Source organism: Amblyomma maculatum, chromosome 2, assembly GCF_055883805.1.
Source record: "Amblyomma maculatum isolate TAMU_Amacu chromosome 2, ASM5588380v1, whole genome shotgun sequence".
NCBI classification, from domain to species: Eukaryota; Metazoa; Arthropoda; class Arachnida; order Ixodida; family Ixodidae; genus Amblyomma; species Amblyomma maculatum.
In genome coordinates, this window is record NC_139345.1 from 181,822,368 (window position 1) to 181,894,456 (window position 72,089).

The following is a 72,089-nucleotide window of genomic DNA, read 5'->3' on the forward strand; positions in this document are numbered from 1 at the left end:
TTTCTGGTCACGTCAGTGTATGACTAGCAAACGCCAATAGCCAAAGCTTTCCAAGATGCCTTTGAAGCAATTCCGCACCAATGCCGTAATAACTTCCATCCGTTTGTACTGTGAATTGTTGGTTAACACCTGGGAGCCGCAGGCATGCAGTATCCGCGATTGATGAAGACAGTGAACGAAATGATCCCGGCTCTGCGACTGTTCATGGCCAACGGGCACCTTTCCGGAGGAGCTGATGGAGGGGTCGCGCTAGGTCGGCGCAGTTCGGGATGCAGTGACAGTAGAATCCCACAATGCCCCAAAGACGCTGAAGACTCTTTATCTTGGTTGGGTTGGGAGCTGCAGAATGGCCTGGAGTTTCTCTTCATCCGGGCGAACTGTGGTCTACTCCACAAAGAAACCAAAGAAGATTGATCCTACTTGTCCCCAACCGAACACTGCCGGGTTAATGGTGACGCCCGCATTCTCTATTCGTTGCAGGACATTGTTTAGATGAAGGAGATGCTCTTCTGGGCTTTTCGAGAACACTAATACGACATCCATGTAGGCAAGAGCGTAGTAAAATTTAGCATCTCCAAGCACAATATACATTGCGCGCTGAAAAGTAGCAGGTGAATCGCACAAACCGAAAGGCTATCGCATAAATGAGAATAATATCCTGTGGCAAGTAAAAGCAGTTTTCTGAATGTCACAGCTGTACATCGGGATTTATGGAAAACCTCTACTACAGTCAGGAGGGGAGTTGTAAACACCTAGCTGACCCAAGTCAGTACATGACAGAGTTGACTGGCAGAAAGGGCTAAGAGTCTCGCATTGTCATCGCGTTCATACATCGATGTTTTTAAAAAAAAAAACTTGGTTTGACACTCGTCGGGCAAGACCATGGCTCGCGGACCCGTTTTACAGAATGATCGAGCCCTACGTTGGGCGCCAGATGAAGGCTCCGCTTTCTAGAAAACGGATCCGCGAGTCAGAGTTTCGCCCGACGAATGACAAACCAAGTCGTTCTTACAAACACTGGTTTGATCGGTATAAACAGAAAACCATTGAATAAAAACAAACATCGGACGCCGTTGCGCTGGAAACATGCGATTGAGGAGCGCCACTATAGACCACCAACAATAAAACATCATTGTTTACTCCTCGACTTCATTGCATCATCCAACCTTCTTTCATTGATTTCATCACATCCTTCTCCCTTCATAGCACTTTTTATGCCGTGAGGCAATACACATCGCAAACAAAAACAGAACGAGGGTCAGGGCTTTACCACGGCAAGACAAAACACACTACGGCGCGAGTAGGGCGAGCAATAGGGCCCCCAAAGTGCTAGCGGCGCTACAAAAACATTACTCCTCGCGTGGCCAAAACTCACGCAGATACTCCTAAGCCATTTCTGCTGGCACTACTTCCGTCTTTTTCTGGCAAGAGCTCGCTCTGTCGTCCGTGTACATCCCGCTGCCCCATGATGCTCGCTCGCCGACTCTCGCTGGCCTCCCACCGGGCAAAGAGCTCAGAGCCTTGCTTCGGACAGGCTTACCTACCGTCGTTTTCGCGCCGATAACATACCGCCCCCGCGCCTAGGTGATGTATACTCGCCGCGCTACCTAATAAAAGACCAACACAAATGGGAAAAGCACGCGCGGTTTTAAACAACAAAAGAGACGGCGGGGCCCCACAAAAGATATCGGTTAAATCTGAAATAAACAAGTATGTAGAATCTGGCGCTTTGTAACATATCCCAAGGATACACTTTTAGGTTTCTGAACGAATATAAGCCTACAAGACCTCCAAGGGAGACAAAATATGAACAGGAAAATATTCAATCACCTTCTTTTATTCAAATTAAGACGTCCCCAACCCTTCTGTCGGCCCGATTTTTTCGATGAATAATGTAGTGATCGGTGTCGAATAGAACATCGTGATCTGCAACGTCTCAGTTCAACGAAGTTTCTGTTAATAATATGTCACTATCATTTTCTAAGGAAGAACACAGTTCAGTGTGTGCTTGGGGAGAAGGATATGTTAGGCTGTTTTGATCGATTGCAGGCATTTGAAGCATGGTTGATGTTACTCTGTGGGCGTGTTACCGGGCCGCGGTTCAGCTATATGGAAGGGTTTGTCATGGCGTTTGAAGTAGCGTCATATTTATAAACCAGTTTATCAATCATCAACTTATCCACCTGAAGCTTGAATGGCATTTGTGTAGATTTCGCACATTCAAGAAGATTTTTCCTGTTTTTCCTGATAATTGTTTCCGTGGAAAAATCCTCACGCACAGCGAATCCAGTGTTCTTGAATTTATAAGTTTTTGAAACGCGTTGCCTGACCTTGAGGAAAGTACATTTAGCTATGATAGGCCTACGTTTCTCTACCTGGTACTGGCCGCGTATTATCAAACCATATCCAGTAGTAGCACTCGAGCGGACGACGCTCTGGCGCGTGATTCCTTTGAGCAGCGCCACCAGGCGACAAATAGTGCATCATCATCATCATCAGCCTGACTGTACACACTAGAGGGCGAAGGCCTCTCCCATATTTCTCCACTTAACCCGGTTCTATGCTAGCTGCATCCACTTGACCCCTTCGATCTTCTTAACCTCATAAGCCCACCTAACTTTCTGCCGCCCCCTGGTATACGCTTTCCATCCCTTGGAATCCAGTTTGTTACCCTAAGCGACCATCGGTTATCCTCTCTTCGCACTACATGTTCTGCCCATACCCATTTCTTCTTCAAATTTCCACTAGAATGTCGGTAACTTGAGTTATTTCTCTGACCCAGTCTGCACGCTTCCTATCTCTTAATGTTACCCCTACCATTTTTCGTTTCATCGCCCTCTGGGTTGTCCTCAACTTAAGTAGAACTCTCTTGGTTAGCCTCCACGTTTCAGCCCCATAGGTGAGTACAGGTAAGATGCAACTGTTGTATACTTTCCTCTTGAGCGATACCGGTAAGCTGCTAGTCATAATCTGCGAGTGCTTGCCAAATGCGCTCCATCCCAATCTTATTCTTCTTGTTATTTCCTTTTCATGGTCCGTATCTGCGGATACTACCTATCCTAAGTAGACATATTTGCTCACTACTTCCAGTACTTCGCTACCGAATGTAAACTGCTGTTCCTTCCCGAGGCTTTTGAACATTACCTTAGTCTTCTGCATATTGATTTTCAAGCCTACCTTTCTACTTTTCCTGTCTAGGTCATCAATCATTATTTGCAGTTCATCCCCCGAGTTGATAAGCAAGGCAATGTCATCAGCAAATCGCAGATTACTGAGATATTCTCCATCTACCCTTATTCCTAACTGCTCCCATTCCAAGTCTCTGAATACTTCCTCTAAGCAATCTGTGAATAGTACTGGGGAGATTGTGTCTCCTTGCCTAACACCTTTCTTTATGGGAATATTGTTAATTTTTAGTGCATATATTGTCTAAACGAATAAGAGCGCATTTAAAAGCCATCGTTCCCGTCGTTTTGATGGCGCATGGTTATGTACAGAAAGGGTTATGTACACAGACTATTTACAATGCACTCAGCCATTGCAAGAGGTGCAGCGGTGGCGTAGCGGTAGAACATCCGCCTCGCATGCAAGAGGACCGGGGTTCAAATCCCGGTGCCGCGCAATTCTCCACCGGATGAAAAAAAAAAAAAATCCGCGTGTCGATGGAATTGCACATACAGGTTTGGGGTGCGACCTGATGCCGGTAAAAACCTCCGGCAACGCACTCCCTCACCAGAACAGGAGTTGGCCACCCTGGTGCAGTAATTGGCCACAACCTCCTATGATAAGCTTCGTAAAACCCCGGCCCTCAGTCACCAGCGGCTGCGGAACAACTGACCACGGCGGCGGTCAGACCTGTGACGCAGCAGGAGGTGCTAAGAAAGCCTGGCTCCGCTGGACAGGCCGCCATTGGAAACTGACCCTGGCAACGTTTAATGCTAGAACCCTTGCTAGTGAAGCTAGTTTAGCAGTGCTGTTAGAGGAACTAGAGGGCATGAAATGGGATGTCATAGGGCTTAGTGAGGTTAGGAGGCCGAATGAGGCATATACTGTACTGAAGGATGGGCATGTACTGTGTTATCGAGGTTTACCAGAAAGGCGACAACTAGGGGTAGGTTTCCTTGTCAATAAGTATATAGCGGGTAATATAGATGAATTCTATAGTATTAATGAGAGGGTTGCAGGCATCGTAATTAGGCTTAATAAGCGGTATAAACTGAAGGTTGTACAGGCCTATGCACCTACATGTAGTTATGATGACCAGGCAGTTGAAAGCTTCTATGAAGATGTAGAATCGGCAATGCGAAAAGTAAAGACGCAGTATACTGTACTAATGGGCGACTTCAATGCCAAGGTAGGGAAAAAACAGGCAGGAGACAACGCAGTAGGTGACTATGGCATTGGTTCTAGGAATAGCAGGGGGGAGTTACTAGTTGAGTTTGCAGAGCGCAATGACTTACGAATCATGAATACCTTCTTCAGCAAACGGAAGAACCGGAAATGGACATGGAAAAGTCCTAACGGAGAGACTAAAAATGAAATCGACTTCATAATGTGTTCAACCCCCGCCATTGTGCAGGATGTAGAGGTAATCGGGAAAGTTCGATGTAGTGACCACAGGATGGTGAGGTCCCGAATTAGCCTAAATCTGAAGAAGGAACGCTATAGATTAGTAAGAAAGAAACCCATCAACGAATTAGCAGTGAGGGGGAGGGCAGAAGAGTTCAGGATCTCGCTAAAGAATAGGTATTCAGCTCTAACTGAGGATGGCGACATTACCCTAGAGGCAATGAACAATAATTTCAGAGGTATCATTACTGAGTGCGCGGTAGAAGTAGGCAGTAGGATAGTTAGAGAGGATACCGGTAAGCTGTCTAAGGAGACGAAAGATTTGATTAAGAAACGACAGAGTATGAAAGCTTCCAATCCAACAGACCAGATCGAATTGGCCGAGATATCAAAGCTAATCAATAAGCGCAAGGTGGCCGATATAAGGAAGTATAACATGGAGAAAATTGAGCATGCTGTAAAGAACGGGGGAAGCCTTAAAGCGGTAAAGAAGAAATTGGGCATAGGACAAAACCAAATTTATGCGATAAGGGACAAGGCGGGCAACATCATCACTAATATGGACAAGATAGTCAAAGTAGCCGAGGAGTTCTATACAGATTTCTACAGTAGCCAAAGTAGTCAGGACCGTAATGAGATTGGCGGTAGGGAAAAACAGTCAGACGTTCCACCAGTAACGAAGGACGAGGTCAAGAAAGCACTAGAAACTATGAAAAGGGGGAAATCAGCTGGAGAGGATCAGATAACTACAGATTTGCTGAAGGACGGGGGGGATATCGTGCTAGAAAAACTGGCCACCCTGTATACGCAGTGCCTGGTGTCATCGACGGTACCAGAAGCATGGAAGAATGCAAACATTATCCTCATTCACAAGAAAGGGGACTCTAAGGACCTTAAAAATTACAGACCAATCAGCTTACTGTCTATTACGTATAAGGTATTTACTAAGGTAATCGCTAATAGAATCAGGACAACCTTAGACTGCAATCAAGCAAAGGATCAAGCAGGGTTTCGGAAACGGTACTCTACTATCGATCATATCCATACCATCAATCAGGTGATAGAAAAATGCTCGGAATATAACCAGCCCTTATACATAGCATTCATTGATTACGAAAAAGCATTTGACTCAGTTGAAACCTTGGCGGTGATGCAGGCATTGCGAAATCAGGGGGTAGACGAGCCGTACGTGAAAGTGCTGGAAGATATATATAGTGGCTGCACAGCAACCATAGTTCTACATAAAGAAAGCAACAAAATTCCCATAAAGAAAGGTGTTAGGCAAGGAGACACAATCTCCCCAGCGCTATTCACAGCTTGTTTAGAGGAAGTATTCAGAGACTTGCAATGGGAGCAGTTAGGGATAAGGGTAGATGGAGAATACCTCAGTAATCTGCGATTTGCTGATGACATTGCCTTGCTAAGCAACTCGGGGGATGAACTGCAAATAATGATTGATGACCTAGACAGAAAAAGTAGAAAGGTAGGCTTGAAAATCAATATGCAGAAGACTAAGGTAATGTTCAACAGCCTCGGCAAGGAACAGCAGTTTACATTAGGTAGCGAAATACTGGAAATAGTAGGCGAATATGTGTACTTAGGACAGATAGTAACCGCAGATCCGGACCATGAAAAGGAAATATCAAGAAGAATAAGATTGGGATGGAGCGCATTTGGCAAGCACTCGCAGATTATGACTAGCAGCTTACCGGTATCGCTCAAGAGGAAAGTATACAACAGTTGCATCTTGCCTGTACTCACCTATGGGGCTGAAACATGGAGGCTAACCAAGAGAGTTCTACTTAAGTTAAGGACAACCCAGTGGGCTATGGAACGAAAAATGGTAGGGGTAACATTAAGAGATAGAAAGCGTGCAGAGTGGGTCAGAGAAATAACTCAAATTACCGACATTCTAGTGGAAATTAAGAAGAAGAAATGGACATGGGCAGGACATGTAGTGCGAAGAGAGGATAACCGATGGTCGCTTAGGGTAACAAACTGGATTCCAAGGGAAGGAAAGCGTAGCAGGGGGAGGCAGAAAGTTAGGTGGGCGGATGAGATTAAGAAGTTCGCAGGGGTCAAGTGGGGGCAGCTAGCACAGAACCGGGTTAAGTGGAGAAATATGGGAGAGGCCTTCGCCCTGCAGTGGGTATAATCAGGCTGATGATGATGATGATGATGAGCCATTGCTCAGATGCACAACAGAAAACACAACTAAAAGGCAGGCAAAGACAAGCAATAACCACGTATAATAAATACCATGTCAGAAGAAAAGAAATTGGTGGCGCAATGGATTAACACCACCCATCTCTGCCCTGATGGCACCTAAACATCTGTTCATCTCTTGTGTTGTAATTTTTTTCTTAATATTTTTTACAATTGCCTTCACCGTAATTATATCCTGCCTTTAGTGAGTGTATGCTACCTTTAGGTTGCGTTCACAAACACCTTTAAGTAACAATCAGTATGACAACAGTTACACTGAGCCATTAGCTTCCCCAAAATCATTTGCTGCCTCAGTGAGTGTATGTTACCTTTAGGTTGCGTTCAGAGACATTTTTGAGCACCAATCGCCGTTTAACTCGCTGAAAGCGTCGTCTGCTCCAGTGCGCCTATGGTATATGGTTTGGCAATACGCGTACTGGCCGATGCGATGTGCGCCTTCATTCTATAACGATTCTATGTTTATATTGAGACGACGCGTGCAGAGTGCTACAACCTTTTCTTGGGCAGATGCCGAGGACTCTGAAGAATCGTCAGCAATACCAAACAAAAGCAAATTCGATCTTCGCATTCTGTTTTTGGCGTCGTCAAATTGTGAGTGTAATGTCTTTAATTTGTCCGATAAATTAAAAGTAGATAGAGATGAGTTTAGCCACGTGCCTTGGTGTATGTACTATTTCGCTGATTGGTGATAAACGTTTGCGCGCGCGTGGGCTCCTAGGATTCTCGATAATGTCGCGCCATCATGTGTTATATTTTCTTGTTACTTTAAACCGGTTTTATTCTTCATCATGTGTGAGGCATGTATGACTGCATGAGTTTTACCTAGTATTGGTTTATTATCTGATGGTCACCGTCACTAGTACTGACACTCAAAATTTCGTATTCTTCATTACAGTGCAAGAAATCTGTGATATAGTGTAACTGAATATTTGAGATTATAAAACTCTGCTTCAATGCATGTTCACTGGTTAGCAGGCTACTTCAGATAAGCAGTTTTTTCTTCAAAATTTGATATATATGTTTTACCAGGGCAGTGCTCAAATCAGTAACTTTTTTTTACATCCAACAAAATTTGTAAGGCTGTGACCTCAAAACGCCTACCTCTAATGAATAGAAGCGGGCTGCTCAAAAACACCACTAAAAACTCAGTTGCAGATGCATTATTCAATTTCACAATCTAGTTCACCAGCCTTATCAGCTACCATACCATACGTGTGCTTTATCTTCCGTGACTTCTGGCCTATTTAAGAGCCATTCGCATTACTAGAAACTCTTATTTAAAATTAAAAAAATATCAGATTTTCATCGCGGCAATATCCTGCAGCTAGCTGGCCCATCTCGCAGGTATCTTGCTCTCATTGCTTCCCCGCTGAAGGTCTAATATATCTCGCTATTCAGCAGGAGATCGCGATTTTAATCCTGGAAGACATGCTGGCTATTCGTCTAAATGTCTGTGATCGTTGCTATAAAAGTGGTCACAACTTTCCAAAGTCAATCCACGTCATCATTTTTCGCCTACCTGAAGTTTCTAAGCTATAAGGTTGCATAACATTTTTTTCCGAGCCTGCGACAGGCGCTCATTGAATCTTCATATTAGTGGTAAATAGCGCATGAAGGATATATGTTCCGTGACAAATTTGATGCTTCTCTCTTACTTGCGAGTGAACTATAGGAAGCGCGAGACCGCGAATTAAAGGGCAGCACCCTATTACAAACATGGTGTTCAAAAAGTAATATAACTGTCATTTATTACCTTTCTTGATTACTGTGCAAAAGCTTGTTTATTTGAAAAACACATCGATGTTCATGTGCCCAGGGCCAGCGTTGCTTCAAGCTCGGGTGGAGCATTCGTTATCTTCCCGGCTGCCGCGAGCTCTTATCTGAAGGTGCGTGAAATTGACCCCTTGAGCGAACTATTTTTCTCGGCCCCATATCTACGGCTGAAACCTCGAGATGCGTCAGAATAAGCTCATGCTCGGAGAACGGAGCGCGTCTAACTAGGACGATGCTGATGGAACAGTGTTTGCTTTGGGCCTTTTTGGTACTGCAAACATGTGAGTACTGTCGGCTGCGCTGTTATGAAGCATGAATTGGCGCTCAAATTTGGCCATTTATTACACATTCACCACACAAAAAACATCAGCCTACATTTTGTCGACTCTACGATCAGCAATGCTTCAGGCTGATAGAGCACCGCCGAAAGGAAAACAGGCCAGAATAGTTTCCAGCTACCATAACCCATTCAACTATATTAATCATTTCTGCCCTACCAGCACTCAGTTCATGTATGGTAGCTCTAAAAATTGAGAAACATTATGCTGCTACTAGAAATGTGGTTGTGCGATCGGTATTCTTGCTGCGTTCTTGTTCTTTGTATGGTGGTCTGTATCGACACCGAAAGGTGGAGATCTTTGAGGAGAAATTGTGACTTACTAAATAGAAACATTGAATTCATTTGTTTTTTAAGTTACACTACAAGAAATGTGCGCGTAACGACAGGTATATTTAAAGAAAACTTACGTTCCCATCGTGAGAATACCTCTGATACGCCAATTACCAAAACACGTTCAAGAAAAGAAGAGTAATTCTTTGTTTTCAAGCCTAAAGCTTAGTTGGAAGGTAAGCAATTGGAAATACTTATACCACCTATTCAATTTTCTATCACAAACTGATTCTTACTTGAATTATGAATGCTTGCTAAATCGGAATCAAAATATCGTGACAGCCATGAAAGCACCGTCCAAAGGACAAATGCCTAACATTTTTCATATGAAAGAGTTAAATAGTTGTGCCACTTTCATGTCTTTTAGTGGTGCCTATGAGCATATAACGGACCTAAAAAGAAAGGAGGAGTTCCTGCCTTCTACAGTGGTATCTGTTATGCCTGCTTTCGTTCCACTCGCCGTTTCTGTGGCTAGACAACGGCTGTTGCAAGGCCAACTTTGTATATGCCATCGAGTGTCGCCGCACCCACAGGACAGATGTTCGCGTATTTTCGCCTTAAAAATCACTTAGAGTGATTTATACGCACTTGAAGAAATTTTTAAAAAGCTAGAAGTCAGCTTACCAAGTTACTTTGTTGGGCGAGTGGGTACTTATTCTTTTATCTTGTCCTTTGTCTTCGTGTTCGCGCTGTTTATATTAATAATTGTCTAGAAGTCAGCTTTGAAGTTTTCAGCATACAAGCTCAGACTCAAGTACTTTTTGAAGAAATGTGCACACATCAAACACGAACAGATGACCATGGCGACAGGTTACGAAGAAAGAACGTAACATTCTACGGTACTCCAGATTCTAATGTGGCATGACAAGAGAAGAAATTAAAACTAAGTTCTGCTCCTAATAACGGTGTAAAAAATCCCTTTTCTTCATATGCATTTGGAAGTGTGTATCGCTTGGGTGTTTTCCGGCTTAATAAAGGTCACCCCGCCATTGGCAAAATCATAAATTACAAAACAAAAGATGTCATTCTCGCTACACACAACACTTGAAGGACCATAAAATAACTCTCAATGAGGACTTTTCAGCTACAATAACAATCGCTCAAAAATATCTTCTTGAACCTAATGTCCCAAAACACAAGTTGCATATAAGTGACAAGAGCTGTGTGTGTGATTCGGCCACGGACACTGTCGTCAATATTTCAATACGCAGGGCAGTCTCCGGTTCCTCTGCAGTCGATTGTGAGCCCAGCACATCCTAAGCATGCGCTACGGGCGGCAGTAGCTTACCTAATGCCTCATGGTCGGTTCTTTTCACTTACATCCACAAGTGTTCTAAATAAATGTAACTCTTTATCATCGCCTTTTGTCACGTGCTCCGCGATACTCATTGCTTTAACAGAAACCTGGCCATCGACGCATGTCCGGGACTTAGGTACTATAAGAGCGTTACGTCTTATTACATACATTTGATGGTTTCTCCTTCGTTTCTGCGTCGTGCTAGGAGGAAGTGACGTGATCAGAGCTACAGCATAGCAAATAATATTCTAGCTACGCCACGATCACCCATACACTGAAGTTCATATTACCTGGTCCACCATGTGTAACTTCATTACACCTATAGTGCAAATTCCTTACAGTGTAACTAACACCTAACCTGAAGGAACGTTCCTTTTTTTTCGCTCATACTGTATTGATGTTTAATTTATAGATTTGTATTTTTCTTTATTTGTTTAGAAAATTGCTTCATTACACATCTAGCGTTCCTTTCTTGTTTTTTTGTTTTCTCGCAGCTGACATACTGGACCTGTAGAGGGTTCCATATTTTAAATAAAGGTTTTTCTTTAGAATGGTAATGCCAACATGCATGTTTCTTGCCGTCCGTGCTCAGGCAACACCAAACCCATAAAATACATATTCCATTCAGCCTTCACTACCTGTTGTGTAAAAGAAATGGACACTGATACCTGTTTCGATAGCAGTCCAGAAAGATCATTACGACAGTGTGTGCACACTCGTAACCTGACCATACGATGGGAGCCAAAGCTGGCGGGTTCCTTTCTGGGCGGAAAGTCATCCCGACGTTTTAAGCAGCGCTTACAGTGAGAGAAGACGATTTTAAAGTCAATGCACCCCTGACGGCGCGGAACTCTGTTTAGTATCACCAAGTATTGAAGGCGGTCGCCACAACTTAGCATAAATTGAAGAAGCTGGCGTATGCTGTTGAACAAGCAATTATAAAGACGGTGCCATGAGTATCCCCGCGGCTGTGACCGATGCCGTGAATCGGAGATTGCGAAATATTTACTGGAACTTGAGTATTTTGCACGTTTCAATCCGACTGAATTAAGGTAACTTGATTGCTGTATTGCTGTCCGTGCTTGAGCTCAGAAGAAAAAAAAACAAAAGAAAAAAAGTGTTTCGTTTCGCTAAAGTTTTAAAGAGGGCTAGGTTGAACAGGAAATTCATCGTTTGGGAAAACCGTAAAAAAAAAAGGATTGCAAGCAAATGACACGAAGTCAGGATTTCTTCCGGGAATAAAGATTGTTACGCTTAGTGTTGCTGCATTTTCTTTTTCTTTGAGTGTCTTTTTTTTTTCTATTTTCTTTTTATTTCGCGTTGTTCGTCTACATTCACGCGCCTTTGTGCGATTCCGTGCGTCGTAGCATGCAGCTAGCCACTTCAATCTATCTGTCCTCTGCAGAGGAAACCGTTAGTAATTTCTGGAATAGCGCAAGAGCAATTTTCAGCAGCAATGGACAGGTCAGACCCCCCAAGTGCTGTTGCCGCTTATGAAAATAAGCGGCAACAGCACTTGGATTTATTATTGTCTTTTGTTTCTTCAAGTCGCCCAGGACACTCTAATGCGATGCATGTGCTTGAAGTAAGACCTTCCCTTTTGTGAGGTGCAACCCTACGAGTTATATTAGCTGTAGTCAAATTCATGAATCAGTAAGACGCTGATAAAACTTGAAGAGCTCTACCACTGAGCCAAATGGTAGTACCCACTACATACATAGTTTCAGGATTCCAACGCATTGCATGCATATTGCACGCTCCTAAATGCATAGTTTCGGGGTAAGATATCGGCAGATAAATACCCTCACGCAGGGCTTATCAGCGCTGTTTCCGGCCTCCTCCGCTCGAAATTCACGCTATAAAGGCAGGCAAAATATTCCGAAACTATCCATGTAGAAGGCACAAAAATTTGATCCGGTTTTGCAGGGGACGCGAACAATGGTGGAAGCAATCTTCTGACTTATTTAGTTGAGCCTTTTTTCTATGCCGTATATCCGCTGGAAAACAACGCAAAATTTTGGCTGCACAAAGCGCCACTGTGGAATTTATCTCACCTGCTAATGCGGCAAACAGCAAAAACGACTAAATGGGCGCATCAAAGATACTCATATCTCTGATTTTAATGAGCCAGCGCCATTTCCAGTGGATGTTAGGCAGCCACCAGTGAACACCCTTTCAAAACGTAGCAATATCTGATACCATCATAAATCCCCCCCCCCCCCCCCCCCCCGCAATCGAACGAGAAATCCTCTCAACCACTGACCATTGGAAGTTCATTTCGCATGCTAGGCTTTCCTTGTACGGCGGTGCATTGCTATTAGCGGGCCTAAAGGACGGGCGTTTTTCAGTAACCTTGGCGACCATAGCAGTGTCCGAGCCGTTTTCTGTTTCAAGTTTCAGGAAATTGTCAAGCAGTCTGTTTTTTTGCTTGGCATGTAAACGACTAATGAAGTTTAGTAAAACGCGTATTTACCAACACAATTGCTTTAATTAGCAGAAGACCTGTTAATGTTTTAGGATTTGCCAAATGCAATTTATTCCCCTTTAAGCAGGTGTGCAGTTATTTATTTATACATTTATTTATTTAATATGCTGCTGTTCTTCAAACAGGACTGTAGCAGGGATCTATTAGTAGAGTTCTAGCGGACAACTTATGTACATATTCTTTATTGGGAGCACAACAGGAAATAAAAGTTGACGCACGCAAAATCTTTAGAAAAAAAAAAAAACTATCTGTGATAAAAAGACATAAAAAGCAAAAACTCAGCAACGAAAAGCACAAGTTCACAATATAATACCAATAAGAGATTGAAATCGCAGTATCTTGCTGTCAGTTCCAATTATACGTTTGCCACAACTGCTACTTGTATTAGGAGTGAATCCGCAAGCCACTGATGATGCATTTCTGATGGCATTTTGTTCACGGCTGACTACAGCAGTCGTCAATGCCTCGCATCAACGCAGCTATCTTAAGACACTCGTGCTGTTGACTACAGCCGCTTTGCTTTACTATTTTTACACATGCAGTACCGCGTAAGGTAGTCTACGCACACGATGACCCTGCGGTTTCTGTTGGAGGAACCGGGAAACGGTCCTAGAAGGTCAATTCTCGCCTGTTCGAATGAGGTTTCTGTGGCGGCGGTATAGGCTAAGTGTCTAGCCGTGGAGTCGTCGTGCATTACCCGAAGAACCTGACACCGATGACTTGTAGGAACTACCAGTTGAAACCGTGCATGTACTGGCAAGTATTTCTTCCTTTATAGTAGGCCGTCACGAATGCAGAATGAGGTTGCAGGGTTCTGGGAACTTGCGTCATTAAAAAGCGGTGCCAATTCCCTGTCGTTCCACCGCGCAGCCTTGAATTCACCAACATCGGGGAAGCTTGGAGAGACAGCAGCTATATATTTATCTAAGATCTCACTCTCGAAATAGTAGTTTCAAGCCGCAACCCTGACATGCAGTCAGCTTACGACCTCGCTTAAAAGACACAGTAAAATTTAATTCTTGGAGACGCAAAGTCCACCGCGCAAGACGTCCCAGGGATCACGAAGGTTTACAAGGCAACTTTAGAAATGATGCCCCGTCACGATTTTAAATGCCCATCCATAAAGATATAACCGAAACCGTTGCACACAGAAAACAACAGCTAAGCATTTCTGTTCAGTTCTTATGTCATTACGCCAGCCTTGCTTAAAGAACGGCTTAAATATGCAACGACATGTCTATTGCCATTGTCTGTGCTATAACTGACAATGGCAATGAACATGTCGTTGCCACCTAGGGAGGGCTGGGAGGCGACCCTGTCCAGCTCGGACCTGGAGGCCCAGCGTGTCCTGGTCCAGAAAGCTAGGACTCCGGCGGCGGCCAATGGCGTCCCGGAATAGGGTCTGCCACTCATCTCCACAACCATACGCACCTCTCTTACCAAATCATTTCATTGTGAATAAATGTTTTCTTCTCCTCCTCATTGCAATTTTGGCGCTGTAGGAGCACTGCACCACCTATGACTGCGCTGGTGTCAGTGTGAAGTTCTGTTGGAGCTGATGGGCCGAAGTGGCGTAGTACAGGTTCTGATGTCAAAATAAGTTTTAACTTTCGAAAGGCGGAGTCGCAATTGGTAGTTCACTTAAAAGGCACATCGTTTTGTAGAAGGCAAGTAAGTGGATACGCTAGCAAATACCCAAATAAGAGCAAATACCCAAAAAACAACTGAGCTGTTTTAACGATTTCGGCGCTTTTAAACAAGTCACAATTTTAATTTTTCTCGGATCAGACCTGACCCCATCCTTGCTTACGAGATGTCTAAATACCATTGTCTGACGTTCTCAAAAACGACACTTCTTGCAATTGAGTAACAGACCAACTTTTTCAATACAGTCCAAGACATTCTATACCCGGCTGGTATGTTCACGAAAAAGAGTTCCGAATATAACTACATCGTCCAAAAAACATATACAAATATGCCACTTCACTCCGCGCAAAACTGTATCCATGAATCGTTCGAAGGAGGCTGGAGCATTACATAATCCAAACGGCACCACATTAAATTTATAAGTCCGTCTGGGGGACTATTGCCGTCTTTTATTTATCTTTCGGATGCATGGGAAACTGGCAATAGCGTGATCGCAGGTCAAGTGAGGAAAAATAGGAGGCCAAATGCAAGCAATCATTTGCGTCATCAATACGTGGCAGAGAAAACACGTTCTTCTTGGTAAAAGTATTCAGCGGTAGATAATCGACACAAAATCGCCATGTGCCACCTTTCTTTTTGACTAGTATCAAAGGGGCGGCCCACGGACTAGACGATTTCTGATTGATGCCCTTATGCAGCATATCACAAACTTGTTCTTCGATCGTCTGGCGTTCTGATGGGGATACAAAGCTTCTGACGGATTGGATAAGTAGTCCCAGTATTGCTTTTCTGCTGAGTATGGGTAATGGGAATGCATGGTGGCGAGTTCCGAGATAAATCTAAAGCCGCAGGATGTTTTGACAGAACTTCCACTAAACTGTGACGGTCACTTGTTGGCAGGGAGTTAACCATGGCAAGAAATTTCGACTTTTCTACTTCGGAGCATGCGGTAGGCTTGGAATTCTCTGTGCTGAGCACTGCCACTGATTCAACAGCGTATTCGTCAAATTTGGCAAGTTTTAGGACTCGTGGTAATACAACAGGTTCATTAAAGCAGCTAGTCATTGACGAAGAATAATGGCCATTCCTGATTGAAATGATGCAACAGCGAATCTGAACATTTTTCTTCGCGCAGTTGAGGGTAGTGGTTCAACTAGAGCTTCGAAAGCATCACCGACAGAGCTTGAACTAACAACTTGTATAAACTCTGCTGACATTGCACGATGACTATGTCGCCCGAAACCGAAAACATGCTAGGATTAGTCGGCGAATTTCCACAAAAGCAGATTCAATGCGAGTACTCATAGAAATGTCTCCGTTGCGAAAGTCGAGAGGGGCCCCAACATTTTTTCCAGAAAATCGAAACGAAGAATGCGGTTATGGGTTGATCGAGCAAGTACTGGGAATTCGGTTCCGAATGTGTGGCCGACGATTAGAAGGTTCACGGAACAGACTACAAATTGGGTAAGCGATTCGCTACCAACACCACACAATGTCACCGTTCGATCCAAACCAAACATAACTTTATGACCAAGGTTGTTATTAAAAGCGAGGCATATAATAGAAATGGTTGCACCTGTGTCCATTAAAGCCATTGCACCTACACCGTCCACAAACATTTCAATTTGGTTCTTTAACATCGAAACGGGCAGATGCATATATATACGCTAGAATTAATTGCGACCTCAATTCCATCTACTGCACTGACTAGTTTTCTGGAGGTGGCGATCGTCATCGGGGAGTTGAGGGTCGTAGGCACGGAGATGGTGGTGTCAGGCTGCGGTGAGAGGCTGGTGATTCGTTTAGGTTCAGCGCCGTTATTTGCTCTTGTCGGCTAGGTGTTACTCCGTACTCATTCTGGCCAGGTGTTCTTCTATTAGGATCATCATTGTCAGCGGGAAACCTGGTACGGGAATGCACCCACTGCCGGCGCGCCACTGCGGTTATAGACAGCGATTGCGGCAAAAACGCGTTATGTGGCCCATCATTCCACAAGAATAACAGACCGGTGGCTCACATTCACGCGATGAATCAGGCTCATCGTCGCTGGATTAAACGCTTCATGTTCTGGATGTAGTCGACGAAGAGGACGAGAGTGCTTGCTGTCGTAGGCGTTGATGGTGAGAGGATATCTTGATGCCTCCGAAGCTCTTCGCGGACAATCTGTCGAATTGTATCTGCTATGCTCAATGCTCATCGCTTCTGATACATCCACACTAGAGAGAGTTGTGACATTCGGCAACCGACCAAACTTCGGGATGATACGGCGTCGCTTCAAACCTTCAACGTACGGCAATGTCGTGTTACATCAGCGGTGGTATACAAATCGTCCTTGCTGATGAAAAAGCTGTACACGTTTTCCGCTATTCCCTTGATGAGGTGGCCGACTTTGTCTTCTCAGTCATCCGAGCATTAACTATTCTGCACAGCTTGAGGACTTTTTTTTTATGAAATTTGTGCAGGTCCCCCCGGTACTTGCGCTCGCTGAGCCAGAGTCTGTTCAGCGCTCTTTTTTCGAGCATCGGCATCGCCAAATCCCGCTGTCAATTTTTCTATGAAGCAATTGCAGGTTGTAAAGGATGCTGCATGATTATCAAACCATGTTACCGCTGTTTCTTGAAGAAAGAATACCTCATTCGCCAACTTGGTCTCCGTATCCGAGCGGTTGTAATTGATCACCCAATTGTATTGGGTAAGCCAGTCATCCACGTCTTCCCCAGGCTTGCCATAAAACTTTCCGAGAATCCCGATAAGGCTATGTCGTAGTAGGTTCAGCTGCTGGCATTGGCTGGGTTGGAACATCTGTTTGCGCCATCTCCGCCCGTAGTGCGAGGCAGCCCAGCCATTCTTCTGCTTCGGCGATGTAGGAGAGGTTCCATGGTGATGTTTACCTCGCACCTCCACCACATTTGTTACAAGGTTTATTTACATGGCAGATGTTAGATGAGCTGGACGTTAGCACACCAAGCTGACCGACCCAGCTTTCTCTTCCTCTTCTGCTTCTCCCGCCACACCTCGATTTCCTCCAATACAAGACCACGGGAAGTGCGTGACAATATTGAAGGCATATTGTTCGTATCCGTATATTCTTGTTGTTTTAAGTGCGTTTTGTTTTTCATTTAGAAGCGTGTGTGATTTTACAGGAATAATTCTTGTGCGATAGAACCACCGGAAACTTTTTTTAACGATGAGCTTGAAATGAACAAATATAGAATTGAGAGAAGTCATAGACTTGGTAGCATACAAGATTACAAATCCCTCCAATTACTATACTGGTCTGTTACCGGGAGAAGATGCGCATAGCAAAACAATCCTCGAACCTGAAAGGCTCCAATCAGTATGCGAGAGAGGACTTCTCCGTCAGGATGTGTGAGATTAGAAAGATGTTATGGAATAGTATTTTTTTAAACAGAGATCGAAAGAGCTGGTTAAGCTTGGTTTTTTATAAGGTCTCGGTTAATGGCCAGCATTACAATTGGGACGAACAAACCAATGATAACTACCAGTTAAGAACCGAGTTGATCCAAGACAGCCACAGAAATTTGTTTCGTTTGCTTTGTGGGTTTAACGTCCCAATGCGAACCTGGCTATGAAAGGTGCCGTAGTAAAGGGCTCTGGAAATTCTTATGTTATGAATGCAAATTTTAATGATAGTAAACTTTTACTACACGCCTACAACTTACATTCATTAGTTTTATAGGGTGCCCACCACAAAAATGCCACCCTTATAAACTAATGAATGTAAATTGTCGGAGTGTAGTGAACAAAACCCTTGATCTTAGATATCTCGCCCCAGTACATGAACCCGACCTAAATCCTCCTACAGAAACGTGGCTTCACAAGGGCATCTATGACAGTGAATTTTTACCTCCCAGTTTTGGTGTTTATCGAAGAGATGGTAGTGACCTAGAAGGGGTTGTACTGTTTTTTAGTAACAACCTGAAGAAAGAGAGAATGTGTGATGAACCTGTCGTTTAACCATTATTCTGAAAAATGCGCTACGATAATAACTATGTTGTGATAGGCGGGGTCTGAACTTGAAACATTAGAGAACCTAAAGAGTCATCTTGCGTCTAAAACGAGGGACTGTATTAAGGTGAGGTGATTTCAACCTGATTGGTATCGGCTGATCTCCCTTTCATCCAGTGATAGTAATACTCCTGTTAATTAAAATCTCACTGATGAGGCACTCCTGATCGATCAAATGCAGTTGGTGAAGGCGTTCACGCGAATACAATGAAATAGCAAATCAATCTTAGGTCTTGTTTTTATACGGAATAATATTACCTGAGAAATTCAGTGCGAAGTTGCGCATCAAATTTATGATCATAAACGCATACTCGTTCAGCTCTTCTCAATAAAGGATGAGCAGTCTGCCAGAACACCCTGTGTGCTAACATTTTCCTCGGCTGATGCTATGACAACTATTGATAGGTTAGAGTTATCATATGACAAATTTTGCAACACTGCTTGGAATATTTTTTGTGCGACGTCAATTCACTTAGGGTAAAACTTAGGAACAGTGCAAATGCCTATAATCATCTGTATGTTTCTTTCAAAACTTGGAAGGTAAAACTAAAAACAAAACTTGGATTACAAGATAGGTTTGAAAATTGAAAATAAATCTCACCGCTTTAGAAAGCAGTTAAAAAACAAATATGATTCGTTTTAAAACATACTTGCCGTTTATAGCAGAAAGCCTAAAGCTAAGATGGAAGAAGAAAAGGACAACTTTTACAACAGGCGTTTAAGTAAGATGATAACTGAAGCACCGAGCATGGTTTTGAGGTACATTAATCCTAAAATGTCAAGCTGTAGCACCTTTATTACCAATGACACCTGTATCTCGGACGCGTATAAAGCTGTAAATGCTTTTAACGAGCAGCAGACTTCACTAGCAATAGTGGCGCAATTCCTCCCAGTCATTTATTTCAATCGTTGCCGCCTATAGAGGACGTGCATATCACAGTCTGCTATATTGAATGTCCTGTTCAACTGAGATGAACGGAAAACACTCTATTCAGCCGATTTTAGAGATACGCAGAACTACTCTCAACATTTTTCATTTATTTATCAGCATCCTGCACTGCACTAGACATTATCGAATTAAATCCACTCTATAAGTAAGGTTCTAGAGTCCATTCGAACTCTTATATATCCAAAATTACCTCCCAAAATTACCTCCCATGCTGTAAGCTGCTAGAAAACATCATTCATAAGCATTTCATAATTTTTGGACACCCACCTATTTCTGTCCGCCGCCAAACATTGCTTGAGGCATGACTTCTCTGCCATAACAGAGTTGAGAAACTGTTCATTATTTCAGTTGTTAACTAACGACTGTAGTCAAATTTATGAAATATTCTCCACTTCACCACCGCATTCGATAAAAGCTCGCACTATAAATAAATGATAATATTAGGTGGGTGTAACATTAAAGCATAACCTCATCTGCGGCTGGAATACACGCATATCTATCACCTTGAAATAAGTATATGGTCTTTAATGAAGTTCCCTCCCAAATATTTTCTGTTACATGCGGTGTTTCACAAGGCTATGTACTGGGACTCTTGCTCCTTTTGCTATTCATAAACGATATCTTTGATGAAATAAATTGAAATGTTAAACTCTACGCGAATGATTGTATCTTATACAGTGTTATCAACTTCAAGGATTTCCAGGTAGAGCTTGACAAGGAACTAGAGAGGTTATTAGACTGGTGTGACACATGGTAAATAGCGGTCAACTACAGAAAAGCGTCATTATGTCAGTGATAAACAAAATCAACCATTAATCGTTCAGTACGCAGCCAGTGGGACAGTGCTTGAACGCGTTACAGGCAACAAATATTTGGATTATATTTTAAAGTTATCAGCAGCCCGCCAATAAAATTATGACAAATAGCTGAATGGTAAACTACGCTTTCTACAAAGTACTCCTTGACACGCTTCCTGTAGCACAAAGAGTTTGACATATACATCTCTTATACTTCCGATCATTCAGTATGTAAATATTATTTAGGATCCATTTACTGCAATCAATGCTAAAACTATAAAGGGTACAAACAAAAGCGCAGCTTTTTGGGCTTGTTGTTGCGTGAACATAGCGATATTGTAGCGCAAAACAGACAAGACACACGAAAAGACCTCGTTCGGTCTTCTCGTGTGCCATGTCTGTTTTGCGCTACAATATCGCTGGGTACAAACAAGGCAGAACGGTTTATTTTCAATCAGTACGGCGTAACGTCTATTTCTTACCTGGTTCGGAGAGCTGGCCCCGTATCCACCGGATAAAGAAACAGAATATCTCCTCTGGGGTTCTTGTTCAAACTAATAAATGGTCATATAGAGAGCACCACTTCCAGGTGTATTTCCTTTTCCCCGTATTATTGCACTAGAAAAAAAAAGGCAACTTTACTTACATTGTATTGCAAGAATGATGTATACATATATTCATTCTTTCCGCGCACTGTGGTAGAGAGGAATCAACTTGGTGAATCTGTTTTTTCCGTAAATACCATTGAACAGGTTGAGGCAAAGATTTCAACGTGATATGAACTTCTTTTTTTTGGACTATAGGCTGCCTCCTAACGGCAATTTACGATTGTTTGTTCTCATCCGTTGTAACTAATGCCTAATTTTCTGGTCTTGCAGTGCAGCATTATCACTTTTTCTATGTTTGCTTTCCTTTCCCTCTTCCAGTTTTTCTATTTTCATCCTTAACAATGAATCTCCTACTCTGCCGCATCTCCTCAAGGGTTGAACAGTATTGTAAATAAATAAATAAATATAAGAAAGCGCCCACTGACCTTATTATTGTTTTAAAAATTTATGGGCTAAAATAAATAACGAAATCGGACTCTGAACATCACAGGTGAGTTCCGTTTCTGAATGTTCTTAACCAGATTTCTAGTCCGATATATATTATCTGAAAAATGTTAAGTTGAAAGCTCGCTGAGCTGGCTTTCCCTAATCGCATAGTCGCATAATGAAATCGTGGAACGTGGTAATGTCGCCAAAACAATGTTACATTTCCTAAACCATCATATACACAAACGTCAACTGTACTGTGCATAACAACGGCGACAGACTCCTTTTTTATAAATATTCTATGCTGAAAAGGAAAATCAACAAGGTTCCAAATATTAAGTATTAAGCTTTGATATTTCCAACTGCAATTCCAGGGAATGTGTGTGTGTATAACTTTATTATGGAGGCGGCAAACGACGGATAAAAGCATCGTGACGCTAACCAAGCGTCGACCCTGGGTTATGCCCTACTCTGCACTACCTCATTTGGCCCGTTTGTGGTGGGTTGTGAGGCTTGTGCTTTTCGAGCGCACCCCGCGCCTGCTGGACGGCCCATAGTTGAATGTCCTTGTCTGTATTTTGCGCAGCACTTTGAAGTTCCGGCGGGTATGTCCTGGATGCAGCTTCGGTCGGGAACATGGCACAGTCCCACATTCCAGAGAATAAATTTTTCAACAGGGCTTATGTTTTACGGTCATGGCCGTGTACTCTGCAATATTATTGGGCTCCCTAAAATTAATCATTATTTATTATTTTTATTTACGAATACCTCATAAGGCCTTATATGTTCATAAATGAGGGAGCGGCACCTTCAGCGGATGAAAATCTCGACAGATGATCTAAATAATGATGGGTCGCTTTGTCCCCGACGGCATTTGGCAGGTCATTCCAATAGCTTGCTAACTGAACAAAGAAGGATGACTAATGTGCACATATCCGTGGAAGGGAAGGATATTCAGCCTTCCCATGGTTTGTGCGGTCAGAGGTGCAGTGGGCCGGGTTGATAATGGGGATTTAGGAAGGGATGGTAGTAAAACTTATGGAATAAACACAGAGTAGCCATCTTTTGGTGGTTAGCTAAGGTTGGCAGGTTAGCATTGTGCTTTAGTTCAGCGATACTAACGTTATAAGAATGTGCCGAGAAAATGAATCGAACAGCCTGATGGTTGCTGCTTCGAGAGTAGCTGAAATGTTTTTGTGATGAGGGTCCCAAAATGGCGCAAAGTTAACCTAGTTTGGAAAGAATATGTGTTAAATAGGCGAGGGATTTCACTGATAAGGGTGCTTGCCGTAAGGTTCGACGGAAGTAACGGAGAAGACGATTTGCCTTGTTAATGATGTGGGCTACATGAGACGACCAGCATAGATCGCTTGCTAAGTGGATACATATATATTTGCAAGTTGTCGCTGAAGTTATTTAAGTACCGCTGAGAAGATAACTCGAAACTGGTTGTAAATGATGTCGATAAAATTATGAAATAAATGGTTTCTTTATATCCAAGGACATTAATCGTGTTTTATACCACGTTAGTACCCGCTGGAGGCCATAACGAAGAAACACAACGTCAAAGTTTTTATATATGTAAGGCCTTAGATGACGCAGTCGTCTGCGAACATGCGAATGCTACAGAACATGTTAGTAGCCAGATCGTTTATATATTTAAGAAAAGAAGGAGCTCCAGGACGGTGCCCTGGGGTACCAAAGTTATAACAGCGGAATAAGAGGAACATTTGTTGCGTCAAAAATTGTTCTCTATTAGCGAGAAAGCTGCAAATCATATTATAAAAAGGAGTATTAAGATGTTTTTTTTGCGCGATAGTTGTAGGAAGAGTCGTTTTTGGTTAACTTTATCATAGGCATTTTCAAAATTAATGAAGATAGCGTAAATTGGAATGTAAAGATCATTATGGAGCTTACGTAGTTAGTGAAGAGAGCTTTCTGCGTGTCGCAAGAACGTTCCAGAAAGCCATATTGGTTCGGGTGGAAACAATCCCCATACATTAGGAATTTTGTTATTTGAGAGGAAATTACATGTCCCATTAGTTTTGAAGTGAGCCCTCGCTGTAGTAGTTGTTTCTTCACGCGTCGTCTGAAAGTGGCACGTCTTCTCCAGGTGTCGTAAGTGTGCATATAAAACTTTCCTGGGAGTAGAGCGCCCGGAACGAAGTCGACGAAGAAAAGTTGTGCAGGAAAGTGTTTTCGGTCGACGCTTACTAGTATTGATGCTAAACGTTCAGAAAGTGGAGCGTGCTAGAGGCATGTGATCTTTGGTTCCATTTGTTTTTCTTTGGAAGATACTAGACAAACACTTTCTTTAGAGGCCAAAATGAAGTTCTCTGGCGAAATGATCACCTGTTTGTCTGTAGCTGGGTAGGTAGGAAGGAACATGACCGTGGAATATTGCCATCCCTTCCGCAACTGAGCACGAAGCATTCTATCAATGCGGTATGTGAACACTCCAACCACTGTTTTACTTTGCCAGTGCTTTCGACGTAGCGTCCATTGTCCGCTACCTCCACAGGAGAATGCCGGCTGCCGCATACATCGCCGCCATTTTGCCTGTCTGAGCGCAATCTGAGAGGCTCACGTCGCTCGCAAAAAAAAAAAAAAAACTCCCAATCCACCTGCATAAATAGGTTGCCAACGTCACTACATCAAGCGCCTTCACGACGTAAACCGCAGTCGTCGGTGACGGAAAGAAAGATTACCAATTCCGCCATGTCTGTGTTGGCCATAGGAGCGAGGGCATTGTGAGTGTCGTGTGAGCGCGAGCTTTCGTAATCCGCCAGAATGTTCGTAAAAAACACACAAAAGCTTAAGCGAAAGCCTCATACAAAATATTATGCGCAGAACATATGGCCAACATTTGGGATACCGAATATCATATGAAGGAAATGACGTCATTATCCTAAGGAATGGTCATAACTATATATAAATGGAGGGAGGTGGGGTGGGTGGTAACGAGAGCAAAATAAACACTGGATATCTCGTCCTGCCTCACACCACATCCGCTGTGCGCTAGCATCAGTTTCCATAGCAACTTTTACACCAGCCGTTGTCGGGCTACAGAAGCGGGAAGTGCGATAATGCTATTATGGCAACTGTGAAGTCAGCCATTGTCGCAGTAAGAAAGCAGCGATTGCGACAACGGCATGCACAAAACCTCCAACCACTCCTTTCTAAGGCATAACTAATGGGCCTCCTTGTAAAGTCAGATTTGTCGTTTTACAAAAGGCATTCAGACAAGAAATACGTGGGGCATCACGCAACAAACCGCGTGGTGGTGCGCACCACACCAGGAAGCGTGGGCATCTGATTCTTAAGGCGGTGTGCAACACTGCTGCATGTTTGCGTTTGTGTGCGTTCTTTTTCGTTGTGTCCAATCGCGTTCTTCGCTACGTTTCCCTGAGTATGCCGCTTCACCAACCTGCCCAACAAACTGCATTGTTACAGTGTTGACACGTGCTGTGACGCGAATCCTACAGTTGACTACACCATATGACACTGAGAGCATATGTGCAGTTATAATACACTAGTTGTGCGATCTTTCGCGTTCACGTAAGCGGTCCTTGGTGTCGAATTTTTTCTTATCTCAGTAATGTTAAATTTTACCAATACGATTCTTTAGAATTTAGTTGGTAACTAATACGGTTTAAAATAAATAATGTATAAATTTATTCACAATTGAATTTTAGCCTGACAGAAAAAGGTATGAATAAAGGTGTGGGACATCAGTAAACTAATGCATTGTTTCTCATTATTAACGCATGCAAATGGCATGTCATCTGATATAACTGTCAATCAACGTATACAAAATGAGATTGTATGACATTTGTATGAGAATTATACAGAAAATCGTGAGGAGGTTATTATGACTAATAGTTTTTTTTTTCACAACGGACAAAATTGAATAAAACGAAGATGCACTGTAATTTCCTTCGGAAAAAACTTCACGGCAGAAACCCAAAATACTTTTGGAAAATTATGGTCAAAAATGCGAGTCGCAAGCTATGAAAATAGAACTTTCAGTGCTTTTGCCTGGAGTAACTCCTTCAACGCTGGGCCTTCATCAAGACCCTACTTCTGGTTTCGCAAATGGAAATTTTAGCCTCTATTTCTTTTTCTTCAATATGTTTGTAGGCATCGAGTTTTATGCAATGTCCTAGGCTGGTAACATGTGATGAAATAAGTAAATGCAAGATTAAACAATAAAATACATAAGTAATTACACATGTCCGACGTTCGCCTGAAAAAGAGAGCAATTCGGACCGCAGCGACCCCCTTTTCTTGCATGCGCTTTCCTTGCCGACTTTGCAAGTCACTCTCGCCGTTTCCTTAATAGCTGGCAGAGTTAGACTGGGACTGAGTTTTTATGTGCTGCTCTATCTTTTTTTTTTTTGCAACTATGCTGACAGTCGGAACCTCATCTATCTGAAATAAATGCATAACAGCATAAGCAAATTTCATCTCTTTTAACAATAAAAATTGTTGACAGATGTTTATGACAAAGGAATAACAAATGGAATTCCCTTTTAGGCACCGCTGCTCCACGTGGATCCACGAGCGAGGAGGGTAACACGGAATGCGACTTCGACAATATAGTCAAGTGTCTCGAAAGACAGGTGCGCTGGATACCCAAAAGGTTTACCGACAAACAACAAAACAAAACGGCTTCCTACAGCGATGACAACGCTTTCTTTCGTGAGATATGCAGGTATGCCCATTTAAAATCTATCTTTTTTTTAAAGCGGGGATAGAGTATTTTTAATTATGTTGGAAGTAACCAAGCTGGAAGCACAGCCACCTGCTCTCTTATTTCTGGTGGCCTAATTAGATCGCACTGACTTTCACGGCAGAAGGAAAATCCAATAAATTCGGCAGGAATGGCATGGAGAAAAATCTCAGCTACGATGAGCTGCATTGAGGCTTTACCTACATTTACACGGGGCTTCTTGATTGGGAGCTACGTCACATGCTAGAAGTAACAAAACGTATGAATAAGACCACAGGACGGCTCTCGCGTGCGCTCTGCTCGAAGTGAGTTTTGTATTTACATATATTTAAAGGTGAAGAATGTCGGCCACGATTGAGTTTCTCGGTGCGGATCCGATAAATGCCTGACACTCTTGACAGCAGTTGCCGGGTTCGAGACGAGTTCGAGAACTGCGCTGAGCACGCTACAAGATTAGGTTAGCGGCAGCAATTTGTGAATTTGCGCGTCCCGATCAATGGCTATCAATATAGCAACACAGCTGAATAAGCTGCGAACTTGTTAGGCTTCTGCTACAGAGCTCACGGTGCTATAGAGACTCGCGCGATACGACAACACCGGAAACATATCTGCGTGCTCTGCCGTGCGAGTTCGTACGTAGCACGGCAGCCGCTTCTTAGATGACAAAGAGGCGGTGCTCGCGACGCGCAACTTATGCAGCCGCGTATTATAGTGCACTGTAAAGTGCGCTGTCTTCAATGCGGAGCAATAGCACGAGGCGCCCGTCTTGGTCGATTAAAAGCGTATAGGGCCTTGACAGTCTGAAGTGTGCTGCTACTTCGCCCGGTTGCCGAGAAACCTCGCAGGCCATCTGAGCTTCGTTTTCTGCCGTATCACGTTTTTGTGGGGTCGTGCCATGAACCAATGGGAATTAAACAAAAAAATGAATAGATTACGCGACAAGAGAGAGCAGCGTTTGCCGTTAGTGCAAAGAAGCGGGATCATTGCTTGGTGCTACGCTGGTAACCAATCGACGTCAAGTTTATTAAGGCCAGAGCCTTATTAAGCTATGTTGTGTCCGCACAACGTTTCGCCAGAAAGTGTTCCTCTCGCGACGTCCTCTTACCTCATGCTTCGTATGAGCGGGAACTGCGACCAGATCACACCCTTCAAATTGAAACTTATAGAAAAAAATCCTGTCCACGCTTGTAGATGAAACACAACCCCTCGAACTAACAGCCAAGCACGCTAAACACTACTCTACGCTGAGCTTTATTGCCTGGGTTTGTGACACCGTATTTTACAAAAGGAAACCCCAATTACAACATGAAGAGCACATGACTATGTAGAGTACATATAGGGTATCAATATCAGCCAATGTTAGGCTCTCTTCGTGTCATTCAATGACATAAAGGGCTCTATTCTTGAGAGCCAGTCGGGAGGTTCTGCAGGCGCTTTTTGTATGTCAAACAACCAATGCATACTGTCTCGTAAATAAATTCGGGCAGGTCTTGCATCCCTGTCAGAGTGATAGCCTGCATTTTAGAGTCCCATAAAGAGTGGAACCCAGAAGTATGATTACACCAAATGGTACCTCATCCTCATTATCTATACTTAAATACCGAATGCCATGCGAATCTAGCCGAGAAGAGTTCTTTGATCCCAATTGCACAACGTCCCAGAAATAATTCCCCTCCCAACAATGTAAAAATGCATGCTTTATTGCTTTCGGTTTCTTGCCGATTAGACAATGGCTTCTCAAACGGTAGAAAAATATATATCCTCCAAAATTCTTTTTACTGATAACGTTCCGTTAGGTCATTTAAAAAAAGAGATCTTAGCTCCTGGCGGCCCTGCGTTTTTTCAGCTCTCTTCAAGAAATCTCTGCGCGGGCCTCTACTGTATTGGGCGGTGTACAAGGGTTCTGCGGTGGCACGGTGGTGCAGCAAGAGGTGCAGCGGTGGCGTAGCGGTAGAACATCCCCCTCGCATGCCGTCCTGACGTTCTTACATATATTTTGTGTCCAGATAACAAACAGAGCGTATCTGCTTCTTTTGCGGCTCTTTTAGTGCGGATTGCGTCCAAATATTTACGGTGGGGGTGCGTGCTCTACGATGTTTGGCCTGAGGGGGGCCACTATTTCCATATGCAGTGATCATTGTCAAAAGTTTCTATATTGTTTATTTATGTTCGAGCACCGCATTTTTAGGTGCAGCGGTGGCGTAGCGGTAGAACATCCGCCTAGCATGCAAGATGATCAGGGCTCAAATCCCGGTGCCGCGCAATTCTCCACCGGATGAAAGAAAAAAAAATCCGCATGTTGATGGAATTGCATAAACAGGTTTGGGGTGCGACCTGATGCCGGTGAACACCTCCGGCAACGCACTCCCTCACTAGAACAGGAGTTGCCCACCCTGGTGCAGCAATTGGCCGCAACCTCCTATGATAAGCTCCATCAAAAACCCGGCCCTCAGTCACCAGCGGCTGCGGAACAACTGACCACAGCGGCGGTCAGACCTGTGACACAGCAGGGGGTGCTAAAAGAGCCTGGCTCCGCTGGACAGGCCGCCATTGGAAACTGACCCTGGCAACGTTTAATGCTAGAACTCTAGCTAGTGAAGCTAGCTTAGCAGTGCTGTTAGAGGAACTACAGGGCATGAAATCGGATGTTATAGGGCTTAGTGAGGTTAGGAGGCCGAATGAGGCATATACTGTACTGAAAGATGGGCATGTACTGTGTTATCGAGGCTTACCAGAGAGGCGACAACTAGGAGTAGGTTTCCTTGTCAATAAGTATATAGCAGGTAATGTAGATGAATTCTATAGTATTAATGAGAGGGTTGCAGGCATCGCAATTAGGCTTAATAAGCGGTATAAATTGAAGGTTGTACAGGCCTATGCACCTACATGTAGTTATGATGACCAGGCAGTTGAAAGCTTCTATGAAGATGTAGAATCGACAATGCGAAAAGTAAAGACGCAGTATACTGCACTAATGGGCGATTTCAATGCCAAGGTAGGGAAAAAACAGGCAGGAGACAAGGCAGTAGGTGACTATGGCATTGGTTCTAGGAATAGCAGGGGGGAGTTACTAGTTGAGTTTGCAGAGCGCAATAACTTACGAATCATGAATACCTTCTTCAGCAAACGGAAGAACCGGAAATGGACATGGAAAAGTGCTAACGGAGAGACTAAAAATGAAATCGACTTCGTAATGTGTTCAACCCCCGCCATTATGCAAGATGTAGACGTAATCGGGAAAGTGCGATGCAGTGACCACATGATGGTGAGATCCCGAATTAGCCTAAATCTGAAGAAGGAACGCAACAGATTAGTAAGAAAGAAACCCATCAACGAATTAGCGGTGAGGGGGAGGGCAGAAGAGTTCAGGATCTCACTACAGAGTAGGTTTTCAGCTCTAACTGAGGATAGCGACATTACCCTAGAGGCAAGGAACAATAATTTCAGAGATATCATTACTGAGTTCGCGGTAGAAGTAGGCGGTAGGATAGTTAGAGAGGATACCGGAGCTTCCAATACAACAGACCAGATCGAATTGGCCGAGATATCAAAGCTAATCAATAAGCGCAAGGTGGCCGATATTAGGAACTATAACATGGAGAAAATTGAGCATGCTGTAAAGAACGGGGGAAGCCTTAAAGCGGTAAAGAAGAAATTGGGCATAGGCAAAAACCAGATGTATGCGATAAGGGACAAGGCGGGCAACGTCATCACTAATATGGAAAAGATAGTCAAAGTAGCCGAGGAGTTTTATACAGATCTCTACAGTAGCCAAAGTAGTCAGGACCGTAATGAGATTGGCGGTAGGGAGAAACAGTCATACGTTCCACCAGTGACGAAGGACGAGGTCAAGAAAGCACTAGAAACTATGAAAAGGGGAAATCAGCTGGAGAGGATCAGATAACTACAGATTTGCTGAAGGACGGGGGGGATATCGTGCTAGAAAACCTGGCCACCCTGTATACGCAGTACCTGGTGTCATCGACGGTACCGGAGCCATGGAAGAATGCAAACATTATCCTCATTCACAAGAAAGGGGACTCTAAAGACCTTAAAAATTACAGACCAATCAGCTTCATGTCTGTTACGTTTAAGGTATTTACTAAGGTAATCGCTAATAGAATCAGGACAACCTTAGACTGCAATCAAGCAAAGGATCAAGCAGGGTTTCGGAAACGGTACTCTACTATCGATCATATTCATACCATCAATCAGGTGATAGAAAAATGCTCGGAATATAACCAGCCCTTATACATAGCATTCATTGATTACGAAAAAGCATTTGGCTCAGTTGAAACCTCGGTGGTGATGCAGGCATTGCGAAATCAGGGGGTAAACACACAGCACAGCAACCATAGTTCTGCATAAAGAAAGTAACAAAATTCCCATAAAGAAAGGTTTTAGGCAAGGAGACACAATCTCCCCAATACTATTCACAGCTTGTTTAGAGGAAGTATTCAGAGACTTGTAATGGGAGCAGTTAGGGATAAGGGTAGATGGAGAATACCTCAGTAATCTGCGATTTGCTGATGACATTGCCTTGCTAAGCAACTCGGGGGATGAACTGCAAATAATGATTGATGACCTAGACAGGAAAAGTAGAAAGGTAGGCTTGAAAATCAATATGCAGAAGACTAAGGTAATGTTCAACAGCCTCGGGAAGGAACAGCAGTTTACTTTAGGTAGCGAAATACTGGAAGTAGTAGGCGAATATGTCTACTTAGGACAGGTAGTAACCGCAGATCCGGACCACGAAAAGGAAATAACAAGAAGAATACGATTGGAATGGAGCGCATTTGGAAAGCACTCGCAGATTATGACTAGCAGCTTACCGGTATCGGTCAAGAGGAAAGTATACAGTAGTTGCATCTTGCCTGTACTCACCTATGGGGCTGAAACGTGGAGGCTAACCAAGAGAGTTCTACTTAAGTTGAGGACAACCCAGAGGGCTATGGAACGAAAAATGGTAGGGGTAACATTAAGAGATAGAGAGCGTGCAGAGTGGGTCAGCGAAATAACTCAAGTTACCGACATTCTAGTAGAGATTAAGAAGAAGAAATGGACATGGGCAGGACATGTAGTGCGAAGAGAGGATAACCGATGGTCGCTGAGGGTAACAAACTGGATTCCAAGGGAAGGAAAGCGTAGCAGAGGCGGCAGAAAGTTAGGTGGGCGGATGAGGTTAAGAAGTTGCCAGGGGTCAAGTGGATGCAGCTAGCACAGAACCGGGTTAAGTGGAGAAATATGGGAGAGGCCTGCGCCCTGCAGTGGGTATAATCACGCTGATGATGATGATGACGATGATGATGACAAGGGTTCTGGGAAAACGATATCACAGAAATCGCGGTTAAGCTTTCTCCACTTTACACCGACCAAATATTCTATTAAGAAACGCGCCGAAAGAAATCTGACACTTTCGACAACGTACGTGTAATAACCGAATATCTCACACGCTACTTCGGTGGAGACAACAGATTTCGGCAAGAGGCGCAGCAGCCTAACTAGGCAGGCGATGTGCAACAAAGGATAGCATATGTCGCAAAAAAAAAAACAATCTTTTGCCCACCTGGCATAAAAAATAGCTTTGGTTTAGTTTGCGGTTAAACCTAGAGTTACGCTAGAGCTATTTGCATGGCTACGCTAGGTTTGACTTGAAAATAAAGACATTTGTTTTGCACATAGTAGTTTATGGTTTCCGCTTTATGTCATAGGGGCCACTTCTGAGCACTACCGTGTGATGAGACTAAATCCTCTATCACGCAGTAGTTCGAAGGCCTCCACTATTGCACCTCGTTCTGTTTTCACTCCCACCTTTGCGATGACGCGATAGCATAAGATAACAGCCAACATATAAAGCCCCGCTTTAACCCAACCGTATGAACGTGCATGCGCGACCTAGGGATAACGTGAATGCAACATTCTTGGTAGGTAGGTTGATTCGGATATCACCCTACCACATGAAAGGAGAGGCCCGAGTTGGCAGCTCCTGCCAAACTGAATGTCAGGAAACCCTACATCCACTTAGTGCTCTGCCATGTCAGCGGCCAGCTACTGCCTCCCACGACTTCTTCTTCTCCTTCTTCTTTTTCCTTCTCTTCTTCTTTCTTCGGTCTTCGGACAGGCGCCGGACAGGCACGGACAGGCACGGCCAAATGGCGAGAAAGTGGCAAATGTAGTTATTGCTTGCTACAAAGCTGTCCGAGCCTGAGGCCACCATCTTTAACCCTTTGGAAAAGGTTCGTCCTGCTTCAGCGTTCCCATTCTGAATCCCCAACTAAGACGGCAAACACCCTATGAAGATTCTGCCTCTTTACATGCCAACAATTCAGTACTTGCGTTACGTACCAAAGCTTCCCGATGGTAAAAAAAATAGGTACAGTAGCGCTCGCGAAAATCAATACGTTGGTGCCTTTCCACTTCTCTGTTCTTTCATCTATCTCTTATTATCTGCCCTTTCGATATTACTCATTTTAAAGGAAACTGCCCAGCTCGATGCCTACGTACTTGGTCTGGATATTTGCCGACGCCGTATCGACAAAGCCATCCGGCTTCGATGGGCACCGTCCATGCCAAAGCCTAAGGCAATTGGTCCAGCTCACTCCAGCGCACATTAAATATCCTCAGGTGGTCGAAATTTCCGGAGTCCTCCACTATGGCGTTTCTGATAGCCTCAGTCGCTTTGGGATGTTAAACCCCACAAACCAAACCAAACCAAACTCCACTACCGGTAACTTGAGAGAAGTCACTGACACAATTGAAAGCCTCAATTATGCTTTCGCTCTCAACTGTAAAAAGAGCAGCGTCGTCTTCGTACGCCAGTAGGTTCACTGTGGCTGTCTGTAACTCAAACCCATTAGTATTGCAGTTTTTCATCATTTCCATGCAAAGAGTGTTAGCGTAAAAACAAAACTTAAGAAGGCTGACGGCACAGCTCCGCCGCACCGATCGCTTCACGCTAACTGGTGCCCCGTACTCTTGTTTGCCATCAATCCAGTCTGCAGTATCGATACGCCAGGGTCACGCCCTTGCAGATAACTGAGCCGATATTCAGGTAATCAAGAACGAAAAACTAAATTTAGTGAACGACGCAATCAAATTCTTTTTTCGACGACGATCTAGAACATGGCTGCTTACCCATCCCAGTCCATCATAACAATCAAGAACACTTCTCCCCTTACAAAGTTTGAAAATCGACCCTCCTTCTATACTAAACGTCCGGTGGGAACCATCTATGTCTTAATCACCGAATGCAACCTTCTTTCGAATACGTTCATACAAATATTATATTCAGCATTTGTAAGCACTACGGATCAGATCTGTAAACGCATCCAGTCGTAATTTTTATTCGATCAATTTTAGGACTCACTACCGTGTAGGATGACGCATATGATGGAGGAAATGCATTTGCATTGTAAGCTTCACTGAAGATCACGTTCCAAACATGGGAAATTTCGTGGTATAAGTGTTTTTAAACCCTATGCTGAACCCATTTGGTACCTTTGAATTACAGGGTTTATACGGCCAGTTGTCTTCTCTATTTCTGTTTCACTGATGTCCATTTCTAATCTATCTCTTACTTCGTTTTCCAGGCGCGTTATCACCTCCAGAAACTTATCTTCAAACGTTAACGTTAACTGCATACAATTGTATGCAGTGTATACGGTATGCGACGCAGAAAACGCTTGATAATATGCGTAAAAAGCTGCTTGAACGTTGCCGATGCCATCCGATTAAGTCCTGACCTATCATATTTTGTATATACCTTGATTTTAATTTTCATGTTACCCTGTCCTTTCTTCCTGCCACTAACCTCTGGATTTCCTCAGCCGCTTTGTTGCTACCCAAATATTTCCGCAACTCATCTTCAGCTACTCTATATATTACACAGCAGACACCGGAGCTTGCAAACATCTTTTCCTTCTGTTTTTGATATTAATAAATAAATCAACACTTAGCAATTTTGTTGATAAGCTTTATTTTCTCGTTTGCTTTTTGAAACTTTAGTGCTCACTTACATGGCGTCTCACCTTCCCTTGCCCCCCCCCCCCCCCTAAAGCTCTCCGATTTAACGTTCTTTTTCAATAATTCATATATTTTTTTATTTTAATTATATCTTCCATCCATTTCCCAGGTGCTCGAGATCACTGTTGAAGCAACTTAACAAGCAGTGCATTTAGATTCATCTCTCTGTATTTTTCTTCTCTTCAAACCCTATGTATGTAGCCCTGTTTATTGCTATAATTTTAGAGGTTTCTTTATACCACACCGACTGTTCCATATGTGCATGTTATACCTGGGGTCTACTTTTCCAATTTTTCTATGATTCTACGGCTATAAAGTTCATCCTGCAGAAGATTAGTAATGAATTTCTATGTTTCCCACGAAAATGGATTTCTTCGTTTTACCAATCCTATGAAGCATTTAACTAAGCATTCATCTGAAAATGATACCGCTCTACTTCACAACTATTACACTTCGGGTAGGTCCCGACGGATGTAGAAACACGGTCCAGCCGAGCATGGCTACAGCCCTCGAATCTCGTATACTTCACAGCCCGAGCTCCTTCGAGACACTACGCCATATACTAAAGGTTACTGTTTTCACTTCTTCGCAAAATACTTCTGTACTTTTGCCCTTAAACCCCGGCTGCTTGTCGTGTCACACACGCTAAGCACACAATTGAAATCGTCCATGACTATAAGCTGTCTGTCTGCAAAAAGGCCCCTTGAACATATTAAAAATCCTCAGAACTGTCGTCAACCACATTAAAGGGGTACATGCAGACAACCTGCCACTCTGTGCCGTTTAGCGGAAAGTAAAGAAACGCACATTTTCCCCGCCACGCACAAATGATGAACCATGAAGCTCCAGGCCCTGCAACGTCTTAACAAGAAAGCAAAGCCAGCCGATCTGCCTGCAGCATATGGCCAAAGACGGCGGAAAATCTAGCTGGGAAGCGTTGCACTATGCTCCCGATTTCTTCATCGGCATCAAGTTTCGTCTCCTGCACAGCCAGTATATATACGTTATGCTCCGTCAAAAGGGAATAAAGCTAGACTTGCTCCCTCTTCTCCCCAGAACGCTTACATTTAGATTGTCGACTTTCAACTCAGCTGCGGAACTATTTTAACATAACAAGAGAAGGCGGGAGTATGGTGCTCACCTTCAATGTCTAACGTGTGGTTGACGCCGCCGCCGTCGCCGGTGTCATCCGCCTGACCCTAAAAAGGGATGAGCCTTGCCACCGCAACCGGAACGCTTCTCATTGGTGGCGTTCGGTCGCGTTCACAATGTAGACCGCCTTGTTTGAGACACCTTTGCTTTCGGTTCTTAGATGCTGGACGCTCCCGCTTGTCATCGTCGGTGCTGGTGTCAGCATGGGGACGTTTTCGAATGCGGCAATGGTGCACGTAGAGCCATCACTGCTGTGCTGGTGACTCTCTGCCGCTTACTTTGCGCCAACATCTTGGCTGCTGGCAGGCTCGTCACGTCAATTGAGGCGGCCTCGCTTGGCTGGGGTGGGTCCTTCGTTAGTGGCTGGAAAGATGGTCTTTCGGAAGAGGAGGCGTTGTCGCTGGAATTTCCGACGTCCAGCGAACCAACCGGTTTGTCCGAATCGTCTGTATTCCTCGCTGCGTCCTCAACCTCAGCGGCATCCATCAGCTCCTCCCTATCCACCTTCGATCCTACCTAGGTTGCCGACGCATAGGTACGGCCGCAGTCCTAGTCTGCTTGCCCATAGCGCCTGCACATGGTGCACCTGGGTACCTTGCAGTCGTTTTGAACGTGACTTGTGGCATGGCAAATCAGACATTACACCAATCTTCCAGGCACCACTAGGAGATTCAACTCGTCGGCTATCCTATCTGCTGGCACATATATTCCAACGGCATACCCGGTTTCAACTTGAACGTTAGTGTTCTCGTGATGGACCCTTTTTCTTTAACCACGTCGACACGCCATTTCTCCCGCTTCAACTCGGTCACGCTCCCGAAAGCCCCGAAAGCAAAGCGGGTGTCTTCTTTGGCTATCCTGTGCAACATCCAATACAAACGCTGCTTAAACTGCTGCTCCTCAGGATCACCGAAGCTCCGTGAAAGCTGCCAGCTTCTTCGTGGCTTCCACGCTGTTCACGGTTACAGCCCATAGGTAATTAATTTAGCCATCGATGCTGCGATGCCGTAGAGCACAGAAATGGTAGCGTGGATGTCCCTGAAGTCATTGACCCTGTAGCGTCGCAAACAGACGTCCAAATGGCGAAAAATTGGGTTTAAAAACATAGCTGATGTTCAGCTTTAGGTAAACCCGGTAGGTTGCGTAGGCAATACTGCATGGCTACGCTAAGGTTCAGCATCTAGTGTAGCCAAGTGTAGTGCGGTATGTTTAGGCTGCAGCGCGGCATGGCTATCGAACAGGTTTAACCGACGCCTTGAAGGCGGGGGTGGGGGGGGGGGGGGAGGGCATCTGCGGTCGCTCTTGTTTATATGGCAAAGACGCGCCATCTGCGGCGCGGCATGGCTACCGACCGGATTTACCTGACGGCTTGAAGTGGGGGTCCCTCTGCCGTCGCTCGTGGTGCTATGGCAACGACGCACCATCTGCCTCGCAGCGTGGCTACCGACCGGGTTTGCCCGACGGCTTGAAAAGGGGCACCATTTGCAGTCTCTCTAAAGGATAAATTTGACTACCGGTCAGGTTTACGTGACAGGCTGAAACTTGGCTTAGTATTGCTTGTGCAATACAAATACGTCCGGCGGGGAGCGCGGACAGTACACTCTCGTAATTCTTGTCATTTTCGGCACAGAACCAGTTCCGCAGCTGCATAGGCTACTATTTCCGCTCCGACGGCACCCATAATCCTTCACCTGTTTGCTATCGCACCAGGAAGCTCGTGAGCAAAATTTAGTTATTATCGTTGTCCATCGTAAGGACGTCATAGGGCGCTTAGAAAAGCGACCACAGCGGCAGTATAAGTACGCCCAATTATTACAATCAACAAAAAATAAAAAGCTACTTCCGAGTATAGGCTTGACGTCAGTGGTTTGATTACATTACTGAAACATTGTCATTGTCTTAAGTCATATGTCATGAGTTATGTGATGTCATAAGTCAATGGCGGACCAAATTAGGTGACGTCACGTGTATGTTACATTAGTACCAGTGACTTCAGTAGTTTTGTGACGTCACGCATCCAGCCAATCAGAAGGCTGCGTCAACGTGAACCCTGAATGCCGCGAGACACCGGTGCCTGACTCCAAAAAATTACTCATTGTTGAGTGGTAGCATCGGAGGTTGAACAGTGGCGGTCGGATCTTAGTGGAGTTAGAAGACGCAGAAAGTCGTTGAATATGAGCCAACAACGTCGCGTCAGCGCTGATGATTCTCCTAATGCAGCTTCAGTAGTGACCGTATAAGTTTTGCAGGGTGCATGAAAAAAGAGAGAACTGCAATTTTGTTCGCTATTGTTAGAAAATATACTGGCAATAAAAGCAATCCTACACTGCAGCAGTTCCTATGTATGTTAATATTAAATGTTATCAAAGTAAAAATATGCCTGGCCGCTTTGCCGAAGGCGCGTTGTTATGAGGATTGGCAGGTTTGAAGAGAACAAAATCATTGCTACAGCGCTCTTGACCACTGGGTAGTGCCTATCAATTCGTTATGATTTGCGCAATTAATAATTTTGCAGACAGTTTAATCCTTGCACGGCATTCTCGAAATTGGAAGTGATGATCGATTTCTTTTGGCATGTATTGCGATTCTCGTCATGTATTTGTAGATCACCATCAACTTCGCTGTAGGCTGCACATCAATTGTGGTCGAACTCGGCCTAGGTGAAAAGTAGGGGGCAACGTGGGCCAAATTCGGTGAAGACCCGGGCTAAATTTAGGGGTCACGATAATGCTCGCCATAGCCGAATTAGACTGTGTTCCGTACCGGCCAGGGGTTGTGACAAGATTGCACACCGATGAAATGTGCTGGCGCTCGTTGCAGCGTTACCTATAAAAGAGCGCTTCTTTCTCGTAATAAAGGCTTTTTGCGTTGCTGCCACTGGCTCGTCTGTCTGCTGCTGAGAATAGAACATCTGGCGACGAGGATCGGATCCAGCGTGCTGGCGCTGCCGGCCAGCAGCAGTCACTAGGGCGAACCGTCCCCGGTGCAAGGCGACACAGAGCCCTTGCAGCCAATATTTCCTCTACGGCCCAGAGCAGCGCAAGGCATCACGGAGCCCTTGCATGAACGTCAGCAGCGAGTTGGAGCAAGAGAACGGGAAACGGCACTACGGACAAGGCGCATCGAGGAAATCAGCTCAACAGATAAGTGAAGTTTGCTCATTATGGCAGAACCAGGCCATGGCCCTAAGCGCGGCAGGATGACAGAATTCAACCCGAAAATTGACAGCATACGCTCGTATTTTGAATGATTTGAAAACTACGTAGACATAAATGATGTCCCTGAAGACAAGAAACTAAAGTTGTTTCTCAATGTACTCGGAGCGGAAGCATATGAAGAGTTAAGAAAATATTGATGCCCTAATTGCCGTCTTGGAAGACCTTTGGTGAAATTAAACAGCTTTTAGAACCTCATTTCAGCCCAGTTCAATCAATCATTGCAGAGCGTTGTAAATTTAATCGCCGAATGCAGCATGAAAATGAAAGTGTCAAATGTTTCATCACTGAACTGAAGCACCTTGCAAGAGATTGCAATTTCGGCGCGTTTCTAAATGATGCCCTAAGGGACAGACTGGTAGCTGCTTTGCGTGACGAAGAAACGCAACGCGCTCTTTTTGCGTAAGCAGACCTGACATTCAAGCTGGCATGCAAATTGGCGCTAGACAACTAGCTGCGCAACAGGTGAAGCAAATGTATGAGCTTGACGGAAAACTGCCCAGCGTGAAGGCCATTCGCGATGAACGAGACCGTGATAAGGCAAACAAATCGAAGGCAGTTGCACGGTCGAAAGATAAGAAAGATTAAGAGCTGCGTAGTGCTTGCTAGCATTGCAGAAAGCGTCATGCGGCAAATAAATGTTTGTATCGGAACTACACTTGCCGAAATTGTAACAAAAAGGGGCACTTGCAAGCCGTCTGCAAGAAAGGAGTTAAAACAAATGTCAGATACGTCGACACCACGCACGACGAATGCGAAGAATTGGGCTGTCATACTGTGTTTTACTCAGGCAAACATTCAAGGGGCTACAGCGTAGACCTCAACATTGAAGGAAAGACTGTTTCTATGATAATTGACACGGGTGCAGCGGCCACGATCGTAGCAGAGAGTTTGTACAGGCAACGTTTTCCGCATGGAAAATCCGTGCCAACATATGTGTCGTTGCGCACTTACACCGGGGGAAAAGCTGAACGTACTTGGAAAGGCAAACGTTTTGCTAGACCAGGAAGGAAGCGAAATCACTTTGCCCGTTATGATAGCGCAAAAGAACAGAGCGTCGATTCCCGCTCTCATGGACAGAGACTGGCTATAAAATGTAAAGATAAAGTGCAAAACAGTGTACACCATATCCTCGGATAGACCACTGGAGCAGAGGGTAGAAGGCCCTACGGAAGAGGTATTCCGAAGTTTTCAAAAGCACCCCAGGGATCGTCAAAAACTACGAAGCTCGCATCTTCGTAAGAGAGCCTCTACCAGTCTTTGCAAAAGCACGGCCAGTACCGTTTGCCGTAAAAGAGGAAGTGACAAAAAATTGGAAAAGCTTGAGCAAGCCGGAATACTGAAGAGAGTCATGAAAAGCGATTGGGCAACGCGTCTGGTGGTGGTTGCGAAGAAAGGCGCGCAGGATTACGATTATGCTGCGACTACAATGTCACGGTTAATCCTGTTCTGAAAACGGACCATTAACCTTTGTCATTGCCAGAAGATTTGTATTCGATATGTTTGCCGGAGGCAAGATCTTCTGCGTCCTGAATCTATCGCAAGCCTATCAACAAGTGCCACTTGCTGAGGAAAGCAAAGCGTTGTTAACTGCGAACACGCATCTCGGACTATTCCAGTTTCAGCGGCTTCTGTATGGAATCTCTAGTGCCCCCGCTATCTTTCAGTCATTAATAGGTGGAGTTTTAAAAGGAATTCCAAAAGTGGGCCGCTATATCAACGACGTCATCGTCGTAGGTGACAACATAGACCTCTGTCAGGAAACCATGAAAAAGGTGCTTGAAACACTAGCAAAGCACAATATCACAGTAAAAAAAAATGTGATTTCTTCAAGCAGTCTGTTGTTTATCGTGGGCACAAAGTGACAGCAGATGACATTTTTCAAACTGCGACAAAGATAAAAGCAATCATGGAAGCACCTCAGCCAAGCAACATAACTGAACTGCGAGCCTTCCTGGGTGTACTGAATTTCTACGCTAAATTCATCAAAGACTTAGCTACAGTTGCTGTGCCAATGTACGACCTACTAAAAAAGGACAAGAATTGGTTAGGGACGGACGCATGTTCAAGATCCTTTGTGGAATCTAAGCAGCGCCTCATCGACAGCGAAGTTCTAACCTTTTACGACGTGAAAAAGGCAACCGGGTTAAGCTGCGACTCATCCGCCTATGGTCTTGGGGCCGTAATTTTTCACGTCAGGCCCGATGGGTCAGAGAGGCTCATCGCCTTTTCTTACAGAACTCTGAACGGAGCTGAAAGTAACTACGCTCAAGGCGAGAAGGAAACTCTGTCTATAACATTCGGTTTAGGGAGGTTTCATAGATACCTATATGGACGCAAGTTCACGCTGTATAGAGACCAACAACCGCTAATTAGCATTTTGGCATCAGATAAGCCATTTCTGTTTCTGGGTGCAGCGAGAATTCAGCGTTCAGCTATCACCTTAGCATCTTATCAGTACACGCTTCACGGTACCGAAACGGCAAAAACATGAAAGTTGCCGACACACTTTCAAGACTGCCACTTCCAGTCAAGAAGGAAGACGACACTAAAGAATACCTTGCAGTCTTTTATTAAACGCCTCTTACCGTGAGCCAAGTGGCTGGTGCAAATAAAAGGGACCGCATTCGTGCAAATTCGTGCAGTTCACCTTATCTGGCTGGCCCGCGCGCTACGATGATAAGCTTCGGCCCTTTTACGTTCGTCGAAACGAACTATCGTACGACCAAGGCTGCGTCACGTGGGGCCAGTGATTCATCATTCCAGATGAACTTTGAAACGCAGTGTTAGCAGTGCTACATGAAGAGCACCCCAGAGATAATTTTCGTTTTGTGCATATCGACCATATGAGACCCAGATGGGCTTCTGGGCCAAAGACATCAATCCACCCGGACGTCGCGAAAGAAGCAGTACCTCCTCCAATTACCCGTTGTCAGCAGGACGTTCCAGCCACACCCACAGAAAGTGAACCCTCTGGTGACTCTTTGGTTAGCGGTCTTACTGCGGAACAGCTTGAGGACGGACGTTTAGGTGACCTCACTTCAAGAGGGCACCCGGCATCGCAGCTTGAGGCAGAACAGACAGCAGCGCAGCCCTCAAACATCACTACGGCTACAACCATAGCGTCCCCCAAAGAGGCCCCTCCGTGAAGAAGTAATCGCACAAGACGGCCACCGGATCGCTATCAAGTCTCCAATTGTAATCGCGGAAAGAAACGTGTGCAGGTTTAATTTAAGAAGTAAGGAATGTTCCGTACCGGCCACGGGTTGTGATAAGATTGCGCACCGATGACGTGTGCTGGCGCTCGTTGCAGCGTTACCTATAAAAAAGCGCTGCTTTCTCGGAATAACGGCTTTTTGAGTTGCTGCCACTGGCTCGTCTGTCTGCTGCTGAGAACAGAACGGACTGCATATCGATATTTCGCACATATGGCGACATGGGAGGGGACTACTCATCCGACGTCTATGGCATACATGACTAATACCTGCGTTAGTTCGTTAGGGGTCACAAGATGGCGTCATTTGGCCTCCAGGAATAGTAGCAGCAGAGCTAACGCTTTAAACATACACAAGGCTGCAGTGGCAAATTATAAAATACGCTTACTCCTGCTGCTAGGTCTCGTCGGCTGCCGCCATAACCTTCTCGGCGGAATTTGTACCACCGGTACTGCGCAACAGAGGGTAATTAGTATGTCGTTAGCATGAGAAGAGATGAGGATAGCCTTATTATTTTTGACAGTATATTGCACAAACGATTAAGGAGGTCACTACAGTGCAAGTTCGCAGTTGAAAACTCAGTCGGATGCTTGGTTGAGAGAGGCTTCTGTTCTTGTCCTTGTAACCACAAGATGTTTCTTCGCGGAGCAGCTCATTCTCGCGCCTTATATATCCTTTTCAAATGCTCATACCCGATCACTTGATAACGTAACCCAAACTCTCACGTGGTATTTTAATGCTCTCCTGTTCGTTAACTACGTCGTAGGGTCGTCCTTGCCCTTCACAACCGCAACAGCGCGCCACGTCTAGTTCCCGGATGAAAAAAAAAAAGCTATAGTCAGCGTTACTGCGGCCCAAGTTGGCCAAGCACACTGAAACAGGCGTCGCGCGTTATCATCCGGCTGTGTGGCCGTGAGATAGCTCGTACATTGTTTTGTTCCTGGCGGCGCAGTTGCTTCACTTTGTCCACAAAAGACGCTGCGATCATCGCTGCGTGTATCTGTTAGGATGTTCTGTCTCAACACTTATATCATACTTCATGAACCCTACGGGTGTCAATGCCCGCATTTTCAACCATTGCTGTGACTTCTCTTTAATTTATGACATATATTTTGCGTTTGACGTTGCATTGCCACGATTATTTTTTTATTCAGGCTGTCGTGGAAACTTTGTCTGGTTTCATATTAATATTTGTGATAATAATTTTTGTCTCTTCACCAGGCGTAATGCCAGCCAATGTTGGAAGGATAACAAAAGTGAGGCGTGCTCTCAACACGAGCAGGAGAGCCTCGATCGCTTCCGGAATGCCAACAACGCTGCACTGAAAGCGCTCTGCGAAACCGACATGTCTCTGATAAAAGGTAAATGAAGGTCGGGTCGCTGAAGATCGCCAACCTTGCACCTTTGCACCACTTTTGCAGTTATAATGAGAGAAGAGGTGATGCAATTTGAACGACGGCTATTACGTGTTTAGGATCGAAATTTGTTTTCAAGTTCTTAACATTGTCAGCGTAACAAACGGCCTTCGTTTGCGAACTTTTCAACACTTCACTAATAACAGCACGGGGTGCGGCAGTATACAGGATAAATATGGCCGTTACCATGTGTGTAGTTTTCTAAAAATGCTGGATTACAAAACATTCTTAATCTGCATGATAAAGTGGAGATAACGAGCATAGTGGTGGAGGTTGTCGGACATGGAACACTAAACATATCTGCAAAATACCCACCTCCATCCACTAAGTGATCCTCTAAAATATGTCGCGAAACGAGTCGCATGGAAATATAAGAATGCGTTGGCTTCTAATGCTGTTATATTGCTAAGTACAAAGTTATCAGTATTAGCTGCATTGTTAAATACATTGTTTTCTTTCAATTTGAAGGCAAAGTTCTGGCTTTATGCACATCTAGTACCTTTCATTACACTTGGTTTGCATATTTGTAGAATCAAATCCATCTTTTTTTTAACATAAATAATTCCTAATTTCCCTTTCTGTTTACATTTAAGCAATAGCCTAACCAACTGCGCTCTCCTGTCTGTCAGCCACTTTCTTAAGTGTGCGCAGCCATGGTCAGCGGAGACTTTGCCGGTATATAATAAGCCTGAACCACAAATTCAAAAGAGCTGGGCGTACTGCCATTTTTCCAGTGTTGACAAAAGTCTTTTGCGCCGGTGCCTCGCACTTAAACCGCGTTCTGCTGGCATTACAATACCTCATCGTAATAGCACAAGACACCATTTGTATTGACTACGAAAAAAGATTCAGGTTTGATTACAGTGGCGAAATATTTCTGAATGACAGCAAACGATCATCAATCACAAATGCAGGGATGGTTTGGCCTTCGTGAGCATATTCTCAAGGATAAGATCCGGCGGAGTTTTTTACTAGATCACACATGTCGTATGTTCCTCACGAAGGTCAGTGATGACCAAAACCAAAAGAAGCAGGTCATTTGGAAAGGGCTGCCAGTGTGTACGGAGGAAAAGCCGAAATAAATGGTGCTGTATCAGAGCACCTTGTATATAGTTTTGCCAATGCAGAAGCTGCCCCTAACCTTTATTGGCTGTACGCAAACTGCGGTGTGCAGTTTCACATCCATGTATGCTTAGCTCTGCCAATGTCCTTCTTAATAAAGTCAGTCACCATGTTCCCCTTACCTCAAAACTTTTTCTGTCTACAGAGCGCAAGGAAGCCTCGAGGTAGTTTGCTAAGTTTTCTAAGCAGTACAGGTACGTTTAAACGTTGCTATGACCTGACATGATGATCTTATATTTCGAAATAGTAACACCAATATTAAGGAAAGAGTATTGGAGGGATCGAAGATTCATCGACATTATTCATACGCATAATTCAGGCTAGAACATGATTAATTACGTTGGTAGGAGCGACAAAGTTAGTCTATTTTATTACGTCGAGGCACTTGCAATCAGTTGGTGTTTTGAAAATATTGACTTGAATTGCTACCCGAGATGAAAAGGGAAACAAACACCTGGTTTCCTATTTAAGCTCATATCGTCTCATAGATGGCGTCACTGTTAGCTTTAACGTCAACAGAACCCTGCCACATTTTAGTGGGAACAGCGGAGTGTATCCCTTTTGCATCGGAACAAACGTTCTGGTTGGAAGTCTAACTAAAATGCGTTTTTTGAATTTTTTGTACAAAATTCAATATACAGGTGCGGACACACGATTCTGTCTGAAAATTCGTAGTGATTTACAGAAAAAATATACGACCGTTTCTCAAGCCCATGATCACTAACAGCATGTACTACCATATCAATAATCTACAGTCGTATACAGCATTATCAAAAACGCGGCTTCCCCTTTCGCCGCTGGCGCAACTGCATCGCTGTTTCACTACTTCTCGGGCTGCGTCATCAAGCAATGCCTCGTCTGGTTCGAGATTCAGGAGAAACGCATGCGCATCCTGGCATATGTGCGAGCGGTACTGTCGGGCGCCATCGAGCGAGTTAGTCTCCTCTAGTAAACTGCCTCAAAATGCCACTGCGTGGGCAACGGATATAGGCGTTTCTTGCACCGTAGGAGCTTTACGTGCAATCTAATTTATAACTGTCTACGAAGGACGACGTGGTCGATAGATTAATCGGTATTACTAGGCAGCCACACTGGGGGGTGCTAGTGACGGTCGGCGATCACCACGCACCAGTTCCTTGAAGCGAAGTACCAAAGCGTCAATAGTGCTAATATGTCACGCATTGTCGTATAACTGATATTTTGCTTTTCTTTAAATTATCATCTTTTCTTTAAATTATCATCATTTCTTCGCGAAGGATTGGAATTTTATTGGCGTCTTTTTTCAATTACAAAGCGGGTATCGTTTTGCTGCGTGTATGAACAACAGATAGGTACAATATATCATTAATGGCACCCCGCAGTGGTGGTGCATTGGTAGGGCGCTCGACTATGGCGGTTGCTTTTCGATGGATGCGAACAACAAGGCGCCCGTGCATTTTGCGATGTCAGTGCTCGTCAGGTGGTCAAACATTCCACAGCATTCACTATGGCGTCTCTCATAGTTTAAGTCACTTTGGACATTTTACCCCACAACGCGCACCAAACCATTAAATGCAAAAATCTGCAAAAAATATGCAGCTGTGATTGAATGGCGTTCCCTGTTTCGGTTGATTTCAAGACACCCGCTCTCCCCCCCCCCCCCCATCGCGCACACACACACTTAAAAGAGCTAAGCTCCCAATTTATGGATATTGTAATATATGTGCTTTAATCGCTAACGTGCATTACAAAAGTTATGAATTGTTCCTTTTCGCCAGATTTGTTTGCTACCTTCCAATTATGGGATCTAGAGAAGTTCACAAACTGCACTGCCGTAGTGAGCGCGACAAGAGTGGGCTTGCTGTTCTCTGGTGGACGTCCGCAAGATTGCAGGTAAGCCGAAATTCCTGTCCCATCGTACCCGTCAGTGCATGCGTTTATTTGCGACTCTAAGTGGATACTGTAAAAGCACAGCTACACTACTAACCACTGAAAATGCGCTCTTAGCCTGAGCGATTACATTTGGAAGGCGAGTGCTTAGTTAAGTGAACACTTCTTGGAGTAGCAGCAATTAAAGAAAGAAGCTGTGAAAAGCTGCTGTAGAGCATATAAGTCTTCAGTTAATATTATCGTGAATATAATTTCTCTGGTTGTGCATTTAAGCAATTCGTTCTTTTCTTACCAATCTTGAAGACATAGTACTCGAAGTGCCTTACGTTCCGCTTTCTTCATCACGAGGACTGCCTAGGAGAGAATAATATGGAGTGCTCAAAACAGATGCGATAATTGCACACTTCAACAAAATCGCAGCTGAGATTCGGGGCTATATTAGCTGAAACATTATTGCGGCATTTGTATGTATTTAGCAAACAGTTATAAGCATCAAGTATAAAAGTTATGGGGACGAAAGCGATAAGGTACTCTATCTGCAAACTAAACACAAGCCATTTGGTGAGAGCAAAAGATTCCTTTTGTCGGGCTGCCCGCTTCGACTTCAATTCGGCTTCTTGTCGTCCCTTCAGCTCATGAGCTTGGTTAGCATGGTCTTCATTGTGGCTTCAACGATCTGCTTCGAGTTAAGTTTGCAGTTTGTCTATCATCTAAGGATCGGTGGATTCGCGTTTCTTCTGCACCATAAGCAGGCACCATTCGTTGAGAATTGCATGCCTCTCCGCTTCGAGAAGCCCCGTAGACTGTACCTCCTTGGAATCCAGAGAGAGTGCTTCAGTGCCATGAACGCATGCGCTGTCATCCTGACTCCCAGCCTGAAATAGCTCTGCAAATGGGTCGTACTCTGCATCGCAGCTGTACTCTCTCATAATTCTCTCTCCTCACCCATTCCTTTTTTCACTGAAGATTTCTATCCGTCTTCCACTCCTAACCCCCAGTCCTCTCTCCAAACTGAAGGGTTTGTATCACCTGAGTGAAAAAACAACGGCTTTGACGATATTGGTTGCTTCAATGCTCTCGCATTATGAACATAACCGTGCTTGGGATCCGCCATTTATCTATATAATTTTTGCCATGCAGTAAACAAATGTATTAGAAATTGCAGTTTCAAAATATGAAGAAAAGGAAACATTACGAAAGAAGTTAGGAATTGCCAGTCTGCTGGGCTGTCCAGCAGGAATGAAGATGCTTGAAGATGAGGATGAAGATGAAAGAACGGTGTGAAGCATACTCATCTCTCATTGGAAACTTGCGAACTTGGTCGTCCAGGGCCGCCTGAGTGGTGCCCACAAAAATATAAACTCTTATATTTTTCCAGTGCAATATAAGCAAACAGTAGCATTTTACACAGTGTGTCTTCAATATAAATGTCAATGTCTGTTTCAGGTGTGCAGAATCGTCTATTGAGCGATCATTTAGGTGTAACAACAGCCAACATGGCGAGCGCATGTCCAATCTTAAAATTTTGAGATCTGTAGAATACAATTCACATCATCCCGTCCCTTGCATCTTCCAGGCCTTTATTTCCCAATAACTCAATCGCACTTCTACGTTGATCTTGCAGGCGTTCTCAATAAATACAGGCGATAACAAATAAAACGACTCCAATGTCAGCACATCTTCATGTCTTCTGCCAACATTGAACAAAATGAAATTAGACTGTAATTCTAGCTCTGATAGAATGGCAGTGGGCAATACCTCTGAATATACACTGGGAATGTGTAACATTGTGTGCTAGATGGCGTAATTCAGACATGAAATAGTCATTGACCGAAAACAGGAAAACAGCGATAAGTGCACAACACAGCGCTGGGCATTTTCGCTTTCCTTTGTAGTCTTCTTGGGTTCCCTTTAATTTTTCTCGGTGGTCGCGCTATGCGCACGTTCTAGCATGGATGGTATGATCTGAAGAGAACTGAAAAACAACCATAGGTCAGCAGCACGCATGGCGAGCTAATAATGTTTGTGCTTTGATAGGCGCGAGGGAAGTCTGAAGAACACATTGTCACGGGTGAGATGCTCAGCTATTTTAGACACGCCGTTACATTAGAATATTCATGCGCGAGCTCTGTATACGCACCGTAATGATCGGAACGAAGCAGTGCTGCCTTGAGTGACTTATGGCCGATATAGAAGCTTTGAGGAAGTTTTCTAAATTGACGTTTTGAATTTTGTAAACCACGTGGGGAGTATATGTTTTGTAGGTGACGCTATGTTAAAGGGATAGCACTACATTACTGGAGTGATTTAATGTCAACGTGATGAAAACATGAAGAGCACACATCCGAATTTAAGCCCGAAGAGTATCGCACGATCATATCAACTATTCCACGAAGCAAAAATAATGCACTATCAAAAATTAACAAGATCAAAATTAAACCTGTAAAATGCCAACTAGTTCCTTTTCTCAGAGGAGGTGTATCCAGTGGTCTTGAGGGCGGGATGACATTTAGGTGTGTTTAGGCTGCGGCGAACGAAACATTTCAACCGCTTTATATCAGCGGGTTGAACTGAGTGCTCGTGTCATTCCATGGCCTTATTTCAGGTATCCATTATTTGTAATTAGGTTGTGGAAACACAGTCTGAAGTAAAAAGAACCATCTGTCTGCACTCGTTAAACTTCATCTTGTGTACAACGCTCCACAGTAGCTGCTTTCCCAGCTCATACCTACTCGCTTATCAGTCTTTCAGAGTCTATGCTACTTAGATGGTTCACGAGCTCATTGATTTACCTACAAAAAGAGCGACGCTTACGCGCAGTTTCGCTACCTGCGGTGCATTCAGTGAGTCTGAAACAACAACTTATATTCCCCCTCACCCTCATCTCGATTTGCTATGTTCGAGAATTATTGACATATCTTTGCCGAGCTGGTATCTTCAATTTATTTTCCTTATAAAAAAGCATTCTGTTCCTATTTATTAATAATGTGTTTTGCCACCTAGGATCACGTTCCAAGCGAAGTTCCAGTTCTCTCACCCCATTAACAAAGTTTACATAATGCGCGTATTTTCTACGCATGCGTTTCAGGAGAGAGTGCGCTCTGTATTAGTCGGCAGGTTGATTAAATGAAATAAATTTATTTCTTGTGTCGCAGATTCTACCGGGTCAGAATGTGGGAGTGCCTGGTAGAAAGCTACAAAAAAGGAACACAAGTTGAGTCTCGCATAAGGGATGAATTCAACGCCACGAAAGCAGCCTGGAGCCTGCTAGAAGCGTTTTTGAGCCACATGAGCTGCAACGAAACAGACTATTTCTCCGGACAGGGTGATTTCTCAAATGCAGCTAGTCCCTCGCCTTCGATGACGTCACCGATTCAACAGGTCAGCAGCGGTGGCCCATTTCGTCCGCCAAACACTGATGCTCCTTGTTCGGCAGAGAACCCTAGTGAACGCAACATCGGGACAGGAACAAAAGCGGATCCTTTTTTCATTACGTCAACATTATATTCTATGCATATCGCAACGACGACCAGGAAACCTGCGAGTACCATCACAAACCCCTTTACTAGTACAAACACAAGAGCAATGTCCACAATGAAACGGAAATCAGTGCATTTTGACAGCAGCAGCGTTACAACAGCTTTCAGCACTGTAGACGATGTAAATGAAAGGGCCAAGGAAAGCGGACACACAGCAGAGTCAACAACGAAAGATGAAGATGAGAATTTTAAGCGTATAGGTCATGGAATAAATGAAGGATTTCATCTTATAAAAGCTGTATCTTCAGCTACATTAGTCACATATCCACCCGCGTCGAGTGGTACTACTGGTACTGATAAATATGTAGCGATGTCTGACCACTTTCGGTCTCCTGCAAAGACGAGTTTGACGGACGACGCAGTCCTCATAGGCAGCACTGCACGCACAACAGCAAAGCTCATAACCATCCTTACAAATAAAATAAATAAGCGCCGCGATGTGTTTGATTATGTTGAGAGGAACAGGGAAACTCAGAGAGAGTCTAGCAACATACCGAAACTAACCTCTGTGCCGCGGTTACACCCAGTGACATCGGAAGCGAGAATGACGCACTGCGAACCATGCCACGCACAGAGCACTGTGGGCGACCAGAGGGGAACCAAGTTGTTTACCACCGCTTTGACTGAACAAGAGCTCACCACCGAAAGACCAGTACGGAAGGCTGAAACCCCGCACATTTCTTCCGGATTGAACGTATCGCTGGACTCGACTACACCGAATACATGGAACAGAACGAACGAATCTCTGCTCCTGGCCTCAGATTCGAGCAAGATTCACGCACACCAAGAAACAGAAGATGAAAACGTCACAGTCCATAGCAGCCTTGCAACGAGTGCCGATGGTGTAACTGTAACAAGATTATACACTGTAGCGATTGCGCAAACGTTGCTTACCGAGTCAGGCAACAATAACTTGCCAGCAGTGTCAGAGCAAAGTGAAGAACGAAGAGCAATAATCCAACAACGTGATCTTGAGTCGAAGGGTGTGGCGAACGTAGCTACGCACACTTATCTGTTTTTCGCTACTCTGCTCCTGTTTGTGACGATGTGTTTGTTTACATAGAAACTAGAACTTGTGATATCTCAACGGTATGCGCACTAAAAATAAAGCAATTCAAATCTTATATGTGTATTCAAATGCTGCGAACAGCGATGTTTTACATCTGTTTCTGGTAATGGATCATTAGTCGCACAATATTCCAAAGAAATGCATCAATAATTTTAACTTCACTTTTTGTCTGAGCGACCTTGTGGGAAATATGTGGCCTGAACAAACTTTCCAATTATTCTGCAGAGTCCTTTTGTGGGGTATGTAGTAGCTTAAGCCGAGCGGTGGTGTCCATTTTACGCTTCATACGACCGTCTTCTTGTAGCAGACCTGGGCGGCGTAAGCGGTGTTGCAGAGGGACATATATCGTGTTTGGCTTTGCCCTCACGTATTTCTTCAGTCTAATTCGCCGCAAATGGCTACAGCTTGCATTGACAACCTTGGAGTACAAGCGGAGCGGAACCGCTGGAACGCAAGCATGCAATATTACGGCAAGAAAGTGTTGTATAGAAAGCCTGCTGTAGCCTATAAAAAACCCAGTGAGTGCATTTTGTTACTGTGATATATAACAATAATAGATATAGAGGTTGGTGGGCGCTTCAGTCAAAAGTTTGCCCAACATACATTGTTCATATCACCAATCATAAAGAGTGTCACTTGCAGCTATAGAATGTCGGAAACATCTAAACAGCGTTGGCGGCGTAAGTATTTTTACTACCAGCATGCAATTAGTGCGAAACAAGTCTCATCAAGCTCTAATGCATTGTTTTAAGTGCAGTTACTTCCGTAGAGCGAATACCGATTGGAACTATTTATCTAATTCTCCAATACAGCGCACGTTTGTTGACGCCTTCATAAATAGTGTCACTGATGTTCTTGTTTTTCCTGTATAGCTATTGGTTGTGTATTTTGAGCAAATGCAGCTTTGTATGCCTGTTATATACTTTTTCCATTTTGTGCTACCTGAAATTTTCTATATTACTAGAGGCGTTGCTTACAGCATGTATTGTTCGTTCTTTAGTTTTATTGTGATACCTTCATTAGGATGTATTATTCCTAAAATTTGTTCTTTACAGTCCTGTAAAAGCCCTGCATATGGCTGACAGTGTCAGTAAATAAGTAATAGCCAGATTGAAGATATTGTCACATGGCGGCGACAATGCCAAAGGCCGCGAACGGAGAGACTTGAAAAACACTATCGGGCTGACTTACGCCAGCAGATAAACTAGGCCGACACAGGTGTGGTGAAAGCAGGAAACGCGCTCGTTGGTCATCGAACTAAGCACAGACTTGGATAATCCCATTCTTTCAACTGAAAGGTCGAGCAACTTCTTTCTCTTCACTTGCTGTTCCTCAATGAGTTAAACTGCGATTCTTGCGGAGAGGTGTCTCTGAGTCTCTGAACGCAGCCTAAAGGTAGCATACACTCACTGAAGAAAGTAATTGAATACTGTGAAGGTAATTGCTTAGTAACCGTTGCCACACTTCATCTCCTGAATCTGGTAATGGTTGGTTTTGCGGCTTTAACAAATAAAAACATCACATAATGCAGCATAAAAGGGAAAACACCCCAGAAAAGATGTTAATGAGTTTTTTTATTGTTATAAAATAGAAACATTTACAAAGGTTCAACGCTGCTGAAACAAATATTGAGCGAAATCATTAGCTCCGGGTGACCGAGCGTTCTTCTTCTCTTTTTCTTCTTCCTCAGGCCACATATAAAGCCCCGCTTTAACCAACCCATATGAAGGTGCCTTAGTGGCCTATAGGGGTAACGGGAATGTCAGGGTCCTAGCAGGCAGATTCTGACATAACCGTCCCATATGAAACGAGAGACCCAAGTTGGTAGCTCCTGCCAGCTCGTGTGTCACGTGAGGTGTGACGTCAAAGCGTCACGTGGGTAAGACGTAACTGCGGCCGGGTGACGCGAAGGCTTGAAAATGCGAGTAGTATTACTTTCGCAATAAAAAAAAATTAAAAATTACCCTCGGAGATTTCAAACAGATGTTTTGAAGGCTGAGGTAATTAGTATCAAGCTGTTGCAACACAGAAGCTTTTACTTTAATGCCTTTAATTCAAAACCAAGTCAGGTTGGAAGGTTTCCAACAATGAGAAGGTTTACATGTAATACTCCTAATTATAAAATTTTTAAACTTATCACTTTTTGAAATACATAGGTAAACCATGTACAAAAGACTGTGTTTTCAAAATATTAATTATCTGCCGAATGGAATTGAACGTGTTCTCTCAAATAATTTAATTTCTCTGTTTGCACAGCAGTCATGTGAAGTACGAATTTTAGCATATCTTGGCAACGATATAGCCATATTCTGAGTAGATAAGGAAAGCGTTAGTCAGGCAGTGAGTATGGTGAAAGTTATTTGCAAGCTTAGCGGGAGAACTCTCAGTTGGCATACTTATTTGAGGTTTTGACATGGGAAATGGGAAACAAAGCCTCAAATATTGGAGAATATTACATGCTTATCAACTTCAAAAAGTATCTTGGAGTCCCATTTGAGAACTACAGGGAGAGTTACCAATACTGGCGATCGCAGACAAAGGATATGTGGAATAGGCTGAAAAATTAGGGGCAAAACAATTCTGCATCTTTTCTCGCACGACCTCATGTAATTTATTATTTTTTTTTTTTTGTGAGCAAAGTGTGGTATGTGATGCAGATTTTCTACTGTTCAAGGGTAAGAATATAAAAGATAGAAGGTTTTCATTTGCGCTTCAACTTATGAGAAAACAAGTCAAACGAACTTTTTTCGCCGAATAGGGGATGGTGGATTGCCTTTGCGGGACCTATTTCTGCGTCAATTTGTTAACCGTATCTTTTTTTTGTGTGTGTGTGTGTGGCGAGAGCAACATTGTGCCAGGTTTCGCCTCGTGGCGTAGCCAATGGACACGAATAGCCTTGAACAGCGGTTGCCTAGCAGCCGTTTCAGGTGAGCTCCTCCAGATGGCGCTGCAGTCGGCGCGGCGCCGACTGCAGTGCTACAGGCAGACGGAATTCCGCAACAGGCAGACGACCATTGACTATTGTCAAATGTCGCAGGGAATTTAAAGTAAGGTCACAAATATGAAAATAGACGAAGAAGGGGAGTGTAGTCTGGGAAGTGATCATAAACGTATTAGTCTGCAGATGGCACCCTTGATGAAAAGAGAAATGGAACTTAGACAAAAAGTAAATGCAAAATTAAATGACGATCAAATAGCGCAGATCACAGCAGACCTAAAGGAAGCAATAGCCAGAAGCCACATAGGAGACTGGGATTATGAATAGGTAGAACTACTCATAAGTAGGAAAATTAAGGAGGTTAAAGTAGCAAACCCCTGGAATGGAAAAAGGAAACCACGGAGCTGGTGGAATAAGAAAATCAGGGAAGCTATTGGACAACGACGGGCTGCTTCAAGGGAACACTGAGTGGCAAAGAAAGCACAGGTATCTCAGGAGGAATCGACCAAAAATGGGAATCATATCGACAAAAGAAACTTAAGGTACAGGCCTTCGTCCAAAGTAAAATAAAGCAGTCCACCGATCGCGGGATGGCTGACATACAGGATGCCTCTAGAGGCGGAGCAAGAAAATTCTGGAAACATATAAGCTGGCTATCGAAAAAGAATAAAAGAAAGCAGGATCGAATTCAAGATAACGAGGGAATTTTTTTTTACGGGAGACAACGCAGTGAACTACATTACATCAGTTATACCCCAGTCATTTAAGAGCGACGATAGGGTAATCTCCGCAAACCAGGCAGCAACACAAGGTAGCAGAATACAAAGCAGCTTAGAACTGACCAATCTAAATTGAAAAAATGCAGAAAAACATATTCCTAAAAACACATCTACAGCTTGATCGGAAGATCAAGCTGATTAATGAACTTTGTCAAAAAGTAAGGAAACGTTGTTAAAAGCTTTGGAAGCAGTCATAACGAATAAGCAAATTCCGGACAGCTGGCAGCAGAGTAAAATGAATTTAATTTTTAAAGGGAAAAGAGAAAGGGTGCACATAAAATCCTATGGGCCGATTACTATAAGATCTGTTATGTACAGGCTGGCCGTGCAGGCGGTGAAATTAAAGGTGCAAGCATGGGTAGAAACTAACAAGATACTCGGAGAACTTCAGAAAGGCTTTAGAAATCGCAGGCCCTTAGACGATAGCCAGTGCGTGCTTACCCAATGCATCGAAATATCTAGAGTGGAAAATAGACCTTTGTATTTGGCCTTCCTGGACATAAACGGGGCGTACGACAACGTAAACAGGGAACTCCAGTGGAACATATTAAAAGAAGAAGGTATCGGTTATGAGATAATAGAGTTCCTACAGAAAATATACCGAGATAACAAAGTAGAAATTACATGGGAAGGGATAAGAAGTACGGAAGATGTCAAAGTATGCAAAGGAATAAGACAAGGCTGTCCTCTACCACCACTGCTGTTCATGCTTTATATGATAAACCTTGAACGGAGGATACAAGACAGTAACCTAGGTTTTAACCTGTCATATACATTAGGTGGAAAGGCGGTAGAGCAGCGCCTCCCCGGTTTGATGTATGCTGACGATATTGTGCTGTCAGCTGAGAGTCTGGAAGAATTGCAAACTCTAGTTAGGTATTGCGGAGACGAAGGGGACGCTCTAGGCTTCAGTTTTAGTGCAGTTAAGTCGGGTCTGATGATTTTCAATGGCTGAACTGATCAGGGTCTTAAAATACAAGGCCATGAAATACCCAGAGTAGCAGAATATAAGTATCTCGGGGTATGGGCAAACGAAGGATTGGCATACATTGGAAAGCATGAGCAATCACTTAAGGCCAAAGGGCGAAGGAATGCCGGGATAATGAAGCATAAGGCATTGTGGGGATACGATAGGTATGAGGTTTTGAGGGGTATTTGGAAAGGAATTATGGTGCCCGGACTTACTTTCGGAAATGCGGTTTGGTGGCTAAAATAAGAGGAACAGTCGACATTAGAAGTAAGTCAGAGAGCCGTTGGACGATTAGCACCGGGGGCACACGGCAAAACCACAAATGAGGCAGTGAAGGGAGATATGGGCTGAGCATCATTCGAACTACGGGAAGCTCAGAGTAAAATACCATATGAGGAACGCCTGAGGAAATTGGACAGTAATAGATCGCCAGCTCAACTATTCGGATATTGACACATGCCATTCATAGACGACGAAGATTTGAACGGGCTATTCGGAGAAGACGACGAAGCGAAACGGTGCTTCCGTTTGGCCTTTGATCTGCACCGGCCACGTTCCAATGTATGATGGACACGGTTTTATTAGGTCTGAAATGGCAGTCGTGCTTGGTGTACTTAGATGATGTTATTTTCTCGCCTACTTTCGAGCAACACTTGGACCGGTTGCGCATCGTGCTTCAAGCACTCAAAGGCCCGCAAATAACGATCAAGCCTGAGGAATGCCCCTTCGCTTTCAAGGAACTACGCTTCCTCGGCCACGTTGTCAGTGCACAGAGCGTTCTCCCTGATCCCTAGAAGACTACCGCAGTGTCAAATTTTTCACGCCCCACCGACAAAAAGGCACTTCGACGATTTCTAGGTCTTTGTTCATACTACCGACACTTCGTCCAAGATTTTTCTAAGGTAGCTGTACCACTGACAGCACTAACCAGAGAAGGCATACCCATCTTGTGGGGAGACGATCAAGAACAAGCCTTCCAGGAGCTTAGAAGCCGCCTACACAAACCCCCAATACTCGCCCATTTCGATGAAGACGCCGCAACCGACGTACATACTGATGCCAGCAACGTTGGCCTCGGCGCGGTACTCATTCATTGGCAAGGCGGAGTAGAACGGGTTATCGCCTACGCGAGCCGAACCCTCTCCCGATCGGAGGCGAACTATTCCACAACAGAGAAGGAGTGCCTAGCGTAATCTGGGCCATCAGCAAGTTTCCACCATATTTGTATTGACGACCCTTCCGTATTGTCAGCGACCATCATTCCTTGTGCTGCCTGGCAAGCCTTAAAGACCCGCCTGGACGCTCAGCTCGTTGGAGCCTCCGTCTTCAAGATTATGACGTTACTGTTGTCTATAAGTCGGGATATAAACACCAAGATGCGGATTGCTTGTCACGCGCGCCATTGGACTCCACTGCAGTGGAAAACGCCGACGATTTTCCCTTTATTGGGGCCATTACCCAATCCCATATGGCTGATCTTCAACGCAATGACCCGGAGCTGGCGCCGCTTATCGACTATCTGGAAGGACGCGGTGGTAGAGTACGACTTGTTTTTCGTTGTGGCTTGCAGTCATACGCTTTACGAAGTGGAGTCCTCTACAAGCGCAAATTTGAAAGATCAAGAGAGACATTTCTACTCGTAGTAGCTACGCACCTACGGTCTGACATCTTGAGCGGTTGTCACGACGAACCGTCCGCCGGCCACTTGGGAGTTAGTCGTACGCTTGCAAGAATTCGGGAGAAATACGATTGGCCGATATTACGTTAAAACATGCCGTGACTGTCAACGCCGAAAGACTCCACCCGTGAAACCAGCTGGATTTCTTCAGCCGATCGCTCCGCCGCAAACTCCTTTCTAACAAGTGGGGATGGATCTTCTTCGTCCTTTCCCGACGTCAACTAATGGAAAGCGTTGGATTGTTGTCGAGACAGACTACTTGACCCGATATGCTGAGACCGCATCGCTCACAAATAGAACTGCCACCGAAGTAGCAGAGTTTTTTGCCCATGACATCGTGTTGCGTCATGGTGCTCCGGCTGTTATAATTACCGACCGCGGAGCAGCTTTTCCGGCCCGCCTGACTAAGGCTGTACTGAACCTTACACACACATAGCCATAGACGGGCCACGGCATACCACCCGCAAACTAATCACTTGGTGGAACGGCTAAACAGAACTCTGGCCGATATGCTGTCTATGTGCGTGGATATAGAGCATAAGACCTGGGATCAAATCCTCCCATATGCGACGTTCGCATATAATACGGCACTTCAGAACACGACATGGCTCACACCCTTCGAGCTTGTCTTCGGCCGTCAAGTGACCACTCCACTGAATACAATGCTGCCCGTATACACCGACGCCGAGAATTAGCTTGACCTGGACATTGCTAGTTTTACTCAGCGTGCGGAAGAAGCGCAGCAGTTGGTAAGGCAGCGCATATATCTACAACAGCAACTAGACGCGGACCGTTACAACAAGGGGACGGCGCTTCGCTGCCTACGAGCCTGGAGACTATGTCTGGATTTGGACGCTCGTTCGTCATCGTGGGCTCTCTGAAAAATTGCTGCGCCGGTATTTTGGCCCATACCGTGTCCTCCGCCACCTCAGCGACGTAACTTATGAAGTTGAATCCGTGACCCAAGATCCCTCAAGCCGCAGACGATGTAAGTTCACTGATGTTGTACACGTCGTCCGGATGAAACCCTACCACGATCGCCCCGCTGACTAATCTTGAGACTGATGGCTCCCCGTTTTGTGTTGCGGTATCCCATACCAACCTAGCATACTATCTGTCAGCTTATCGCATCAAGCAGCATTTGCAGCAGCGAGGCGATGCTGCCAAGAAGGGGGGCAATGACACATGCCATTCATAGACGACGAAGATTTGAACGGGCGATTCCGAGAAGACGACGAAGTGAAACGGTGCTCCGCTTTCGTGCTGCCCTGACTGGTTGTTGGTGTTCTTCGGTGCCAGAGTGCCAGAGCGCCTTCTGTGTAACGTTACGTTACAATATCTATACTTAAAAAGTGTTGACTCACAATGGAGGAAAACAACTAGGAAACTAACTAGTAAGTATGCTAGTCACAAAGACGGAGAAACAAAGTGTTTAGAGACTGGTGAAAACACAGAAGGTAAAAATTGGATACATTCGATGGAAAAGAAACACAGTGTGGAATTATACCGAAAGTGGAAAAGGCAGATCAGGAAGGAAGCTTAATTTGATAACTCAAGAGGCAGTGCCCTACGTTTTGAAGCTACATCAGGGTGCTTTAGAACACGCAGCTACAAAACAATTAACAATGAAGATGACGCATGTGCTGTATGTGGTAACTCCAGTGAAACAATTAACCATATTATACTCGAATGTAATGATATCCATCCGGGAGTTGATGCAGGCGCAGTCACTGTTCCTGAAGCTCTGGGGTTTAGAGATACCAGTGGCCGGGTGAATAAGCCGGCGGTGAAAGCAAGCAAAAAACGACTGGGAGATTGGTGGCTTAAAAGTAGAGAAGTTACATAATAATAGTAATGTAGAATCAAAAATTTAATAAATAGAATGATGGTATAGTTAACCAATATAAAACAAGAAGTAGATATAGGGAGAAAAATGAGCATGATAACTACTGCTACCACCCCGTTTCAAAGGGGACGCTCCTATATTCCATCCACCCATCCATCCATCGCCGCTGCTGCGCGCTTCGGCCAGATGTTTTGTCTTGTTTTGTAGCGAAACCAACACTGCGACAGCCAAGGCGAGACATCGGGTGGCCGCAGCTATGCCGTGCACATGAAGAGGCGTAGCTACGGCCTCCTCCTCAAAAAGTATTTTCTCCACTGGGAATCGGGCCTCCATCCCTCGGATACTCGGAACCCAGCCGAGTGGTTTAACTAACTGAGCCACGCCTGGCACTGTGAATAGAGCATCTTAATTCTCCTTGTCTAGCTTGAAGATGATAGTAGCGATGACGATACGACTAGTCAGCAGCGTATTTTGACCGAGCGAGCACTCAGAAACAGCGCTTACCCGGACATCTCGTTAATTTCCGCACACAAAGACGAACACTGCCACCGCCGCACCCAGCACTCACCAAGGCCAAAGCTGTGGCATGGCGACAACTGAAGACATACACCGTATACAAATCTGTACCACAAAGATTTGTTCTTCCCCACCCGCTACCGAGAAAAATACCCAACCTGCTAACAACACCGACCTACACTATATCATTTTTTTGCGTCTTCCCAAAACCATCCGGCGACATTTCACCTATAACTCACCCCACCCTCTCATATCCTCATGAACTGGCAACAAAAAACGCAGCATGCAAGAATTTCAGATAACACAAGGCGAAGAACTATTTCTTCAAGCGTTAGAAATCAATGCTCTAGATCAGGATGATCGCTGGTTGTCAGGAGTCGTCATCTCAAGCATGCACGTAAGGTGCAAGATTGACATGGGTGCAATCTGTTGTTTAATGCTCAAGGCGATGCTGAGACGCATAACATGCCAGCCGGTCGAGCCATCCTCCGCTCACTGCGCAGGATCTTCGGCCACAAGGGAACTGCATCAAAAAAGATTAAGCTGCCCATTACCCACAAAGCGCACTGCACGGAAGCAGAATTTTTTTCTGGTCAAGAGAGGTACCAGTGACACTGAGTGGCTGCTTTGCTGAATGTCTTGGCCTAATCAGCCGCATAGGTTCAATAGATGCGGCCGACTTCAATAGTATTTGGGAAATTGAAGGTGTCTTTCGAGCCCTATGGAGAACTTAAGGGTGTCGCGTACCACATCAAGCTGAAGCCTGGTGCCCATAAACTGTTAAGCCAGCAAGAAGAGTCGCGCTTGCCCTTTACGACCGTGTGAAAGCAGAGCTCCAAAAAATAGAAAGTGATGGTGTCATCGCAAAGGTAACTGAACCAACTTCTTGGTCAAGCCACATGGTGGTGGTGGTCAAAAAGGAAATAGTGCGCATATGCCTAGACTCATCAGATTTGAATAAGGCTATTCTCAGAGAGCATTACCATATGTCAACATTAGAAGACATAGTACCGCGGCTGTCTGGAGGGAGGTACTTTTTTACCTTGCATGCGTCATCCGTATTCTGGCAAGTAAAGTTAGATGAACCGAACTCACTTATATGTACAATGAGCACCCTGTACGGCAGATATAGGCTTCTGTGAATGCCATTCGGCATGCATAGCGTCAGCTCTAGAAGCTTTTCAACGAGCAATACACGGAGTAGTAGAGGGGCTTGCTGGGGCAGCCGTGGTTATGGACGACATTTTAATCTGGGGAAAAACTCGCGAGGATCATGATAGCAACCTCAAAAAGTTGCTGACGCGTTGCAGAGAACACAACTTGAATCTTAACAGAAAAAAAACTGTCGCTTCTTGCAGCTCTGAGTACTCTACATGGGCCATGTACTCACCAATGTCGTCTACTCTCTGTAGTCTACTCTGAAAGAGTAGACGACATCCAACAAGGTACACCCCCAAAACTCGCAAGGAGCTACAAGTGTTCGTCGGCATGGTGAACTTCGTGGCGCGTTTTGCCTCAAATATATCCTAACTCTCTGCTCCCCTTAGATAACTTTTAAAAAAAGGCACATCATGAGTTTGATCAGACCTGCAAGAGAGACGTTTTCAGCAACTCCGTGCCAGTCTCATGCAAGCACCAGTCCTGGCATACTTTCAGCAATGCCAACCCGTTCTACTACCCGTTGATGTTAGCCATTATGGTGTAGGGGCAGTACTTTGGCAAAATGGACAGCCTGTCGCTTACTCATTCCGTTCGCTAACCTCAGTCCAACAGCGGTACGCGCAAATCGAAAGAGAGGCTGGCAATCGTCCATGGCTGTACAAAATTTCAAGATTACATATTTGGACAGCTAGAAGTAACGGGGGCATCCGATCACCTACCGCTAGAATATTATATTCAAGAATCCTTTGTGTGAATGCCCGAACGCCTCCGACGCATGAAGCTAGTACTCAAAAGCTCCCAATCATCGTTAAGTACAAGCCGGGCTAAGAACTTCTCGTTGCTGACACTCCCTCGCGTTTTCCGAGTAAAGTGCAACTGCGAGAAGAAAATCAGCAGTTCGACGTTAATGTCGTTTCTTCTCTGCCTGTTGCAGACAAGCAGCTGCGAAGCATTCGGGAGGAAACCGGAAAAGACCTAGTTATATCGCAGTTGCTTTGTTACTCCAGCAGAGAGTGGCCCGAGACAAGGCTACAAGCAACGAATGTCCTGCGATCGTTTTGGCCCAACCCCAACGAACTGCATATGGAGGACGGCCTGCTGCTTCGGAGCAGCAAGCTGGTCATCCCGCGAACTAAGCGCCCGGAAGTCCTCCACTTACTGCACGCGGCTCACTTGGGAGAAGAGAAAATGAAGGCAAGGGCCTGACAGGAAATGTTCTGGCTCAACATGAATTCTGACATCCGGGCACTAGCAACCTCTTGTACCGCATGCCATACTACAATAACAGAAACGCAAAGCTTCGAGTGCTCAGTAATCCGGTGCCCAGCTTACCCTGTGAGTCTGTTGCTATGAACCTGGTCTACTACGCAGGCAACGAGTGCTTTATTCTAGTAGATGTCTACTGTATTTTTTTCAAGATCCGAAAGCTGTACCACACAACAGGGCAAACGGTTATCCAAGCATGCATGAAACGTTTTGCAACGCACGGAATGCTTGCCTCCATCTGCAGTGATAACGGGCCCCCGTTCACGAGTGCGAAGTTCAGGTCGTTTACCTCTCATTTCCACATTAACTATGCCACTTCCACTACTATCCACGTGGCAGTGGCATGGCAAGGCGTGCTGTTCAAGAGGCAAAAAAGATGCTAAGAAATGCCCGTTTGTCACATTTGAAATTTTCAGCGCCCTCCTAGAATGGAGAAATTCGTCGACAGACGACCTTCTGCAGTCCCCAGCCGAAAGACTGATGGGCCGCCGCACCAGAACGAGGCTGCCAGTACTAGGCTGTCATCTTGTGCCAAATACTGTTCCCACCGAAACCGTCTACAAGCCATCAGAAGCACGCAAGAGAGGTAGTACTACAATCTGCCCGACATCTTCCAGACTTACGCACAGGGTGTCCAGCACCCATCTACGATATTTTGCAGAGAACCTGAGCGCCAGCAGTGCTGGGAGGCAAGTCAAACAGGCCGCGATCCTACATAGTGGATGCTGGAAGCGGACAACTGCATCGCACAAGAGAGCATCTGAGAACTGGAAAAGCAGAAATGCAAGACACTCTTCATCAAACGGAACAGAGAGGCTATACTTCGACGCAGCAGGCAACGCCTGAAGCCGGGCTTTGTAGAAGCACTCGAAAGCGCAGGCAGCCACAACGGTTTTCTTTGCCGGAAAACCTAACATAACGTTTTTTTTTCGGTGAACAAAGATGTGGCAGTGTACACCATCAGCACCACGTGCGCACGGGATGCCCAGTGCGCATGCCTCAGTCCAAGAGTTGCCGGTAGAAATACTGGCGCATTTCGCAATAAAGCGCCTTTCCTCTTTATGACATGCTTGCGTGTTAGAGTAGCCACGGAATAGAGTGCCACCTTAACTGCAACAAGTTCAGCTCAGAAAGATGTAAGTGGCTCTGAAAGGTGAAACGTAGATGTCTGATTCAGGCAAGGTCTAAATGGACAGCAAATTGCTGTTTTTGCTTCAAAGCCTTGTATGCTGCATCTGCATACACATACATTGAACCGTTGAGACAGATGAGTATCTTGCTCTTCAAATCGCTGGCGAAACGTCGATGCTGAGTTGGCAGACGTTAGTCTGCGGATATCAGTTGGTTTATTGTCGCCTAACTGTACACGCTTCCTGGGAGGAAGAAATGACGCAGGTAGCTGAAGAATAATGTGGGACTTTGCATACGGTCTCAGTGCTTGCGAATAATGTGATAGAGTGGCCGTAAGTCTACGACCATCACGGCGCTGCTGCACGAGCTCCTCAATGGTAATGAGCTGCGCATTCTCTTGTAAGCTACGATCAGTGTGAATCGTGTAAAGCATGTAATGGTCCTCATAGCTTCTCGGTTTACGGCTTCAAGGCGATCCCATTGTCCTCTTGTAAGATTTTGGAACTGGGCTTGATAAACAATAATTGGCTGCCGAACCGACCTCACCGACACACTAAACACGAAATACACAAAAAGGGAACACTAATGGCATGCCATGCGCTTTTTAGGTCCGTGCTATGGGAACCAACTCTGATTAAACGGAGCACTGAACCTTGTCCACCTCGTCTTGTCTTCAGCGGAGCCCTGGCGGAGGTTTGACGGAGCTCTGAATCCGCGATTATAACGGTGTATAAAAAAAGGACGTATAGTAGTTGAGATCGAGAAGGGCCGAAGTGACGCTGTGTTCAGTACGCATACGGCACTGGAAAGTACTACGTTTGTTTGCGTATTTGTTTGATCAGTTTCGCTTTTGAAGCAGCAAGTTTTGTTTTCGACGAGAGATGCCCTCAACAGTAGATGGCGCCGGAATCGTGTTGCACGCCGAGCGAGGCTGACGATGCCGCTGGTGCAAGCAGCAAGCTTCGTAGGCCTAACATCTCGAATAGCGCCGCTGAACGGAGCCCGACCGGCTGCGCGGTTTGACTGTGGCCTCTGTTAGAACAGTTATTGTTAACGGCGCCGTCGTGTTTTCATCCAGAGTTCGACGTGAGACTGGGGGTCTAAAAACACCTGCGCGAGTAACGCTAAAAATGGTCCTGCACATAGTGAAGAGGATGCTGCGTAGGGGCGGGCCTAAAGTTTTCGAATTGCTCCACCATGGCGAGCTCGGCTAAGGATACGGGAGCGGCGGCACCTTCGCGTCAGCCTGCAACACTTTCCAAGTGCTACTGAGAATTATAATGACGCCTGCGCGAGTTGTTCACTTTAGTAGACGTTGTCAACGGTGTGTTGGCTTTTGCTTCGCTCTCACTCGACGTCGCTGTGTGCGCACCGGCAAACGTTCTTGTGCGTGCTTTTTCGCGCTCCTTACCTGCGGAATATTTCTGCCTTGATATGGGAGCCCTGAAAGATACGCTTGAAACCCAGTCTTGTGTCTTTTGTCCGGAAGATATCATATTAAGTTTTTTTTATTTGTTTGAGCGGGAAATCTAATTTTATTTTTTTTTTACGTTTTGTGTCTAACTCGCGTCAAGTCGGCAGTTAGGAGCGCCTGAGGGTGCTACAGAGCGAAGGTGTGTATTAGAGCAGGTATACTGTTTTAAGGATTTATTACGTTTGTCATTTGCATGGTTATACGTCTGCGTTCGAACGACGCATCGTTAGTGCATTGTCAGTGAAGAACCTGAGTTAAATATGGCCAAGCGCAGCTCGCGCGCTCTCTGTTAGTTTTAAAAAATAAAACAGCGCAAAACACACAGACGAAAGAATAGAAACAGACACCACAAGCGCTGTTTTTTAGACACAACAAGCGCTGTTTTTAGACGCCACAAGCTGTTTTATTTTTTGAACCATGTATCACCAACTCGCCCGCTTTGCCATCTCTGTTAGTCTTCCAATATGTCCGCACTGATGTTTGCTGTCGCCAGTGGAGATAGCTTTTTGGCATTTTTATTTAATTAAGCAATCTCAGAAGTGATTATCATTTTTGTTTCCGTGCATACATGTAACATCTGCAGTGATTTGCAACTGTTATCATCTGATCGCCAAATTGTGTGCACGCAATGCTGGAACTTACCGTTTTCAACTGATCACTTTTTTGTAAGGTACAGTCCCCGATGAAAAATGCCTCTTCTGTATGCATTACGCGCACTTCTTCTTATCTCGTCAGATGTTTCCGAAGCGAGTTTTTGTGGTTCTCAAGCAAAAACTGTCACGCACACGCGAGGTCCGAAATTCAATGAGCTTTTTATTCACTATAGCTTGAAGTTAACTGCTTCCTTTGAAAAATTGGTTTTGTGAATGACACATCACTGTCATGAATGAAAATGATCAATATCTTGGTTTTCTGTCAAACCAAATTGCGTTTTCATGGCCCTGCCCCTTCTTCACAGTCGTCCCTTTTCCATGTTGACTCATTGTGTTTATGCATTTGGCGTTGATTTTGTTTTTCTCAAATGCAAGTCCACAGTCCCGAGAATAACACTGGGAAACACGTGTAAGCTATCAAGCGGCTGCTGCGCCTTAGTAAATGAAAATTTGGAGGCACTTCGTATACATTTGTTAGTTCATGACACTTGTGCATTTGCGCATGAAACTAAAGAACCGTCGTATTTTCTGTGCTGAAAGTAAGAGAAAGTTTCGAATGCCGAAGTGCGGTGCCTAAAATTTTCGTCACAACATTTTATGTTTGCGTGTGCTTTCAGTACCTTTTTTATTCACTTTCTGCATTCTCATTATTTTATTCGTTTAGGATGTAAAGGCAGCGATCTGATATGTTTTTCTTTTGACGTCTTCGCTCTGTTCCTTGCAGCACTACTAGTGATGTTGGCAGAATATATCAAGTTCATATACCGCACCTTCTCGGTCCTTTTATCCATATAGTCTTACAAAATAGCACAGTTCCGCCTATAATTTTCGAACAGGGTGAGAACGCCAAAGGTCAGGCGCATAGGACCGCTGCCTTTACCTCTTTGAAGATTTCGGTGGGGTGAGATCATGGCGCCGTGCGCATACACGAAGCCGTCATACACAGCGTATCCCTTACTCGAGAGAAACGGGCCGTTACACGTGACGGCGATGAGTGCTCTGTAATGCTGAAACTGCATTGATTCTAATAGCATTTTAGAGACCGCAGTAAATATGTCTCATATCAGCCGCAAATGAACACATTTTTCTCGCTGAGAGTGAGCTCCCAATACCAACCGTAAGTGCTCCACATATTTGGGAATGAAAATCTATACCCAATATCAACTCCCTCTGCATGCCGTAACTGCTCCGTTCTTGGAGAGTGAAAATCTACACCAAATGAACTCCCGCGGCCACCCGCAAGTGCTTCCTTTTTTTCGGGTAAAATTTTACTCTTATCCAGCGTTCTAAATCGAACCCAGTTTAGGGAGGACGTAAGAGAACAAGCCATTTACTCCGGTTGAGGTGCATTCGTGTTTAGTGTTAACGGGCGTGCAACAGAAGACGCAACGCCACCCGTTTTAGGCGCAATTCTTCTGATCAAACTCATAGTCGGAAATGCTTGCTTTTTGCCTCAGAACGCCAGAGAGTCGCTGATGGTGATTGGTGAATCGTTAAGCCCAGACTTTGCGCGGTTAGATTTTCCTGTAGTGCGCTACCTAATAGACCGAGAAGAATTGGATTTGTAGTACGTTTACAGCATCCCCAGCGGTTGGCGACAAACGTGTATGTAGTTTGACAAACGGAAAGCTGAAGGCCATTGGAGGAAGCGTAATCAGAGGTAATATATAATGCTGATTGAAGGGCGGGTCTCCTGAGTAGGCAGTCTTGGTGAGGGCTCCATAGCATGTTATCATCAGCGTATTGCAAAAACTTGATTTCAGGGATGTCATAAAGCGCTATGCTAATGGCATGAAAGCAACAGTAAACAACGTCGGAGACAACACTAAGCCCTGGGGCACGCCGCGTAGCAAAACGAATGAACCATCTTTGTCACCACTGAGGCGTATTGCAAATTTTCTTCCGCTCAAAATGATTCGATAAAGCTCCTTACTCTGAGGGAGATGAAGATGCCAGTGGCATTCAGGATTGCAGCATGACTCATGTCTTATGCTTTTTCAACGTCTCTTGCTAATATGGTATGCGCATTGCGGCTACTGGTAGGTGATAGAACTGCTGATGCTATGACCGCCAACCCATCCTCTGTGCTTATGTATGGGCAAAATCCAATTTGAGCGGGGTGATAAAAACCGTGCTGTTCAAGCTACCAAGAAAGTCGTGTGGCTAGCATTTTCTCTGCGAGATGGGTCGTAAGGTGGTGGGATCTGTTGCAGGCTTTCCAGGTTTGGGAACAGGGATCATGGTAGCGGTTTTCCAACGCTCAGATATGACACCATACAGCCGTAGTTTGTTTACGGTGTCTAGTAGTTGAGGGAGGGCAATGGTACTCAGGTGCTTGTAAACCTCATGCTGAATTGTGTCCAGGCCGGGCGCTGTTTTCCGTTTCGCATCGTCAGTTGCAGCCAGCAGATGAGGCATTGAAAAAGGACTTACAAGGCCTCTGGGCCGGTAGTAGATGGCAGTGTATATGCATCTGCATTGACACCTGCCAAAATAACATTAGCAGCTGAAGGAGGCAATGCATCCTGCTTTGGGAAACCTTTTCCTGCTGCTTCTTTGGCGAAATCGCCCGGCGGCGAAGTAGCTAGAAAGCATGCTGTTGCTGCTGCGTCAGTAGACCGACGACCATGTCCCATTGCATGCAAAGTTCAACAGAGTCAGGCATTCTAGGATTTAGCAGAAACTTGTTCACACCATGTATAGCACTGGCGACGCGAGATATTGCGTTCCTATCTCCGAGCCTTCGCAGGAAGAGAGTGAAGATGTAGGTGCCTGCACCGAAGTAGGGTCTCGCGTAGCAGCCAGCTCAGCGTGAAGTTTAGCAGACCGAGATCTGGTGCCGATCGACCAGCATCAATCCAGGTAGTAGTCGTAGCGCTGTTTAGTGCTCGTTGTATGCGCTCAACAAAGAGTGACGACGAATCTGAATACATACTGTCGGGACATGAGCGAAACCTGTTCCAGTTGATCACGGAACATTTGCAGATACTCTATTGTCTGCGTTGTTGCGATGTTTTTGCTTAACTATGTACCAACTCGCTCAACTTGCCGTTTTACTGAACATTTGCAGCGTAAAGGGCGGAGATGTGAGGAATGAAGAACGATGATGATAGGGAGTGATCACTTCCCCGGCAGTGTGTCTTTATGTGCAACGAGAGAGTTCCCGCCCCCGACCACCACGTCAAGTGTGGAGCATAGGCAGCACTACGTATTTGACGCACAGGCCGTGTTGCTGGTGCAGGATGATTAAGCAGAACAAACATTTCATCAGTGAAGGCGTCCCACAAACGCCTACCACGAAGACTTGCAATGGCATGCGCTAATCCAGGTGAGCGGCATTGATGTCGACTCCTACGAAAATTAGACACCCGGGGTAATGCCGACGGACACTTATTAACCAGCCAAGATTAATACGGCAAGGGGCGCCTCCAGCTGGTTTCAAGTAATATGAAACAATTACAACGACTCTCTGCAGAAATTTCACAGCTGCTGCTACTATCTCTTGATATGACGTGCACCAGGTTTCGAGAGAAATGCGCATATGAGGAAAATTCTTATCAACATATGCTGCCGCCTTTCTCAGGGGAGCCGCAGTGTGCTCGTGGTGGTCGGTCATTTAAGCAGACCTTAGCCACTGAAGCCCAGAATTGGTGGCAAGGCGTTTGTTTCCTGTAGTAACATAGCCCATACCTGGAGCTTGTTAAATCTTTGTCGGATCTTGAGCTCGCCCACCTTCGTAGAAATGCCTCTACAGTTCCACTGTCGCACACCAGGACGACCAGTATTCGCCATTTTCGGATACTAGTCCAAGCGCTACAGTATCACCGACGTCAGGTTGGACAACTGGTTTTTAATATACCGGAGCAGCGATGTTGCAGAGTTATCAGTGGATGGTGTGGTATATTAGGAAGACGCAGAAAATGGCACTGTTGCACGGGAGGAAGCGGTGGTGCTGGGCCATTGATAGATTTGGCGGTTATTTCCACAGCTCGCCGACGTCGAGAAAACATTTCGCGGTATTGTTGGAGCTTGGAGACCTCTGCTTAGAATTTATTCATTTGCTCATCCACTACATCCATATCGTCCATTGGGAGTTCAGTACGCTGCTGTTTTGGCTCTTGTCGACGGCATTCCTTGAGCACCGTATCGCTAGGCTTTGTTTTAGCTGGCGGTGCATTCAAAGCGGGCTCAGGAAGCTCTGGCCTCTCGTCGTCAACCCACCGGAGAGCTGCGAAGTGATTGGATGTCTGCACTGGTGTCATGTCTTCTGTTGGCCAATGCTTAGTGTTCCAAAGAAAAATACTGTGGCCTTTTGCTTTGTCGGACAACGCGAAGATGTTCTCTCGTGGTCGTCTGATTTGCAGAGGCCGCATGGGTACGTATCTTTTACTTAAGACTCCCCTTCATCGGCAGTAGAGAAACAGAAATATTTTGCTCATGTGCCCAGTCCAGAAACAGTTGTAGCAATAAACCACACTCAGTTTTAATAGCCGAGGGGTTAAAATGCAACCGTAGTAGTACAGACAGGCTGGAACTGTCAGAAGGCCTCGCAAAATTACCATGCGAGAATGCCCCTTTCCCATGTGTCGGGCCTGGATGACTCAGTGTGTGGGGCAGTACAGCTCACGTTGAAGGGTGGTTTGATCCTCATTTATGTTGACATTGTAAACGACGCAACGCTGAAATTCAGAGCTTTCAGTAGTAACACCTGCATATGCACTGAGATCTCACTTCTGATTGAAGCACACCTAGCGTTTGCATACGTTCTACTGCCGTGAGTGTCAGGAGCCACACAGCTCCAGTGTTTGACTTCTTCGTGACCATGAAGCCGCAAAAACCTCTGGTTCCGAGGCATGCGTCCACGTTAGCCTGGAGGAACCTGTTTGGTATAACCGTCAGGCTATTGTTAACTAGAGATTTATTCGCCATTTTATAAGATGTTGATCTGGGTGTAGGCGCAACCTGGTTTTCGATCGTTAGACAGGGGCGCTTCCCTTAACAGCCATCACTTGCCGAAGACGAATTAGGTTGATGGCCTTGCGAAGGACGTTTGCGAGAGGCACGGGGGCTTGTTGACGCGGATGTTGGTGCCGATGTCCATTGGAGGATACGTTTTCTCCTGTCGCACGATTGGATACTAATCTCGGCGCTTTGAGTCATTGCCGTGCTCCGCACATGGGACATTTCACTTACGGGCTGTTTGGCATTTTTGGAAGGCGGTATTAGCGCTATTGCTGATGCACCAGGAGCATCAAGCTGGCCGAGGCTCAGTTTGAGATGTTGATTGCCCTACTTATACACTGATCGGAAACATGAAACTGTAGCCCATATGGCGTCCAGAGGGATCATGTAAAATATCGTTGTGGAAAAACGCGGCGGGAAACAAGATCTCCAACTGCTTTATAAAGCCGCAACAAAATGTTGTGCTTTAAATTTTTGAGCAAACGTACCTCCAGTGTACGGAAATGGTTTTGTGTAATTTTACGTATATGATGGTGAGCAGAAAAAAATATCCGCATTGTGGCTATAACATTTCTTCGAATAAAAATAACAATCTGAAGTTAACTTCGTTGTTGTACTTAGTCCCCCCTTTTCACGTACTTGGTCCATTTTTGCGCAAGCTTCCTGATGCCCTCAGAAAACGGTTTTGACTACGCAGAGGACTACGCATACACCGAGTCCTTCTCATCTTGTTCCAAGGTGAACCGACGACTCTTTAACGCGTCTTTGATAGGACCAAACAAATCAGAAAGGGCAAGTCTAGAACTATACGAAAAATGAGCCATTACTTCAAACTTCATTTTCCGGAGCCTTTAGACGGTGTTAACAGGCATTGCTGAGCAACAAAACAACAGCTTTCGGCAGTAGTACTTCGCGTTTGTTTTGAATATCAGGCTTTAGGTTGTCAGTGAGCACCTGACTCTAACGCGCACAGTTATAGTTGTACCTCCCTCCTATTAATGGTCCAGTACTGGGCTTTTTGCGTAATAAAAAATTTGGTGGGTACTAGAGGTACTCCTTAAAGGGTATCACGCGGTAGCGTAGGCTACCAGACCACCTGTATATATAAACCTCTGTTTTAATGAATCTGAATGAGCGCGCCTGTGTGGACTAAGAGTAAGATGAATTCAAGTGCTCTGACAGGATGATTCTTATATCACCCTCCCATGTCAGAAGGGAGGCCTGAGTTGCCAGCTCCGGCCAAACGTAATGTCAGCAAACCATACGTCCAGATAGTGTTCGGTCTTGTCAGCTGCCATGGCTCGCGGGTCCCTTAGTCAGGACCGTTTCAGGAATGGAAGTGGCACTGCTAAGTTAACCTTATCACGATCTTTTGTTGCCTGCAGTTATACCTGTACGCATTCTGTTAATGTTTAGCATCTGCATGTATTCTATAGAGTAGTGATAATGTGTTGTTCTGTTAATTCCTTGTACTTCTATAAAAGTATGTACTTCCTATCGTTGCTTTGTAGTTGCGGTCATTATTAGGTCTGTGTGCCCCCCTGTAGTGCAGCCACGCGCGACCGAAGAACCGCGGTTGTGCGTAGCAGGGCACAGCACGGAATAGGACGCTTTGCTCAGTGTAAGAGGTTTATTTCTGTTCGCTTATAACCGTTGTGTGTTGGATGATGTGCTATCCTTGTCGTTAGGCTTCGTGCGGCTGACGGAGCAGGATATTGACAAATAACGACGCAGGCTTAGGTATTACCTGACATCCACTCTCTGTCGTGACTCGTCTTCTCTTTCTAGCTTCGGCCTGGCCCCACCAACCGTGTCACGTTTTGCTAATCGCTGGCCACCTTTTTTTCCCTGAGGGTGCGCGCTTTCTAAATATCTGGAAAAGAAGGCGG

The 72,089-nt window shown here is 44.9% G+C and overlaps 1 protein-coding gene across 1 annotated transcript; it reads left to right on the forward strand.

Annotated features, from left to right (window-relative positions):
• The first annotated feature begins 26,018 nt into the window (after positions 1–26,018).
• On the forward strand, positions 26,019–50,881 carry LOC146200548 (uncharacterized). The gene is made up of 5 exons (XM_084595557.1): positions 26,019–26,190; positions 43,034–43,173; positions 46,107–46,221; positions 49,374–49,599; positions 50,285–50,881. Exons 2-5 carry the CDS (start codon positions 43,158–43,160, stop codon positions 50,285–50,287), a joined length of 360 nt encoding a protein of 119 aa, XP_084451683.1. The 5' UTR covers positions 26,019–26,190; positions 43,034–43,157; the 3' UTR covers positions 50,288–50,881.
• The last annotated feature ends 21,208 nt before the right edge of the window (positions 50,882–72,089 follow it).

Excerpts from the sequence above, each read along its gene's own strand:
- LOC146200548 (XM_084595557.1), top strand. Across the intron at positions 46,222-49,373 it reads GGACGTCCGCAAGATTGCAG|ATTCTACCGGGTCAGAATGT; the intron begins GTAAGCCGAAAT and ends CTTGTGTCGCAG.